Genomic DNA, 72,089 nt, shown 5'->3' with positions numbered 1-72,089 from the left:
TGTCATATTGTCAATTAGTCCAAAAGAATTTTTCCGGTCGATAGTTCCACTCGGTCCGTTAGTTGTTGCTTTCAAATAGCATTGAACCTAGAATCAGTTAATGCACAAACAGAAAATAATATGATAGCCTGTTGCCATGTACGTGAAACGAGGCGAACTATCCGAAATACATGGGAAGGACGAAGGAAAAGAAAAAGTCCTGGAATCGAAATCGTTCATAAACAACATGTTATCATGAATTTACTATGCCTGTTATACAATCAACAAATTACCAGGTTACAAAATCGATGGATGGGATGGAGTTTAAGTGAAACTTTTCCTTGCCAGGAGGGGTCCTCGTCCTTTTTTCGTATCATGACTCGGAACTTTTCTCGTTTTGTGCTATTCCATCTGCATGAGTAGTGTGTGTAAGAAAAACGCTATCAGAAAGTTTGGGCACTAGACCTAACTAAGGTACTCTGTCTGCAAAAGGGCAAAGGAAGTCTTGATATCCTTTCAATGCTATGTACTCTATGCTCTTGATTTTATTATTGAAGTAGGTCTAGCAGAAGGCCTGCTTCATAATCTCTAACCTAATGTAATGCCAATTTGCATTCGCTTAAGTTCAAAATCTCTGCATGTATGTAAGATCGGATTTTGAGAGGTAATAAGGAATCTTTCGACTTGCAAACTGTTCAACAATTCTAACCAGGACAGACTCCATGACATTCCCAGTTAGGCCTCATTTGAGCAACCTCAGAAGTATTTAGCCGTTCCGTATCACACATATCGTATACCATTCCTTCAATGTGCTTTCACAAGGAGCTACCCAACACCGCACATGCCGACATACTGCTATAAGTCCTAAATTGGAGAGTAAACATCACACAGAAGTTGACCACCTACGATTATCGTCGATATAAATCACGGACTGTTAATGTTGTTTACCTTCAAACCAGGCCCCATTTCGAGTTGAACTCGAACAGTCCAGTTGAGGACGTTCCGAGACGAAGAAACAGGGACAACGAGCATTTGCTGAATAGCCATGAAGGACCAGCAACAAGCCGGCTAGTTGGTGGTCGAGTCCGAAAAGTGCTCACATGCTGTCATCATCAATATTTGATGCGGCCCAATAGACGGACAATGAAATCAATCAGAAGAGAGCTCAAAGACATTCGATTACATTTCACTTCCATTCTTTGGCTAATCGACATGGAGACACGGTGACCCTACCATTATGTCCTTTTGAATGCCATTCTGGCAGCACTGGTGGTATGGTGTAATGACCAGGGTTGAGAATTCACTGACATCGAGGCTAAGTTGGGACCCAATTGGCAAGAATTATTTCAATTGGAGTTGTTAGTTGTAAGAATACTGGAAGGAGTAAATATACCGGCGGCAAGGACACTTCCTGAAGACAAACTGGAGACAAATACAAGCAAGAAAATCCTTCGTCTTGTTTTCAAACCTTTCGGTAACACTACATCAACCTATCTGTGCTCCTTTCCGCTACACTGGGCTCTATAGAATTTTGCCTATCTGATTTGCTGCACTAGTCACAGCCTAGTCTCGGGCACATTGACGTCGTTAAACTTGAAAACCACTCCGAGATTGTAATCTGAACCGAATTTATTGTAGTCCTGCCCTAACGTATATGTCGAAAGTCGTTTATCATCGGCAAGGGCTGAACGGCTCGTCCTGACGTGAAAAGAACTAAATAGACGTAGTGACCGGGTTTAGGTTTGAAAAAACCGCCAGCCCGAAATCTCCCCCAGCACAACTTCTTGCACAGGGGGACACAGAAGCAGGAGCTACGCGTGTCTCTGACAAACGCCTTTAATCTACTTATCTGGCAGGATCGCGTACTGTTCCGAGAAAATTGAAAATAGGCCACTCACGGGAACATATGCATGCATTCAACGAACTTGTTTCCAGAATGAACACTGAAGTAGTGTTTTATGGTTTCCCTTCCGAATCTCAAGGGGGTTGCTATCGAGAAAATGAACACTGTTGGACTGGAGCAAGTCCAAGTTCAGGTACTTCTTTCGAAGCACTCAAGTGGAAATCCCTGGGCGCATAAATTAGTTCTGCTTCGAGGACCTTGAAATTTCGTGCCTTTCCTAGTCGGTGGCGATGTCGTGAAAAGTCACTCCGGCTCGGATGCCAATAAAGCAAATGTGCCGGCATTGGACAACTGATTTATATTGAAAACAGAAAATGCGGAAATCCATCGAATTAGTTCATTTCTGCCTCTGACTTGAGTATCCGCATGGAAGCAACTTCACCCGGCTCTCCACTGACGCCAACAATGAATTTGCTGTTATTTTAGTTCGACATTTAAAAGCGACCTTGACTACGTTTGATTTTGGGCGGACCCTCCCCTTTTCTACTCTGAAGCAACTAATTCCACCATCTTTTGCCGAAACTAATTGGCATTAAATAACGTAATATCAGGAAGGGGAGGGGGGTCAATACGTTCAGTTTTTAAATTTTGCAAGTCATGCGAGCCGCTTTGCATACAGGCGTGACCTTCCCCTGTCGCCACCCAACACCTCAGCATCTTTCAAACGCCACTAAATCACCTTGTCCGAAATATTTGCCGTTCATTGCAATAAAAATTTTTCAATTAAGAAGCAGCTCCTCGGAGATCAAGGACCTTTTTACTGACGAGGAAAATTAAGGGTAAAACACAATACCCAGTCATGTATAAAAGGTCTTAAAATGTTTTTTGGGGAATCCTTCGTGCTCTCCGGCTCCTTTCTTTTTGTGCATTATTGAAGCCGAAAAGTTTGGCTTCCTTTCACGATATCGGAGACTCACCCAAGTAAGAAAAAATTGTTTTTTGAGAACGCGCACGGTGTTGATATGTGGCACGTGGCTTCATTTTTTTCGGGGAAAATTCGAGGAAGGCGTGCAATATGTAACATATGCTACATGTGTGCACTAGTTCTTCCGTTTTGTGACTCACTTCACTCAGCGATGTTGAGTGCAGCTGCGGTAAAGGTAGAGTGAGTTTCCTTTTCGTTATTTGAGTTAAGGAAGAGTAATTATGTGCAGGCAATCGTGGAAGGGTGTAGGTCTCATTATGAAATGAAAGTGTGTAATATGATAGTGTGGCATCATGGAGTAAAGATGTTGCACAAATTTGTTGTTAGTAATTTTTTGGTTGCGGCACATCACAAAACATACGGAACATTCCTAAAGATGTCGGTTACTTTTCAATGGGGATATAAGTGGGCAAAAGCCAACTAGGTTCCACATTGCTCAAAATTATTAACAATGACGTTGCTTTAATATTAACAGCATGGAGAAGCCATTTTAGATAATGCCGAGTGATCGGTACTCGTCGGGATACCCTGGGAGTCCTTCGAGATATCGACAACTCTCTGCTGAATTCAGGTGTATCAGCAATCAGCTCCTTTCCAAACCAGGAAAACCCACCTACACAGACGCAAAAAGCTTTCGACCGATCAGCCTAACGTCCTTTCTGCTAAAAGGACTAGAAAGATTAGTAGATCGGTTCATAAGGGATACACACATTCCTAAATGGCCACTTCACCATAGGCAACACGCCTACCAGAAAGGCAAATCCACGGAGACAGCACTCCATGAACTCACGGCAAAAATTGAAAAGGCGATGTCCGATAAAGAATACGCTTTAGGCGCATTCATGGACATCGAAGGTGCCTTCAATTATGCCTCATTTGCGGCAATTTGTGATGCGGCAAGACAGCATGGAATCGAACCGCTGCTAATCAGTTGGATCCTTCACATGCTAGAGTGGAGAAAAATCCACATATCGGTCGGCCAGAAGTCTATTGAAGCAGGATGTCTCAGGGGCTGCCCACAGGGAGGGGTTCTCTCTCCACTGTTATGGCTCTTGGTGATGGATACCCTGCTGTGGCTCCTGGAGGACAAAAAAGTCTTCGCGCAAGCATTTGCGGACGACCTAGCCGTAATAATTAACGGCAAGTTTGCGGATACAGTATGTGACCGCTTGAGTGCAACTCTGCATGTAATCCACAGCTGGTGCCTCCGCAATGGACTCACGGTGAACGCTAGAAAGACTGGACTAGTTATGTTCACTAAGAATGTCAGGTGGGGCAGCTATACGCTACCCACCTTAGCAGGGGCGGAAATCCAGCTGGCACAAACAGTCAAGTACTTAGGAGTACATTTCGACTCCAAGTTAACGTGGAAGCATCATATCCAGGAACAATACCAGAAATCCTGCAGATTGCTCTGGTGCTGTAGGAATGCGATAGGTAAGACCTGGGGACTTTCACCTAAACGGATATATTGGATGTATACATCCATAATAAAACCCATTTTGATGTATGCATGCATCGTCTGGTGGCCAAGACTGAACTTTGCTAACAGCAGGAAGCTGCTAACGCAGATTCAGAGACTTGGTTGCCTAAGTATTACTGGATCAATGAGTACTACGCCGACTGCGGCACTTGAAGCCATCCTAAATTTACCCCCCATCCACTTGGAGGTGAAACGGAAAGCAGCAAACGACGCATATAGGCTCGATACCATTGGGGCGTGGAAAGGCGGCCAATCCAACGGGCATGCGTCTATATGGAAATTACTTGAAAAACATCCGGTAGCCCTGATGCCGACCGATCATATGGTTTCCAGATTCGTCTTTGAAAAGACATACACTGTCGTAATCACCGAAAGAGAAGAATGGTCGACAAGTGGCCATGAGTCTTTTCAGATTACAGACCTAATAATCTTCACCGACGGGTCAGTCACGGAGGATGGATCGGGTGCAGGCGTGTTCTCGGAGAATCCGATTATAGAACTGGCCCGACCCCTCGGAAAAATGACGACCATATTCCAGGCGGAGATATATGCCATTTCATTGGCAGCAGAAGAATGTCTGCGACAAAAATGGAGGGGTCGCACCATTCGAATCTGTTCCGACAGTCGGGCGGCATTATCAGCACTAGATGGCAACAACATATCAAGCCAGTTGGTGTGGAGTTGTCATCAGGTGCTGCTGAAACTTGGCCGACTGAACGAAACATTCCTAATGTGGGTGCCGGGGCACTCTAACATCGCCGGTAATGAGGGGGCTGATAGACTGGCTCGCCGAGGGTCTGGATCCACAATGGTGGGCCCAGAACCAGCTCTTGGAATCCGACCACCTACTGTCAAGTCTACTCTGAAAGGTGAAATTGCAAGGATTCACGCAACCGAGTGGAGAAATTTGGACTCTTGCCGGCAAGCGAAAATCCTTGTAAAGGAGCCTAGGGCCACTAGAGCGGCATTTTTGTTGTCCCTTAAGAAGTGGGACATGAAAACCCTAGTAGGGCTTTTAACGGGACACTGCCCCTTAAACTACCATATGGAAAAGATTGGGGTAGTGGTTTCGGCTGTGTGCAGCCAATGTGAGGAGGAGGAGGAAACTGCCCTGCACTTTTTATGCAGCTGCCCGGCATCCTCAGATCTCAGACGAAGACACCTTGGCAAGGTTTTCTTCAATGAAGAATCTGCACACTCTCTGCCTCTTGAGAATGTTCTCAGATTCGCTAAAGCCTGCGAACACCGTAGGCAGGAAGCCATTGAATAGGCAACTTACGGGGATAGTACAATGGGCCTAATAATGGCCTGAGTGCTCGGAGCTGCGGCTCCCCCCATTTAACTAAACTAACTAACTAACTAATCAGCTCCTTTTGATCAGGTAATGTACATCGTAGTGGTATTAGAAGATCGTGTCGTGGCAAGCGTTGATCCGTCCATAAGTTAGGGTGCCCCACGGGGAACTGCATCCTGGCTACAGATAGCTCCCTTGCAGATGATTCGTTGGTACAAATTCCATGGAGAACAGAAGCACCGGCGGATAGTTGCCCTCGCCATGTTAGCTAATGAAGGTATCAATGGCTAAAACACCCGACTCCAGAGCGTACGCGGTCTAATACAAAGGAAGTTAAGCAAAGTGAGGAGGAGGTCGCTGAAACTGGTCAGGTTACTTTGGACATGGACCAAATAGGAGCCAAATCCACGCCAGGGAACGGCTTGTAATAAGGTGGGCACCAATTGTGAAAAATGGTCTAATGGAACTGAAAGCGCTCTTGACCCGCATTTCCTTTCATAGTCATGAACAGCAACGGAAGAGGAGCAAAAAGCGGAAATAAATGTACCTCACGCTGAGAGTACTATAAGTACACATGAACGGTAGACACACCGCTCAGAGCGAGTTGCCGAAGAAACGAAAGGTGACCGACGTATCTGGCGAGAACATCATCCTGGTAGACCCCAAAGTCCCAAAAAGAAGTTAACGAAAGACGAGAAGAGACAATAGATTGACCAACGTTCGCCTAAAGTCAAAGCGAGTTCGAATCTTGGAGCAGCAAATGAAAGGGTGGGGGATCAACGGAGGACCACCAGCACGGAAGGCAAGAAAGTCAAATTCGAGGGAAGTGCATCAGAAGTGACTTCGAAAAGGAAAACGAAAGATGGTGAAGTTCTCATTGAATTAGGTGAAGCGATAAAGGTGCTACTGGGAGAGAAAGCCCGGATTTCTAGCGTAGTCTATGTGGTCTTTGCGATTCTGAAATCTTCACTGCGTTAGAAAAAAGGCTGAAGTGAAAGGGTAGCAAAATGTGAATGCGCAGAAGAAACCAATACTGGGAGGGCATAATCATAGCGAATTCTTTCGAAGGAAGGGGGGGGGGGATGCAGTGTACATTATCGCAAATTTCCATGTCCGAAGGGTACACAACCATTGCTAGCCTCAATATATAGATATCATCATCGTAGATCATCATCAATTGCCGAGATGCAGAAGGAATGTAATAATCCCCCCATTTGGTGTAACATTGAAATGACTGGGAAGAGGTGTACATCAGAATGAAAGAGTACACATCAGCTGAAATAAGACTCCGCAGCACGATAAGTAAAATTAAAGCTCGCTGCTGGCAAGAACCAGTCCATGAGGTGGATAGGCATCCTATGGAGTTCGGAGTCGGTAGTTAACTAGTTACCCAAAAACATTGCGGCTCCCCGGAAACCTTATCCACTTAATGCCGAATAGATGTGCCGCATTATTTCTTAGGTATCCCATTCACCTTGATGTCATCAGCGTAGAAGATGCCAGTGATTGCACATGTTTCACCATGAAAGAGCTGGAGGTGAGGTTTCCTTGTGGCTGAAAGGTGGCGAAGCCTGCTCTAGTTAGCAAAGGCATAGGAAAAGCTAATTAGGAGTAGCTCCATAAAACCGATACGTACTGCCAGGGATTTGTACCCAAATCATTTAGATTTTCGCACAGTGAGATCCACGGTCCATAAAGGAAATTGGAAGAAAGGGGGAAGCACAGGAATCCTTATCAGAGCCAAATATCATCAAGGCTTTCAACGATAGTCTGATGAAACTTAACCTGCAAAAAACTCAAGCTTGCCCTTTTATAAAGAACAGCATTGCAGCATTGTTGAACAGATGCAAGATAGATTTGAGCTTTAATGCACCAGGTAAGCGAATGGTTGATTGTTCATGGTGTCGGAGTCGTGCTGGAAAAAAATGAAACAAACATCTTGACTAAAAAGGCTTTAACAGTAGTTTTCACCATTTCTCGAATAATAGTAACCGTTGTGGGTCCTAACTAAAGCAGTAGGCGTCTTCTTATAAATGCAATGCAATCTGCTTTGCTCTGGGATGTGGAAGTTTAGGATGATGCTCTGTATCGTAACGTCTCAGAGCCGGCGGTGATTGTGATCGCGAGAGTGATCCCCACCACCCTTCATCCTAAGGAGAGACAATCTCTTTCTGCTCTGCGGTTGATTGAAATATCAAATGATCGGCAGCATATAATAATGTATTGCATCATCCCTCAACGTATGTCACATCCTCAAAGTTCACCAGAAAATTTGGACATTTGCATGGCATGGTAATGAGCATTATATCCGCAGTGACGACAAAGAAATCTTTACGCAGATGAAAGGCAAGATCAAGAGTAAATTAACCATTTATTTAGTGTCAAGTAAAGTGACCGATTTTACCGAGAGAAATTTTAAGGAAGACATACTTTCCGAAACCGTTGAAACGGATATACATCTGGACGGTATTGTCAAGGAGAGTGGTTCTCAAATTCCTTAGTGAATGATGCAAGAATGCATTGTCAATACATCTAGAAGCCAAACGGTTCCCAGTATCAGACCAAGGACTGAGCGAACAGGGAAATTAAAGCCACATAGTTTCATGGAAATTGACTTTATCATGAACAAAAGGAAGCCAGGCAGTGTGGAAAGTAAGGATTTGTGAAATCCAGAAGACTTAGCGTCACATCAACCTATCCACCTGGAACAACGGATGCGGATTGTCTGAACAACAGTTGAGACAGTTTCATTATCAGTCGGCAATGGTCAGTGAGTATCTCCACTATAATCCGAAGGCGCATCTTGACAAGGTTTAACCAGTACTTTGAATAACCTGGTAAGTTTGCCCAGTATAGCTCCCTCAGTCATCCTGCTTTATTTTTCAATTTCAAAGCCATGAACCCTTTTCGAATTCCACAGAATTGTTTAGGTCCGAATAGAGGCGTCCTTGTTGCCTTTTTCATTGCCTTACAACCCAACATGGCCTGGAACCCAGAGTATCCAAAACTAATTGTTCGAAGTTGAAATTAATGTCTATGTTTTTTTACGGTTAATATGTAAGTTAAGAAAATAACTAGGCGTTTTTCCTTATATTGTAAATATTTTTATTTTCCTCCCCCCTCCGTGGTTTCCGAAACAATTGTATGCGGGAGGAAAATAAAAATAAAAATATTTACAGGAAATATTTAAGGAAAAACACCTAGTTCTTTGATCAAGTTCAGACTGTCAAGGTATTCCCACATCAGCTTGGAGTTTACCTAGTTGGAGCTAAGCATCTCGATCAGAAGAGCATCTATAGCTACTTTGGAGGTTGTAGGAGGGACATCTGTCTATAGCGCATATTTTAGCCTGGACTATGTTAGTGTGGTTCAAGATTCAAGGTGCATTTTCCTTTGACCAATGACCGGCGCTGGCCTCCTCTTCTGAGAGGAATCCGTCTGTATACCAAGTAATCAGTTGCTGGTTTAAGGCGTATGTCACAGCTACGCTCTCCCAGTTTCCCAGTTACTCCAACGAGTTTCAAACTTCTTATTGAAAAGAAATCGCGCCGGCGTGTTATCCTTTGGTGTTAGTAATTTAAATAATAAAAATAAAATAAAAAAAAATAAAAATATAAATATAAATAAATCTCCTTTCGATTTAGGCAGCCTCACAGATACTCCAGGATATTCTGAGAATCGCCCTCCTTGTCTGTTTCTGTATGTACAGATGGAGTAGTTTTAATCTCTGAAGGACTTCCAGCGATGCCGTTGGACATATCCTGCCCCACTGGTACACGGTTTTTGGAATTTGTGTAATTTCTTGGCTATTGTGCTGAGTTCAGTTTTTCCTGCCTAGATTAACGCCCCATAGGCAACCATAGGCTTTTCTATTGCAGTGCACATTCAAAGTAGTATATTCGGAGTGCAACTCTATCTTTTCCCTGGTATGGTACTACAAGTCATTAGTGTAGCTTTCCGACGCGTGTTTCCAATATGTTTCTTCCCGAGTAATTTCTGGCCTAGTGTGCTTCTCAAATATTTGACCTCAGTTTCTCGTTTCATCTCCATGTCGCGTAACCTAATAATTCTCACGTGATCAAGATGACGCTTTCTAATGAATGGTTCTACGATGACTTGGACTGGATTGATGTGCAGCTCCACCTTACTGAACCAGGCACTAGTAACCCCCCAGGCAAATATGAAAGTACATTCATATTTGCCACTACAGATTAAAACAATATTATCAGCGTAACCTTGGATTTGTATTCCAGTATTTGTTATGGGTTATATTATTTATTTTGTTCCTATCATCATCATTAACGGTGCAACAACCAGTGTCCGGTCTAGGCCTGCCTTAATAAGGAACTCCAGACATCCCGGTTTTACGCCGAGGTCCACCCATTCGATATCCCTAAAAACTGTCTGGCGTCCTGGCCTACATATGGATTAAGTGACCCGTCCACCGTAACCTATTGAGCCTTATTTTATCCACAACCGGACGGTCATGGTATCGCTCATAGATTTCGTCATTGTGTCGGCTACGGAATCGTCCATCCTCATGTAGGGGGCCAAAAATTCTTCGGAAGATTCTTCTCTCGAACGCGGCCAAGAGTTCGCAATTTTTCTTGCTAAGAACCCAAGTTTCCGAGGAACACATGAGGACTGGTAACATCATAGTCTTGTACAGTAAGAGCTTTGACCCTATGGTGAGACGTTTCGAGCGGAACAGTTTTTGTAAGCTGAAATAGGCTCTGTTGGCTGACAGCAACCGTGCGCGGATTTCATAGGAGAAATTGTCAACGGTCTCAAAGTTGTATTCTCCTATCTTTATTCTTCCTGTGTGATCAGTACCGTTTGATGTTGTTGGTCTTCGGTGCTGACGTTGCCACCATATATTTTACCTTGCCTTCACTGATGTGCAGCCCAAAATCTCGCGCTAATCACGGCCTGCTCGATCTGGATGAAACCAGTTTCTATGTCTCGGGTAGGTCATCGTCATATGCCATCCCGTAATACATCCCTCAACTGATCCAGGGCAGTTTCGATTGACTGTCCTGCCCGGTAAGAGTCTTAACATTGATGTAGGGGATTTCGTTAGAACGTTAGTTCTAATATAATTGTCTATGACCTTCTCAACCGATTTCATTACAAACGATGTTAGGCAAAGATTACGCACTTCCATGCCTTTGGCATATATCCCAATAGCTATGCTGCACCTTACCACCCTCAGAAAGGACTCTGAGATGATTTCTGTTCATCCCTGGCGTAGTGCTGGGAAGCTGCCATCAATTTCAATGGTTTAAGAGTTTCCACTGTAAACTTCTTTCGCTAGTTTTCAATTTTTCCTTCTCCTGCCCATTGGTGAGGTGTAAGGCAGGATGTTGTTGCTTTGCGCGATGGGGTAGAACCTGAAGAAATGAGTTCTGACAAGTAGGTGTACTCTGTCCTCTTCATTCTCGGTAAACATTTGATCCTCCTTCTTCAGACAGGCATAAGATATTTCCCCGTCTTTGGCTATAACTTTTTATAGTTTGGTTTCTTCTGTGGTTTGTTCTATTCGCGCAAAGAATTCCCTGAAGCTGTTCGATTTTGCTTCCCTAATCGCGTTACTATACGTTGTTTTTGCTTTTTTGTACTTCTGCCAGTCCCCAGTTTGTTTCGCCCGGTTGATGAGGTTTCGGCTCTTCTTTCTCATTCTGGGTTGCTTCCTGTACCCGCGGGGTACGTGCCTTGGTTACTTAACTGTTTTAGTCGTACAGCTGACCTCATTTGCGTCAATCGCGACTCCGTTGTGACCCTCCACTATTATTGCCAGCTTTATTTTGTGCCAGATGTCACCGATTAGATTAGCCATTGCGTCACTTAGGTGTCTTGTCTAGGAGATTCAGTCTGTTCTTGAGTTATATACTCCGAGGAGATATATACGTTCTCCGCTCGAGTCTGTTTCAGTTGTTTCACGATAATGTCATTGGAACTCAGGTCCAGACATAGAGAAGCGTGATGTCTGCTTCTGTTTGTCCTCGGCGTCAACTGGATCCAAGTCGTGCGGTTTCGAAAAGGGGAACATTTTTACCGTTGCGTTCCTAATTTTGAAGTGCACATTATAGTTCGCCTTTTCAGTGCCTCTAGGTACGCTCCAGGGTAGAAAATGGTGGTTGTTCCCTTGACTTTCTTTATCTTTTATCACCACCTAGTTGTCTATGTGGGTTTTGAAGACGCTATGATTGACGCTATGTTGCCGGTGATTTGAGTGATGAACGAACTGAGAAGGTCCTGCTGAATTGATCTCGCACATATGACCTGGAGCCCACGGACTAATTGGGAGTGATCAAGTTAGGTGATCCATTTCTCCTGTTCCGTCTTGTGGTCTAGGATATGTTCATTAACAAAATGACCCTCCGTTAGCGCCATAGAGCGTTGTTGAAGGGTTTCGCAGTTCATATTTCGTCGGCCGGTTGTTATTGTTTCCCTGCTTGCAGAGGTTGCTTGTCGGCCGAGCACAATCTGCCATTTTTGTTTTGTTGTTGGATCTCACCTTGAGATCGATTGCACTAAGTTCAACTTTGCAATACTGACAGAACCCCAGTCGCCCTCCGCTTCTTCGATAGCTTCCAATGGCCGATATTCTTATCCGACCTTGTTGCTTGCGGGCCCCCGACTTGGACTCTCCCAGGTACCGTCGGCCACCTCAACCGCGGAGGTGCCTTCTTATTGGTTTCAGCATAGTGACGCTATAGCTGGCACCAACTGTACATTTTTCATTGCCACGGAAGATTGATGTCCGAGCTTTTCGTACCCAATTTCAATTATAAAATTAGATTAAAGTGGAGCTGAGGATTGGGAAAGTGCATGTCTTAGTTTCTACATTGAGCAGGTTAGTTATAAGTTGGTTTCAAGCCGATTTCTAGGAATTAAGATCTGTTGGCTTTATTCCTAAGGCTTTAAGTTTGGAAAGGTGTACTAAATCTAGTTGGTGTTTGCCGAGGGTAGTTGCTACGCTTTCGTCCGATGAACCTCTTGAGCTTATCAGCTCGGAGTTCTAGAATATTAGTTTGATTTTGGCTCAAAACTATAGATTGTATACTTATGTAAACAATGGTATTATTCACAAAAAGGAGAAAACTGGAAGGACTTTGCCTCCCTGAGATGATAGGTACTTCCCTTCAACTCTCCGAAGAAGTGAAATATCTGGGAGTCACTCTAGATAAAAAACTTCTTTTGAACAAACATGTAGAGGTAAAGATGAAACAAGCTCTATCTACACTGATAAATAAAAATTGTAGTTTGACGGAAGCTGGTCTATCAAAAATGTATGAGCCGCATACGGCACGTTGAAAGATTTCGAACAAGGCTATAGGCCGCAGACAAGTTTTTGTAAGGATGACCAAGGAAACATCCAAGGTAACCCAAACGATATCAAGAAAATATGTATGGAGTACTTTAAGAAGCTGTTCAAGCGAATGGAAGTGCTGCAAGAAGTTCAGCTTGTACGAATCCAGAACCTGAAGCTCCTTCTATTTGAAAGGGGACCAAAAACCGAACAAAGTCCCGGGATTCGATGGTATTCCACCTAAACTATTACAGAGGGAAGGAAGTTGCTCGATAATCTCTCCCATAAACTTATTTTAAAAATATGGACTAATGAGAAATTACCTGATGACTAGGGCGAGAGCTTAATTTGGCCTATACTCAAAAAAAAGGAAAAACTTACCTGTGGCAATTATGGAGACATTTCCAGTTCTACAAGATCCTGACGAAAATCATCCAAGCTAGGTTGGAGCCATTCACGGACAATTAAGTGGTGAATACCAATGCGGCTTTCGAAAAGGACCGTCCACGATGAACCAGATTTTCACGGTCAAACAACTACTGGAAAAGTGTTATGAGCTCAACATCAATGTTCTTCGTCGACTTTCTTTCAGCGTATGATAGCATCAAATGAGAAGTTCAATATCATATGATGCTTAGGTTTCGTCTATGAGAAAAACTGGTACGTATGACCAAAGTAACCATGGGGAAGACTGAATTCCATGTAAAGGTGCTTGGCGAACTAACGCAATGCTTCGAAACGCACTGCATTTGTTATTCGTAAAATGGAGTTAAGTACCACGGAAATATTGCTCTACAAATCTTTGCAAATAGTGCGATTCGCTGACGACATAAACATAATGGCATGTTCAATTCCAGACGTCAAGGAAGTATTCCTACAACTAAATAAAGCAGCGCAATAAGTCGCCCTAAGAATTTATGAAGAGAAAACGAAATTGATGACCCAATTAAGAAGACAGGCGCCAATGCGAAAAAACCTGACAACGGGAACTTTAATTTTGAAAGCGTGAACAACTTTGTGTACCTAAGAGTAAACATAGCGAAAGATCATAACGAAAAGGACGAAGTTCAGCGACAAACAATGATGGCCAACAAATCATACTACTTAGTTCTACGGATAATGAAAAGGTAAAGGGTTCAGAGGAAAAATAAGCTCCGAATCCTTCGACACATTCGAACATAAAGTTCCACTAGATGAATCTGATTGACGAATTAGATACGTTGATAAGTTGTATCAGGTCTATGTCGACCCAGCAGAATCGGTAGTAAAATACGAAAGTTCCAGTGGGCTGGTCACGTAGAAGAATAGATAACAAGCGAATACCTAACAGGGTATTCAAAAACACATCCGAAGGACTCCACCCAGTGGGAAATGCATGCAAACGGTGGGAGAACTCAGTGGACGAGGGCAGTAAAAAGCTACTGAAATTTTCCAACTGGGGGACGCGATCGAAGGATCGAGATGTTTTTATTTAGATATTTACAGATGTAAGTAGTCGCCCCGACCTTCAACCAGATTATTGCCGTTCCAATACGGTATTACTAGTTCTTGGTAAATATACAAATAGTTCTTATACAGTCCTATTTGAGGATGGGATAGCTTGTTAATCGTGAGAAACTTCTTCTTCTTCTAGCCTCTCTCTACTGCTCCGCGAAAACGTGGTTCAACTTAGTTGATCAAAGTTGTCTAGTTAGGCTAATTCTTCCGGCTTATCGTCGAAAATCTAGGGTCGAAATCCCAACCGATAACAGCTACGATGATGGAATCTGAGCACGGTTGTTGTCAGCCAACAGAGCCTATTTCAGCTTGCAAAAACTGTTCCGCTCAAAACGTCTCACCATAGGGTCAAAGCTCTTACTGTACAAGACAATTATCTTACCAGTCCTCATGTATTCCTCGGAGACTTGGGTTCTTAGCAAGAAGAATTGCGAACTCTTGGCCGCGTTCGAGAGAAGAATCCTCCGAAGAAGTTTTGGCCCCCTACATGAGGATGGACGATTCCATAGCCTACATAACGACGAAATCTATGAGCGATACCGTCAGGTTGTGGATAAAATCCGGCTCAATAGGTTACGGTGGGCGGGTCACTTAATTCGTATGGATGAGGATGATCCAGGTGGAAAAGTCTATAAGGACAATATCTATGGTAGAAAAAGAAGACGAGGCAGACCCTGCCTAAAATGGAACGATGGCGTAGGTCAGGACGCCAGAGAGCTTTTAGCGACATCGAATTGGTGGACCTCGGCGCAAAACCGGGATGCCTGGAGTTCCTTATTAAGGCAGGCCTAGACCGGATACAGGTTGTTGCGCCGTTGATGATGATGATCATCGAAAAGCTTTGCTTCATTAACTCTAATCGACTGAATTAGCCTAGTCAAGCTACATAGGTGGAAAAGCTAATAGATATCCAATAATTTCTTTAAATTTTCTTAATCTTGAAAAAACTACAAAAATCTTGAAAAAATTACAAAAAGAATTCAATAATTTGCATTCTTTTCCAAAATTTCTTTCACAAATTACCTTGAATGTCGGAGGTCCTGTTAAAATCCAACTGCCTTGAGCTTCCTTGCCAAAAAATTTCTGAATTTCTTTTCACTGTTTCATTTATGTATATTTTTTCTTGGTGCTTCTAGATATGTAGTATACCTTGTATACCCTTAGGCTCCAGTTATCATATATATCTGCACATAAGATATTGTAGCTCTCTTACGGACATTGCAATGGGATTTTGAATATATGCTAACATCGCGAAGATAATTTCTAAGATCATTGTTTCTACGACGCTTTCCTCTCATGCAGTGATTATCACAACCAACAAAATTCCTTGAAGATTTCATCAATACTTGTGTTTTCCTTTCACACAAATCTTCCTGAATTTCAGCACCGAAACAAGCGGGAATCTGTTTATCGTCCCAACTCCATAGCACACCAGTCACCAGCCCACTCTATGCACACCCCCTAGCCACCACCAATCACTCACCCGCAACCCAACAGGACGAAAAGAGACGACCCGATGACACATTCAACTGTTGCAAAGTCACAGGTGGCTATCAGCAACACACTTGAGTCCGCACCACGAGCCTGTAGACATGAAAACAAAATATGTTGCGCAACATCGCACCCCCGAAATTGTGCAACAGCAACAACTGCCACCGAGGAAGGGGCCGAGCAACAAGAAGTCAAGCAACAAGGAGGAGAGCAGCCAGCAACAGGAAGTGTTTCCGACTATCCCGGAAACGGAACACATGCAAAGGAGAAGCGGACATGGAAGACGATGGGATTGGACGAGAGCAACAGGAATTCGAACCCTCCGAAATGAAACGGGTTCGTTGTTGTTCCGGTGGGTGAGCCATGTGCGCGCCTTCGACTCATTGAGAGCAACAATGCGAACAGGCGAAATTGGAACAGGATAACCGAACGATCACGAAAGGATACCGAATGCGAAACATTTCTCCTACTTGTGCGCGGGGTGGCGGCCACGAACCCGAAGCCACAAACGAGCTGCCTGTTGTGTGCACGAATCGAATCGAATGCAATGCGAGGCTTCCTAGGGCGAAGGGCGCATTCTCCGCCTCACAAGGAATCGAAACGGAGACTCGCATGCACACGGAACAGGATCTACTCTGGCACGAGCAAGTTCATCATTCGTGCATTCGATGGAACGTAAACATCCCCACCAGCCCGAGGGGGAACGGCACACGACCCGCGAAGGTTCCGTCGTGTTTATAAAAGGCAGTGCGCTCGGGGGTTGCACACTCAAAAGCCTTTAAGGGTCGCTTACGTTCGGTTCGCACTTCTCTTCTCTCCTTAAAACACTGTCTATTACACGGACTTGAGTTTTTCAGTTATTTATTTCCTTCTCGTCCGTCTACGTCTCGTCCCCGTACCGTCTCCGCCCTGCTCGTCGTTCCGCTCGCTCCGCCTCACTGTGTCCTACTATTATTATTGTGTGTGATCTGATTTTCACCGTCGTTTTCCTCGGTTTTCCTCAGTTCTTGCAGTTTTCAGTTCCCGTGATCACATCTCACATCCGCGTTCGCCTCCACAGGTGCGAGAGTTTGTTTACGGGTTGCGAGTTCGACTTGGAGCCGAGCCTCGTCCTGACCCCGTGATCGTGTTGTCGGTGCAAGGGCCCCACAGTTTCCAGTGGACGCCAGTTTGCTTCCGCCCAACTCAAGGTGCAGTTCAGTGTACGCATTCTAAGCAAAAGGGACTTTGATTGAACTCGTCGGGAACGAAAAGTTAAAGGGAGAAAGTTTCGAGGAAATTTGTCACGTTCGGGGTGTACTGAAGGATTTTTTTTCGAGGCATCCACTTCCGGTGTGCGGGTAGTCGGTTCAAGTGCAGTGACTCTGATGTGCCGGGATCGATTTCGTGCCTGAGATAAAGTGTATCACGTTTCCTTGGAGGGACTGGGCTCAGTGCAACTAAGTACGGACTCGATTGCACCCCGTTCTGTTCACAGCGGAGTGTTGGGCGCCCACAATGCATTGGACATTGGCTTGGACGCCGCAAAGACTGCCGACAAGCCGAGGTATCTGAGAAGACGTAAATCTGAAGAAATCAAATTCATGACAGCCCCAGTCGCTGGCTGCAGGATTAACGGCGCCCCGCAGCAGACACATCATTCCGCAGCACGACATCGCTTCGCCAAAACTCCCACAACGCGACAGCCCCATAAGGACTTACGCTCCATCGCTCTCTTCCGGTGTATTCTGTGCCTAAGACTTGTAACGAACTTTCTCTGAAGGGAAAAGCGTAAAACTGAAAAGCAAACATAAATAAGATTCTAGTTACGAAAAGATGCCACGCTGTTTAATGGCTAAGAAATGGAAGGCGTATCCTTGGCCCGATCGAACTGAGGACAGCTCCTCTAATCAAGGCTCGACAAATCCACCGGCGTCGAATTCAAGCGCTAATGGAAACGGAAGTGGCGCTACCGCCGATATTGATGACGATGAAGAAATTGACGTTGTGGGTGATTCCTCGGTGGCTGTTGTGAGTAGCGCGGCAGGAAGTGTTATTGGCATCAAGCAGGAACAGCAACAATCGCAGTCTTCACAATCCCAGCAGCATCAACAAGCCCAGCAACAGCAGCAACCTGTTAGTGCAGCCTCGTCGACTTGTTGGGGTCCATCGTCACCAACTGCTGGAGCCACTGCACCCAGTCCGCCACCACATTCGCCAGAAGCAACTCGTGGCTCAACTATTCTCTATAACGGTAAGTTTTACTTTGATCCTAGAATTTTTAAGTGCAACTGGCTTTATCCCAGTTGGGGAGCTGGTGCGCCATTGGATGTGGTAGTTTGGCTCTCGTAGTTCAGGTGACCTTTTAGTCCATTAAAGATGTAAGCTGGTCTGCCGGGATACCGCCCCCGCTCCGTCAGGCCCATTAGCCAAATACTCGATGCATTATTAATTTTTCTATTATGCCTGTTGCGAGGCGAGTCCGACTCGAGTCCGTTTCATCTCCCTCAGAGAAAATTGACCGGATTAGGAGACACAGTCAGCTCCCTACATTCACTTCCGTATCGGGATCGGTTTTGTTTCTGAACATTATCCGGATGATGGCGATAAACCCAAAGTTCGTGGAACTTCTCCGAAATTTCCTTTTCTGAGTACGTGCTTCCTTTCTTCGCCTATTTTAAGAAAGATTTCCAGCAGTATCTGTTGTTTTTGCATCTTTTTCCCTTACAGATGTGTACGGCCGGAGTGTATCTTTCGTGTGTTTTGTTTTGTGGTGCTTTGTGGACGAAATCGACAACGAATTACGTTCACCGGTCATGTAGGAGAGATTATTGTCAGTTGGGGCCACCTGACCATTTCGGGCTCAGGATACCCTCCCTGTGTTGCTGTTTGGCTGCTTACCTTTATGTTGACGACTGACGACGATAAAGACGACCGTCATCAATTAGCAAAATGATTTGCGACGAGATGCTTGGCAGGGACCGGAATGACATCTTGCCCGTCCTGGTCCTGGTCGTATGAGGTGTGTGCATAAATGTTGTGTGTACAGCAAGAGGGCACACGTGCATGGGCCCGGGGAGGTTTCTTCAGGTACCTTTTGCACAGGTGATTGCTTAGAAATTAGCTAATTCATTAATTGAATTGGACCGATCTGTTGATTGTGGCAGTGTAGGCGGATTAAGTGATTAGGTGTTGATTGTTTGGACAAATTGAGGTTTTTTCTCTGTGACGAAGTTGGCAAAGTAAAGGATAGAAGAAGTGCTTGGTGAAGCGGCTAATCTTCGATTTTGTGTAATTCTTTTCTGAGAAAATTGGAAGTTGCAGTGTCATGGTTGATTGGGGGCTACCTAGAAGGAATCAGTCTGGGGTGTTTTTCTAAAGGGTGTAAAGTATTCATTCCAATTTTCGCTCTAGAATGGCGAATGAACGTCAAAAGGACGAAAAGTTGTAATTAATGAGTACAAAGAGAACACAAACTTTAATAGAATGATTATATGGAACTGGAAAGTGTGCTCAGTTTTTTGCTCATGAGCCAGTCACTTTTTGTTAGTTTGCAATTTCCTTGGGGCTCGGAAGTCTTTTATTCTCGTTGGAGAAGCAAATGTTCTGGGAATCAACTATTAGAAGACAGAGTGATAGGTTGAAACTCACTAAAAGGAGTCGACTCTTGGGAGAATTGATCTTATTAGTAAACTAGAAGTTTGAGCCAAAATTAACTCTTTGAATAAATAAATACTAGCTTGGGACCTGGAACAGGAAATAATTAAAATAATCTTCTTCAGATTTTCCTGAAGTTCAAAGGTAATCATTCCGAACCGTAATTAGATGAACGAAAGGAGATTGAATGTGCTTATAAGGTCCATCTATTTTCAAAGAATAGCAAGATACATTTTTATAGTATATATTCAGTCCTGGATGCAATTCCATATCCTGTTTTAGCTAGATTTGTCTGCGTGGTAGAAGTTTCACTTTTATTTTATTGAAATTTTCCAGCATAAAAAAGTTGTTGAGGTCAATTTTCAAAAAGTAGTTGATTTCTAAGCAAATGTCCAAAAATGGTATGCAAAGTAGTGTTAAGCTTCACGATATCATGGTTAAAGGAAATTCTTCTCCCATTATTTATGTCTGGGTCTCCTTTTCTATTGTACTGCACAAACGTCAGTGTCTTTAATCATTTCTTATAAAATTTAAATTAGCAGACAGAAGGTCATTATTATAATTTTATTTTTAAGGACTCATAGGTAATAGAGAGCACATTTTGCAACCTATGCGTTCCAAAATTCGTTTCTTGAAACTTCCAAATCTTCCACTGAACTACATTCTTTTTCATTTTTGACAAATTGAATTAGCCCTTGCCTAGTTTTGGGTCTGAGGCCGATAGGAATACTCCGTTTTAATCTAAACCATGCCCTGTCAATGGAATCTGTATCTGGAGGATAATCAGGTCTTTCCAGACATTAGTCAAGTGCTAATCGTTTCAAAAGTTCTTACAACTATTCAAGCTTTCGTAAAAAACAGAAAGATGTTTGCCTTTGGTATTTTCAATTCAATGAAGTTGGCCTTTTCAGCGACTCCATATTCAGCAAGTTACTATAAGTCCTTTTTATCCCAATGTTTCCAGGATCGGTGTTTACTAGTAGTATGAAATGTACGAATTCACTTTAAAAATATGTTTAAATACTGCATCCGGCCACAGACAATTTAATTAGCTAATTCAAAATTTCCCAGCAGGAATAAACTACTGGCCAGTTGTCTACATTAAAGGATCGCTTCTATTGCTGGATGATTGGACTTAGTATCTTATTTAATATTGGGAATATACTTTTAGCTTAATATTTTTCAACGAATCATGGCATATATAGGTTTTCAGGGACCACTTATTTTCCATTTTCAGGGCGAGGTGGTTTCAACAGTCTTTATATTTTCTGGTAAATGCTAGAGCGAAAAAGTTCCTAACGATCCTGTTGTTCCGATAGAGGAATCTCATAAGAAAATGCATCACCTCGGTCCTGTGGGGAAGCATGACGGAAATGGCTTCCAGATGTAGTTAGCTGCGAATATGCTAATTCAAAAGCCTAACGTGGATATAAATGATATCGAACGAAACACCGCCTGTTTAGACTCTGGTAGGCCTGAGCTCAGAAAACGTTTTCCTTTTATTTGAGGACGGATTGTCTTCGCCCTCTGCCCAGGGTTGTTATTTACCCAAAACTAGTTGTCTGTGTAATAAGAGGAGGAACTTTGTTACTCCTTAAAATTAGTCCAGTCCCGGATCAGGTGGATAGGAGGCTCATGACCACTCACATCACAGAAAAACCTAAAAAAAAATATTAATCGAATTCAGAAAAAGGAATGAGAAGCCCATGGTCAAAAAAATGTGAATGACCATTTCTCTTCATTTGGTCTAATCCATTATCGAGGGAGTACGGACTCCGAGCTTCCTCAATCCCAAAGAAAAATCAGAAATATATATATATGTATATTATATTTTCATCTCTTTATGTACATAATATTTGGTTGTAGTCTTAACAAAAAAAAGATAAATTTTCCTGGTTGAAGCAGATTAAATTAGTCAAAACAAACCAAATCTTCTCGCAGCCAAAAAAAAACTGAAGAAAGAGGCTCACCAAAGTTTGTAGTGAACCAAAAGCATATTTTCTTCAGTCACTTTATTTAATTTTTTAAGGGAAGATCCACATTAGAAGAGAGAAAAACTGGTTCCCGAAATGCAACACTTGCAGAAATGAAATGAATTCTGAAGGGAAAAATTTGGATAGGTGAACTACAGGTTTTTCAAATTTGAGCGGCAGTTCTCTGCTGCTAAGGATTATTGCAAAGAGTCATCCATCATGATCCGCTGTTATTATCGGCAGACATAGTTCAATTTTTTACTTTACAAGCCAAATTAGAGATGTTATTATTTTCACCCTCGAATTTTATTTGTGGGTATAATCTATTATTCGATCGCATATATCACCCCTTCTATTCACTCCTGTTGATACAAAAAGCGACAAAAAGACTGAAAATTTTTCTCTGATATCACTTACTCCCCATGGTTCTAATATGGCGGAAGTGAGACGTACGATATCCTTAAAATAACTACTTCTGAGTTATAATGAAAAATAACCACCAACTGTATGCACTTCGGCTTTAAATGTACTCAAAATCCTTCCTCCTCAATCTTTGAATTCATGATGATTATTCAGGCATTGAAAAGTAAGAAGATGCTTCCCCTACAGTAGTCTCCATTAGCAGATGTTCCCGGCTTGGCAAAGTGAAGCTGGTTTTTTTCACGATTATATCCTTATTCTGCAAATTAGTACCACTTCCAAATCGAATTTCTGGTATTATACCGTCGGAATACTTACGGGATTGCTGATTCTTACTGTTGTATTCTGTCGATTGGGTACGAAAAATAGCATCATCCCCGCTCAACTACCAACAATGTTATCACCAAAGTCAATATTTTCTGGCTTTTGACAGAAATTCAGCTAGTCGTAGATATTTGTCTAGGAATTCCGCTTATACAGTACAGTATTTCAGTAACCGTTTGTCTCTGCTTTAACGCAAAATCATCTCTAATTTTTTTAGCATTTTCCTGGGAATTATAGAACTATTTTATCACTTTTTACCTTGCTTATCTTAATTTATTTGTTACCAATATTTGGATCTTCCTTCTTATACCTGGACAAGGTACAAGTATAGCAACTTTTTCACTTATCGCTATGCTTCCTTTCTTCCTTGTCACTTACGCTAGCTTTTCTCTTATAGACGCCCAATGACTGAGGCACTTTGCTGATACTGTTGCTTCATCGACGCCTGCCTGCCTGAATTTCTTTACACTTGAATTTATATAATTAGTGCCCCCTGTTTTTACCAATTTTCAATTCTTTCTACACTTTATCTTATTTGAGATTACTTTTAGTAAACAAAAACCGAGATTGTTAAGTGAATTTGCTTTATTCTCTCTAACTAACAAGATTTTATTGAGGAAATGGCCATTTTTGACCATGCGTCTTATATTCCTGGAGACAACACCTACCGACTTATAAGAAGGCAGAGTTAAAATACTTCAAAAATCATAGAAAATCTTTTCAAAATTCTTAAAAAATGATTTTTCTCGGTGTAAAGTACTGAAAATTAGTAAGATCCCCGCATTGCTCTCCATTTTATGGACTTCAATATTATTTTTCAAGCCTCAATAGAAAAAAATAAATTAGCTTCCTTCTGACTTTACATCGAAGCAAGTAAGAACAGTAAATAGTTGGTTCCCGAAATACAGCAAATCTTTTCCTGCTTCTCCTTCCCTGAAGGCGCTAAAAAACACAGACAACTTGACCTTTGGACTTAGGAAGTATCGTTTCCTATATTTCCGTTCTTCTGGCCTCGTTCTCCAGTTCGTTATATAAAAACTTTTTACTGTCCTTGCTTCTTCTTGCTTTGCCATCGCGTTCGCGGTTGTGATTATTCCACGCTCGCTGGCCGATTATTAATCTTGTATATTCTTGCTTCTGGCATTCGTTGCTAGACCGTGCGCCCATTAAAATTTTCATAGTTTGATCTAATTTTATCCTGTTTGATCCTCAAACTCCTCCTACAACTTAACGTTGCATTAGATTAATCAAGTACATATCTATCTAATAAGGTATTAGAAAGGTGGATTCCTTAGTAGACAAGGAAGTTCGCTTGTTCAAAACTTAAAGCACCCATGTTAGTGATTTGTGAGCCTCGTCTTACTTTCCAATTCGACCTTTATGTGTAATGTTTATAATTACGTATTCGAGAATCGGAAAGAAAATGTTACCAACTTCCCACAAAACGCCAATTCACTTTGATCAATTCTACTTAAGCCGCTGTTCTTTGTTCCTGGTAAAAGTGGTTCGTTTCAGCCGGGTTTAATCCGTGAGTGATATTTTCTTTCCTGTCCTCGACAGTTTCCCGATTTCATCTGCTAGAAGAAAGTGGACGGGGTCCTACTACTTTAGTCGCCCTCTATTGTCAAAGATTGTTGCAAAGCTTCTCCTTTTCATTCTCTACAGTTAATTTTCCCAGAAGGAGTGCACTTCTATGCTGTGCAAGTCAAATGCGGGAAGTTTACATTGTTATCCTTCAACTTCTGTATCTCTACGGAAATTTTTCTTCAAAAGAACATTTCCGCCTGGTCAATATAAAAAGCCGACGAACAACTTTAGCCTTTTGTATATAAATATTAGGTTTATTGAAAATAGCGTTCATTATGACTATCTCTGATTTCATTACCACACTCAGGCACAGGTTATCTTTTGAATAAGAACTTCGATATGTTCAATACTTGTTAATTCTCGATGGGTTAACTAGAACTATACTTCTTTGATAAGACTGTAAACTTTCAGTGCTACATAAATAAATACATTGAATGGCCAAGGATATTGCAAATTTGTGGTCACAGTTGAAATAGGATGTCATTGCTTAGTCACTATAGTTTAAAAAACATTGACGAAGAATTTTCTGAAATCGGTCATATACTTCTTTTCCTTCAATTCTTCTTCAATTCTTCCTTCTTCTCTTCACCCTTTCTTTTTCCCTTGTTCCGATCTACATAAATTCCATTCTTTAAAAAAACGCACTGGAAAAAGAAATAGCTGATTCCCGAAATACTGGTTGTAAATAATAAAAAAAACAATTTGTAGCCAATGTCGGAGGATTTTATATCCTTTTAAATGAACAATTTGCGGTTCTTGACTTGAAATTTATCTTATTTCAAATCATTAAGTATAAAGAAATTGGATAAATAATTCAGATAATTTATTTCCAACTTCATTAAGAGAGGGAAACTAGTACCCGTAGGTAATAACATAATTTAGCTTTACAATAGATATGATTGGTTCCTACATCAGTATTTATTGGGTTCGGAAAGTTATTTTTTTAATATTCCAATATTATTCTCTGAAGTCTATTTATGAAGAATCCGCTTTCCTTGTTTCTATAGCTTTTCCATTCCATATAAATGAACAGAAATTCTTCGGTGCACTAGGTTATTCCTGACTGATCTAACACTTGGTTTTCATTGACTTTGGCATCTACGAAATTTTGCAATCATCAATACCAATGCGGGGTATTCCCTAAGATGAAAATATTTATATCATTAAGTGCTCCAATTCATTGTTTGGGTCAAAGCTTCACAAGAGTTGACTTCCTAGTCCGAATTATTAAATTCTGTCGTTGTGGTAGGATTCGATTTTCGCCTTTCTGCAGATTATTAACATCTATTTACCGAAAATTTGAGGCATATTGCCAGCTTATCTAGAACTGAAACTTTCGTCAGAGAAACATCACATCTATGTAGTCGTACAAAATGTAGATCACAGGAAGTATTTCCTTGGTTTCTTAAACTAGTTTCAGAACAATTTGTTTATCTATCGGATTTCTAAGTTTTATTTCTCTAAATATTCCTAACATTTTTATATTGAAGGTTTCGTCAAAGAAAAATGAATTCATGAAATATTCCCAATTGCGATATGGGAATTTTCAAGAGCCACAAAACAAAACATGGTTTTTATGGGGATAAATTATTTAAATTTCAAAAAACTCCCACCGAAAGATAATTTTACCTACTGCCCGTGTCACCAATAACTTTTCTTTAATCAGCATGAATTAAGGGTACTAAGTTGGCTGCACCGAAAGACTCCTTTTGAATTTTCCGTACCCGAATTTTACTCAAAACTCTATTTAGATGGAACAAATCATCGGTTACTTCTTATTTCTGGCGATTTTAATTTAGTTTACTCATATATTTCGAGGCTTGCGGAGTGTTTTTTGTGTCTTTGAAGATCCTGTCAAAAACTCCACAAGGTATAGGCATACCTCGACTTATCACGTTAATTGGTTCCATGAAAGTGCGTTATAAGTCGAAAATGTAAGAAGTCGAAGCCTTAGAAATACATGCTCGTATGCATAGGGTAAAGAAGAGTAGAATTCCTCCTTAATTGTCATTTATGGTTTATGAAGAACCAAAATTAACATTTCGCATATATCACCTATTAAGAATCAATTCAAAATACATACAAAAATGTAAACGATTTTAGTTTATACTATCAAAATAAAGAGGAGTTATTAGAATGAATATTTATGAGTCACTCCTCATCATTTGATGACAAATCACGATGAATTCCTGCTGAGGTTTGCGGTTGAGAAGGTGTCCCAGATGCTGACGTTTTGAAAAATTTAATTAAAGTTATCCGACTTGCTTTAAGCTTTCTCGATTTGTACAATTCCTGATAACATTCAACACTTTTACTTACTGAAAAGGACACCGTCTGCTTTCTTTCATTGTCTCGATCATCCTTCAAATACCCCAACGCCTTCTCAATGTGTTCCGAAAATTTGGAAATTTTTTGGTTGGAAACTCTAAATTTTGTTGTACCAATTCTGTGTCATTTGTTAGAGTATTCAACAATTCTGCATTGAAAAGTGGCACTTCAGGAGTATTAATTACGTCAAATATATCCTCTTCATCGATTTCATCAAAGCCTATAGTTTTCGCAATCTCAAGAAATTCTCTGCAGATTTCTCATTCGGCCAGGCTTTGTTCATTGTGCCACTAGAAATTTTGGATATTTTCGACAGCCTTGAGAAAATCAAAATTTTTCCATATTTTTTTAATTGATAATTGGCTATCTTTATCCATCTTTATTAACGTTCCACCAACTGCCTGAAAGTTCGACGCATATAGTATGCTTTAAAGGTAGCAATTACACCTTAGCCCATGGGTTGCAGCAGGGAAGTGGTATTTGGCGGTAGGAAGACCACTTTCACATTTTTATCGCTTTGGTTGAGAGTTGCAGGATGTCCAGGAGCATTATCGACTAATAGCAAAACCTTGTGCGATAAGTTGTTCTTCCTACAGTATTCTTTGAATCCTGGACAAAATTCATTTCTAAACCATTCAGTGAATAACGCCGAAGTTACCCAAGCCTTGGATTTTCCGAACGGTACACCAGTAGAAGCTTCAGTTTGAAATCGCCAGCGGCATTTCCACCCAAAACCAGAGTAAGCCTGTCTTTGGAGACTGTGAAGCCTGGTGTTGTAGCTTCTTCCTTGGAAATAAACGTAAGTGATGGTAAACGTTTCCAGTAAAGTCCTGTCTCCTTAAAAACTTGTCCCGGTCTGTAACCGCATTCATCAATAAGACTTTAAACATGTCGGGAAATTTTGTCGCTTCATAATCAGCACTAGCCGCTTCTCCAGTCAATTTTAAATTATGCAGACCAAATCTTGATTTGAACTTGGCGAACTTCCTCCTTGACTTGCATTAAATTCGAAGAGTCGTTTTCACTTCTGATGGCATTGAACAAACTCCTCGCCTTTTCTTGGATGACTGCAGTTGAAATTGGTATGTTTATCTGGTTCATGTCGAGAATCCAGGCACACAGCAATTTTTCCATCTTCTCTAATACAAAGGGTCGGTGTTTTGTTATTATGGTGCTTTCTGGTGAAGAAATGCCCGCCTTAATATGCTCGCGACTTTTCTCCGCATTCCTTTTCATCTGTCTGGTAGTACATGTCTTCAATCCTAAGGAAGCAGCAATTTGCCCGGCTCTCTATGCTTCGTTCAAACGTTTAATTATTTCCTTTTTAAATTGTTTTTAAATTAATAACTTTCCTCTGCCTCTTCTTTTTAGGGGAGCTTCATCCTTTATCCATCCTGCTATAGGGGATTTTGATTCTTTTTCTGTTAAAGCAATTTTGTCGCTTAGAATAAGAAGGGCGTTTAAAAAAGTTTCTTACCAAGTTTTAGTCGTTAATTTCTTACTCGAAATCAAAACAATATCGTATTAGGCGTCCTTTAGTCTTGAGTTCTACTAACAAGATGCGTCTTGAGTTCTACTACCGAAATGAGAGCAAAACTTTCACCTTGTGACAAGAGTCCCTTTTTCTATGGTTTTAGATCTAAGCAGTCTCTCCCTTCCCTTCTTACGTCACTTTTGTCCCATTTGATTTTTTAAAGAAATTGTTCTACAATTACAAAATCGTAATACTTAATGCTGTGCAAATAACCCTACAGCAAAGAAATAATCACAGAGAAAAAGACAAATAACTATGATATAATCAGACTTCGAACTTGGGGGTGTGGGGTCGTCACGTCTATATTACTTCTAGAACACCAAGGAGACAGCAAACGGAAAACAGGAGCCGAACGCATCTATTGCAAAGGCCGATATCAGACGAAGTCCTCTCGAGTGAAATTAGTTGGAATCCAAGAATCATTCCGGCCGCCGGATACTTACAGGTCGGCCAGATCGTGTATGGCAGACTTTAGTGTTGCTATGCCTTTCATTGAGTAAATTAATAACTAACGTTTTTATAAGGCTTCCAATTTTCCAGATAAACAGAATTTTAAACCAAATAAATTTAAATATGTCAAGTCACAGCTCAACAAGGTTATTACTTTGATATCATTGAGAGGCTATACGGTTATTGAAGACTCTACACCTTCATATTTTCTCTCTTTTTTTAACATGCCAAGCAAATTCTTTCATCAATCACAAAACTTTTAACATTTGAGGATTGAGGAACTCCTAAGAGCTAATCCACTTAATATCGAACCTTCCAATTTTATGCTCTAGAGACTCCTTTTTTTAAAAAAAAAATACACAAATTTTCAAAAGAATGACTGTTTTGTCCAGGACTAAGGCAACCTATCAGACTCCGCCTCATCTTTACCCTGGGTACAGGGTAGCTGAAAGGGGCTACAGGTATAAAATCATGTCTTGTTTTTGATTATATATAAGAAGGCGATTACCACCTGAAACTTGGGACTCTTTCTACACAATCAGTACTGACTAAAAACGAAATCAAAGATCAATGAAATCTCGATCATTTTTACGGTCCTCAATGGTTGTTCAGGAACAATTGACCAGAATATACCGAAAATGTACTTCTCACTTTATGCATTGAATACCACTCCAAATCAATTGCTTCTCCTGCTCACTTGGTATGCTACTTTCCCCTTAGTATGGTTTTGAGGATTTCAATATGTTGAAATAAATCCGCTCTTAAAATATACGTCAAATTTGACTGTTGTTAGCTCAAAATCTGAAGTGAAGGAATGCATACAACAGCTACTCAATGGGTGAACTATAAGCACTAACTTCCTGTCACTATCCAATTTAAGAACTAAGCAGGGATCTTGTCATCCCTCCACAGACGTACTAGTTTTTCAGAAAAGCAAAAAACCGTAGATTTTATCAAAATATTAGGATTGTTAAAGAGACTTGCAGACTAAATGATATGAAATAATAAAAACTTGGTTTTTCTATTCGCTAATGTTATTTATTGGTTTTGCAAATATCGATATTTCGGGAACCACTTCATCAGTGCTAACAAGGACTTGTTAGCACTGATGAAGGAAGTCCCAACAAATAACACTAACGAATAGAAAAAGCAAGTTTTTATTATTTCAAATAATTTAATCGCTAAAAATACCGCATAATTATACTCAAACAAAATTATATTTTTTAAAGCTCGCCAAACAGAAATCGGGCTGTCCGCACGAACAGTCAGCGTCGTAGTCCATAGCGGACAGGTGATGTCAAACAGCACGCGGACTGTTCTCAGCGGACTACATAGTTTTATGCAAAAGTGATTGATTGTACACCGCTGCGAATTTCGTATCCAGGATTATGTCCGATGAAAAAGAACTTCGACTTTTTTCGGTATCCACTTTTTCTGTCCGTCGCGAACTCTATAATTTTTTACAAAGTGTCTGTAGTCCGCCGCGGAGAAGAGTAGTCCGCCGCGGTAAACCGCTTGCTGTTTCACCAGGTTGATGCAATATTTCATAATACAGAGTTCGCGATGGACAGTCCGCTCTGTTCGCGCGGACAATCCGCTTTCCGTTTGTCGAGTCCTTTTGTTAGGATGAAGATTGATACCAGAAATGTCTGTATCAATTTTCATCCTGAAAAACAGATCATCTTCAGCGGCTGCTACTTCTTCTTCTTCGTTTTTCTCTTTTTCTTTTTTTCTTTATTCTCTGCCTCGTTCGTCTCATCGTGATTGGTTCCGACACTTTGTCTGTTATTTGCCCGATCTGGATGCAGTTGCGAAGCTTTCAACTCTAATTTATTTATCTCTTTCCCTGATCTCAACATTTAATTTTTGTTTTACCGATTCCTTTTTAAGGTTTTGTGTAAAACAAAATCTAATTAAAATCGGTTTACTGTTTTAGGCATTTTTCTCGTAGGCGGTTGTAACGATTCACACCTAATTTGACGGAAAGGTGGGAACTGTGAATACTCCCGCATATGGTGAGTTACATAATTCTACATCGAATTTAAAATGGGGGTGTACATTTTTTTCATCAAATATTGTCATGCGTAGCATTAAATGAAAGGTCTCGGTTAGTACTTTCTAAAGCCGGTCTTAGTTTTGACATTTGTTGGTAATGTGGGGAGTGCGGGGGGTCGAATTTGATCATTTGTTTAACGAACCCATTCTTCGAAACTACTCAACCCAAAAATCTGAGGGTTCCGAAATAACCTAGATACCGATATATGTTCAAATAAAGTTAATAATAGTACGTTGCTATAATTTTTTTGCTTTGCTTTGCTGGAAAGGCCCCTTCAGTTCATTCTAGCACCACAATGTAGGGTATAATATTGAGCATGATCCTACCAAGTTTGGTGGAAATGGCACTATTACTAACAAAGTTATAATAGGTCAAAATTGTTGTTTCTTAGGAAATTCAAGACTGCAAGTGGATATTCTCACATAATATATGCATATATTATATGCGACGTATAAATGGTGCAAATGCACACTCAAATGTATTTATAAAAGAAATACACAAAACCTTTCATATCTGAAGCGTCCAGCTTCCGGTTTCCTGACTTGTTTTAGTATTGGAGTTCCAGGAATTTATTATGTATCTATTCATTTTCATTGCATCAGCTAGTCATGTTATTATGAAACTACTTTCCACCAATCGCATCGCTTTGATAGTAGCAAGTTTATTACAGTTGAGGGTGAGACACCATCCAAGATCACAAAGTTGTCTTCAATATTTAGACGCTACCGCGAACGTCAGAAAAAATTATCGGCATAGAACGGCTAAAATTATTTATATTTTTACCTGGCGGTACAAGATTATCTTTCCGTTCATTTTCCGCATGTCAAGATTCATTACTGTTCGTTCATTCACCGTTTCGAAACTATCCACTTTATTTTCGAACCTTCTCAGTACTATTATTATCTCATCTTCAAACTAAGAGTACCGCTGTTGGCAGCCAATTAATCCAGATTCCATTCCATTCCATTCGTGATTAACGATTAAAGTACTACTGAAGATTAACAGTCAGTCTAAGTTTATTTGTTGATGATAAGTTTCAGCTAACTATCATTGGCAATTAACGAGAAATTATATTAGTTGGCAATCACTAATAGTGACAATTCTTTTTAATCTTCAATCATGTTGATTACTAAAGAGAAAATTTAAAATAGTTGTAGTTTAACGGTTTAGTGTTTACTTTCTAAAAGATTAAAAAGAAATCCTAATGCAAAGCATTGTAAGCTCTTAGGTAGCTCATCTGGTAATCAATTCACTGATTAACGATTAATCATTAGCAGTTAGGATTGAACATGATTAGCTTCTTTCTATTCCAAATGAACACACGATTAAGGGTAATTGGACTTAATTTAACAATTGCGATGTGGCTGATACGAACAGTAGAAAATATTTGATAGTAAAATGCATATTTTTCAGGATAAACTTTCAATTGTGCCCTTGTAGTTGACATTAAATCATATTTAATTAGCCCAGTGCCCTAATCGCGAAAAGGCCCATATTCCCTACTATAAGCTCGTACTTCATAATAACTACGACATGTTCTCTTTGCCTAAAGTTTTTCACGCGCCTTTTTAACTCGATATTCACTACAGAGCCTCCATAAACGAAGAGGAAGGGCAATTGAAATTGACTCGAAAATTGCACCCTAATTCCTCTGCTATGAACAGAAAAAGTGAAAATCAATCACAGATTGATTCATATGTGCGTGCCATTAGCGGCAGGGATATTCTCTGTCTGGTTCCACCGTAATCGACCCAGCTAGATTATATCTTCTCTAACCCTTTCAAAACATATGAAGTAATGGATAGCGCTTCAATAACATACATTCGTATCAATCGAGGTAGATAAGTACCTCAATTACAAGAAACTTATACTTGGGTCCCGAAAATAGTTACATTGTATGTAGTTGAGCTCAATCCACGAAGGGTAACTTTTTCGTCATCGAAAAGGTCTGGGAGTGCACACCTGGTATGTGACACTAAAAATAAGCTCCATCGAGATATTTTATGAGGAACAACAAAGCCTGCCAAATTGGGTAATGCACACTCGTACATTGTATTGAAGGATTTTATATGCGCAAGGATTCTGAGGAAAACAAACTTCACTTCTTGGCAGTAAATATCTCGTATTAAGTTCTTTATCGCATGAACTCCTACCCAACCGAAATTAGCCTCAAACCCATAGTATTGGATTACCTATTTGCAGCATGTCCTTGTGCATGCACATATCGCAATTTTTCTCAACAGCACATCATACGCGCTACATCATCCCCCGCCACACCAGCATGGAAAAATGCTTACATATGATATTTTATTGCATGAAAAGCACCTATTTGTTTCTGGTTTTTATAACATGAAAAAGCAATTTACAGATGACATGTGACATTTTCACGCGTATATTTTCGAAATAAAGTTGAAGAAAGTGGTGACAAGAACGAGTCCTGGATCTCAACTCTACCCGCCGTACTAGAGCTCATTTATGTATACGACACTATACCGGGGCTAAGCCATGAACCAGAAATGCAACAGCTGGTCGCCCTCTTCAGGAATGAGTGGAATTGTAGTTGCAAAATCGGAAAGGATCACAAGACTTTCTCAAACTGATTTCACTGTGTTACAATACTATATATGCATGTCGTTCTTGTCGCCACCATTGCATTGCCATTTCTTTTGCCCATATAAATTTCCAGATATATGAGTATGTTGCCGAATGAATATATCCGGTATTTGGTACCCCCGTCTTGCCGCTGCACAGGATAGTGTAGCACTAGCTAGAGGGCTAAGGATAGAATTCCAGCTGCGGATCTACATATAGTATCTGTGCGCTTTCACAAGTGGAAACGAGCTAACTCCATTCAAGCCTTTCTTTCGTATGCAACAAAAGGAAACAAGGCAAATCCATATGTGAATCGTATGAGAGAAGTTTGTGAAAAGTCGTAGACGACGACTAATAAGAAAATCTGAAGACTGTGAAAAGTTTCCAAGAAAAGAAGGAGGCAAAATGGAGTAGCAACATTTAGTAGATGTGATTTTTTTTCGTTAACCCTGGAGTGAGTCTAGGTGAAGTGCCCTTTTGATAGGTTCATTTTCCATGACCGAATTTTACTTGTCCCCGCAGTAGCATTTTAGCTCCTCTCTCTCTATTTTGATCTGGTCGACTTCTTGAATTTTTCACTTCCATTTAGCCTTTATTACCATCAGGGGATAACGCACTCCTTCCCTATTTTCAATAAGAAGATTTCATTATATTTCCGGATAGGTAACCACTCGAAATCATAAAATTTATGCAGCTTTTCGTGTTTATCTGCCGAATTTAGTTAAAAAAATCGACTCCTTACCACGGTGTTCAAAATTGGAGACTATGCGTTTTAAGCCAAACCAACCATTTCAATCCGTTTTCCAGGGTTAATTTTCGGAATGTGCATCTGGCGCCAGGCTAATATTAAAGGCAGGTTCCTCTAGCTTAGAGAGGAGGTCACGGGGGCACAGAGACAAAGTCGACAATGTATTAAAACAAAAGTCAGACAAGTTGAAGAGAATTTTCGTTCCTCGAAAGACGACACTCCGTGGTACGTAGTTACCATTTTAATAGTTCACTCTTCTTCCTTAACATATCCTGGCTGACTCGCCTGTCGCCTCTCTATACTATTTCACTAGAAATGCCTTGGATCCTATGCCATTTGCTTCAACTTCAACCACTCCACGTATCGGGAGAGAATTTATCTTTAGTAGCACATGTGATAGAAAAGTCGTGTATTATCGCTTTTCTTTCGCTTCCGTACAACGTATTCTCATGTAGATTAAAAAGGTGACACAAAGCACAGGTTTGGGGTGGGTTTACGTTCACATTCGCCAACAATGAGCTTATGCAGTTTTCAATTGGTTTTCAGACGGAATTAATCCTGCCCTGTCGATTCATTTTGCATGACATCTTCCGATTATTATTTGCTCGGAGTGTAATATTGATATGCGAGGGGGTGGCTTTTCTTATAACATCATAACAAACTGGATGTGTGCGTGAGAATGTTGCCACTGTTCCAGTTTGGTTCGTGCCGTGCCTTGATTTTTCATATCTCCTTCAAGCGTCGTTCCTTGACTTTTGAAAGTATCTTTTTTTATTTTGAGTTATTCCCTTCTATTTTTAGAAGTTTCTCAGCGGGGGTTATACATAAATAATATAGCGTGAAAGTTATTTCGATATATCGACATTTCGAATTAGGTATTCTTTCCGACATTGAAGTAAGTCTGGGTTTGTTCTGTTTATGGATTATGCGTAACATAAATGTCTGCAAGATATCCTGGTGAGAAAGGGTTCAAGCAAAAGGTCTAACTTTTCGATGAGAAGGAATGTGGATTTTTTTCCATTTTCTAGGGCGGTATACAGGACAAAATTTTTCCGGAAATTTTCAATTTCTGTCGACTATACTAGGCGGCATTCACGGGATCTAGTCAGTCAGCCTTTCAACACTGAGTTTAGTAACATGACAAGATGTGGAATTTCCCTCCTTTTCAATAATGTGAACTATCTGCAGAGATATTACTCTCTTTCGTAGCCTTAAAGTGATGGTTCTTTTAAGGTGGTTTTCCCCTTCGCGTTAAATTTACTCTAGAAATATTTCAAGCTGCGTCAGTCCTACCTTAGCGTTGGAAACATTCTATTTCATCTGCAACGAGAACTTAGGTCTACTGATTTTTATTTCTTTGGCCTTCTCACCCTGGCTACTTAGTCGATGTATTTGTACCGAATTCCATGTTATTCGTTATACTGTACGGAGGTGTGTCTCAGAATCCATACTTTACTAAGCCGTGTTTCAGGATCCAATCGAAAAGGAGGTAGTTTAAACAGGAAAGCCAGGTTTATACATTAAGCCTGTTCATCATACTTTGCTCCAATATATTAAGTCCTTCTCCAGCCGTTTGATCCATTACGAGATAAGGAGAGTTCCGAGGTTTCCCCTTTCCCAAATTTTCGTCTTAGCAACTATCAATGGGATTATATTTTTATTTGGAGGAATATCTCTTTCAGCTAATGTGATATAGGTTGACGTCGTGGGCTGATGTATTCACCTCTCAAATCTAAAATGATCATTCCATAGGATCTCAACCAAGTTTGCAAACTGTGGTAGTTCTGGATGAATCAATGTATGGGATTGACATAATTTCCATGTATACCATAGCTTGTCAGCTGAATTAGAATCTCAACTATGATCATAACTCTTTGTGTTAACCTTTGTGTTTGTCCTGCAGATACAGGTTTGTGGCATGTATGCCTTGCCTTCTATGAAGGAATGAATACACATAGATAGGTTACGAAACGAGATATCGTAATTCCTTCCCTTCGACTTCTTTTATTTATTTATCGTAATGTCCTGAGAGTCGGTAAGGGTGTGACAGTTTTTTGAGCCATGCTGAAAGAACAATCTTTACCAGTTTTCCCTGGGACATTAGACTGCTTTTGACTGAAGCGACTGAATGAAATTATTTGTAATCAATGGGTGCTTCTGAAACTTCAATATGAAATCAGAATGCATCTTTGGGATAAAGTACCAGAAAATCTATCTTGTAGGAAAATGAGCAATCACTTTCTAGACCTTTCTAAACCCATTCAAGTTTCTTCGTCTGCGCTTTAATTAGGCTCCACAGTCGCGTCTTAAGTGCAGGACCCTTTCATCCTCTTGCTTGGTGATGCGTTTAGAGAGCAGCTCCTCCTTGGATGTCTACTGGAGTTGTTATATCCTTCTTCTTAAGGGAAAATAAAAACTTTCTGGCCCTCAGGTCCATTCCCCCTGCCTGCCGATATGAATTCACTATTCACCTGTATGGGTCCTTGCTACTATGTTGTCCAGTCCATAGTTGACGTCAAAAGCCGTCTTTTTGGGGGCATACGTCCTGGGTAGTTACAATAAAACGTGATACAATTTAGGCGGTGGAAACCATTAGAAGTAATTCCGAGGTTGATTGCTATCAATGAAAATTTGCATAAGTAACGGAGCAGAACGAACTTCACTACAGCGAAATATCATTCAACTTAAATCTGATTTGTCGGTAATATTATGAAGGGCCATCGACCTTGGGAGTCGGTGAGTGTGTTTAGGTTTTTTAGTTAGACCTGATACGAGCACATTGCTATAAACTGGCGACGATGGATAAGGACTTGTCAGATAGTCTATAATACTCCTCATTATAAAGTAGTGACTTTCAAAGTTTATGTGGATCATAATATACCTTATGAAAATTTCCTAGAGGCTAAGTCTAATTTGGGGTTTGATCGACCTTATAGATTATTATTTTATTGTGAAAGCACTGGAGACTGTATTTTTGTTCAGTGATTTTTTTCTGGCTTTTATTCTGGTCGTAGCTGATCTATCACCTCATCATGGCAGTACTCGGAAATTCAATACATTTGTTGCTACAAAATCGCAAAAGTTACCTATTATCAAGCCTCACGTCGTTCACGTTGAGATACAGTTCACTGTTGCCGGAGAGCACCTATCAACATTAGTAAAGTGCTCAGTTTTAGTAAGCTCGCAGTTATCGATAGTGATCTTGTCGGCCATATTAGTATCGGTCGACTAAAGCGTTCAGATTTAGCTATAGAGGCAGTCGTTTCAAATTTGGGTGAATTCATGATAAGAAAGAAGAGGAGTGACGTTAGGTTGTTTCCTTGGTAAGCACAGATGAGGACGTGGAGCGGTCTTGACGTATCTGTCACTCCCAGAACTCCCCTTTTTGGATCACGGTGGTGCTGTTTAATTCTACGGATGAGTTCCTTTTGTACCAGAGCAGAGCTTAGTGGATGAGGTTGTGTCGTCGGTCTGTGTTGGTCAAAGTTTTCTTCACGAAGGCGAAACTAATGAAGGCTCCTACGATGTTTCATGTTAATAGTACTAAAGCTCTTGAAACTAACCTGGTCGACTATGGTTTCAAAGATATAGCACTTGTTGAGGATGCTCTCTGAAGTCTCCATGGTGTGAGACAGCAAGCAAACCAGAAAGTAGTTAAAAAAAATCCGTCGAACTTCCAATCTTTTTCCACATTTAAATGATTGTAATTTCTTGCCAATTAAGTAGCGTTCTATGCTCCCAGAATCACTAACTGCAGAATCTCAATAGTTCAGAGTGTTCGATTTGTAGCTCGGATGCAAGTGGTAAAGAGTTCGAGTTTCTTCCCTTTTTTGGCAGGTTTTCGTATCTGTCTAAACCAAGAAGCCAAACATTCCACTCTTATTCTCTAAATTTTTCGTCTGAATATGTTTTGTCCAGACCAACCTCCTAACAAGCTGTATTTCAAAGAATTGGGCCCCAAGGTCTGCTTATTCAGGAAGAAAATAATATGGTCTTGTTAGTTGCGATGTACAAAATGTCATATGTGTTGATCTATCACCAACATCATATATCATGGGATCGACTGGTTTTTCGGCAATAAACTCAGAAATTCTAAGGCTAACGAAGAGATTCGGGATTGCACCGCATGTTTAGCCTTTTTCGACAGATGGTGTCTTTAAGACGTTTCAAATTTTAAAGTAGTGGTTATCTGTGGATTCTCGGAGGAGGTACTCATAATGAACAGAATAAAAGAAAACTGTTAGCTTCACCTGCTCTGTGAATTAAACTTGGCGAGTTTTTTTTGCGTATGTTAGATTAGACCTTCATTTCGATTTCATAATCGCAAACCCATCCTTGGTAATAAGACTTCATTTTCTTCTGAGCGGTCAGGCTATTTCTGACAATATTGACTGCAATTAATTCCCTGATCGTCCGTCATCAGAGGTGCCAATTTTTGGTAAAAATCTTCTGAGAGAACGCAACTGATATTCTACAATCTGCTAGCTCTTGATTGATTTTGCCACTGTGTTGTAGATGATGAAGCATGTCCAAGGCGTTTGACTACATGACTTTTTTGAAATGTCAAAACACCGAAAACATGTATAGCAACATCACTATAAACCGACGTTGAGCACATTCTCTCTTTTTGATAACAGCGGAGGTACCGATTGTGGACCCATTGAACAGTCCGGTTGCTGTCTGACTCCCAGTCTCCCGGCTATCGTGCTGACCAATTGTAACAAATAAGGACAATTTTAACCATATTTCGAGACAAGACTCTTCACTTATCTAGGATAGACCAAGTCTATTATCTCTCTTTATCGACCCGACTACATTCGAGTCGAATAGTTGATCGTCAAGCGGTATGACTCAATTCCTTGGTCAAAACCTAGAGATGAATTAACTCATAAAATCATATTTTCGATTTATTAGCAAGGTTAACGCTTTGGTAATTTCGAAAACGTGTCAAGGCGCTCCACTGTCAATGCAGATTTCACGTATTTTAATAAAAAACTTAGCCTTTAAATTGAGAACTCAATTGGTCTTGGATATCCTCAGAGTAATTACCACTGATTGATGGTATCGCCAGCTCAGTATATCTGCTAAAGTATTCAAAATTATCTCCTCCCAACCAACTCATCAAAATCCAAATCAGGTCGTCTTGATCCAATAGCTTACCGCACTGCAACGTATTCATTTCCCACTTCTTTTTCATTGCATTGAAAGAAAAAGCTTCAATTTCTCTTATCAAAATAAGTACAAAATCTCATTTTGAATTGTCACTAGGATCTGCACATTTTGTCGATAAAAGGAGAGGAAGTCTATGAAAGAATAAGTGAAATGAAAAGCAGAGAGAGAAAGAGAAAAGTCTCCTTCTTTAGATCCTCTTTAAGACTGCATACGACACTGAGTGCCAAACAAACAACAACTCCTGAGGTAATGCGACAAAATTTCCTATTGAAAGGCATGTTGCAATGAGGTGGGGTGTGAGTGAATGTACAGAAAACATTTCTTGAAAATGTCAAGTTGCCTGCTGCCGCTGCGGCCGCCATACAACAACCCTACTCTCCTCCTCTCCATCAGTTGCACCTATTCTTCTGCATTTCCATACTGAGTGCTGATGACGTATGGAAAAAAAGGAAAAATCATTATATATATGTACATACCTATATAAATATATTTCACCATTAAATCCAGACAGTCTGTTGCATGCAATGCAGACAATCTTTATCCTAAACTACCCTTCATATGTCTATATATCCCGAGATGAGTACATATGTGTGCATACCTTCTTTCTTTTCACTTTTTCCTCCAATCTCACCGTCGTTATCCTACATGATAGTACAGGGCTCGAGGAGCCAGTGTTTATTTTAGGGGAAGAGATTTTTTTGTCCCGTGTTTATTTTTTTGCCCGGCATACTCGTATGTGAAAAGGGGTGAAAAAATTGCGCGAATTTTCCTTAGCGTAAAATGTCGTGGTGTTGTCACCACTCTCGCACCTTCCTGTGACTGACTGTTTTATCATTTTTCTTAGTCCTGTTTATCGTCACTTCACAAATTTATCCCTTGGTATCACACGTCACAGTCTTCTTATTATCCTCGATGCTTTCTCGGACGGCTACGGAAGTAGATATTCAGGATGGTTGTGAGGCTCGTCAGGGTATGATTTTGTGATATGTGTGTAGATTGGGGGATTTCACATGGGATACTGGCGTGGTATCATAATACTATTTAGTATCTTGGACATACATAGACAGTGGAGGCGTAAAATTGTTACATATTTAAATTTTGAAGGAAGAGCTTGAAGATTGCGAGTTAAGCGATATTATGTGAGCCAAATCCGAGCACGCTTCTCAAATCTGGAAAGTGCGGAGTGATAGCCATTCCCTAATTCAAGGATTCCAAAAAATGAAGGCTAAAGAGTGAGTTTAGCTTTTTTCCCCATTCACACTGCAAATACCATCCCTTCATCTTTCACTCTAGAGTTTTTCCAGCAATTACTGCATCATTCCAGTATCAAGTAAAATAATTGAAGTGTACAATGACTTCCCCCACCTACCGTACGGCTATGCAGGAACGAATATCCGTTTCTTACAAAAGGGTTGATATTCTTACGAATATCCTTTCAGACAACTTCATTCGTATCCTATGGATATTATATCCTCTTGACTTGCTGCTACACATTCTCTCCATAACCCTTCCGTAATATGTTTGTATCTATATTCAGGATATCTTTTGCCCAGCCGTCGTTCAGATAAGTATCACAGAGCTTCGCCGTCAGATAACCAGCGGGTGGAGTGAAATGCTCTTGAATGCAATTCTTTAACGTAACTTTGCCACCACGAAATGCTACTCGTGGTTTTGTTATTGATCCTTGAAAAACGCATCCTTGAATAGACACTACACTAGAATTGAAGGGAGCCTGGGCACTTGTGGTTGATTTTGGTATCCTCGATGAAAACTTACAAAAGGGATTTTTTCTTCGGCAGTACCATTAGCCGTGCGGCTTGTCTATATCCCATACCGACCCAGTAATAGCTACCCCAAAGATTTTATATCGTCTTTATGAAAAGGAGCGGGAGGAATAAAAAAAATTGAAATACTCATACATTATAATAGAATAACAACCCTAAGGAAAATTTCGCGGTTTGTTGCTGTGTGTGCGCTTCAAAGGAACTTATTACGCCGCCACCGCTACAGCATGTAGTCAAAGCGCTAGCGGTTGTACTTCCACGAAGATATCTTCAGCCTTTTTACCAACTCCTGCCGCTGATACAACCGCATAAAAAGAAATTCTTTTGCACATATTTTTTTAAGTCTATCATTTAGCTACAGGCTTTCCGGTGAAAGCTATTTTGAAGGAAATATAATCTTTTCATGGGTGGCAATGAAATTCATTTTTATGTCGTTTGTTGTGGTGAACAGTATCCTTGATCATATTTTGAACGTTCTATCTATGTAGGTTGATGATGTCGGTTTAATTAGCTCTAACTTCCTCAATTTTTTGAAACGAGCCTAGACCCTCATTTTGAATTGGATGTAGATTTTTCGGCATTTTAGGAATAATGGGATTCTCTAGTAATATCAGTGATACTTCTACTTCTAAGACTGTTAATAACCTCAGTTATTTTCCTCAGGATTTACTCCTATAATACTTCCGAATATCCGAAACGATATTTATCTACCTTAGCACCTACAAGTATTGTAACTATTCTTTTATCTCAGAGGAAGGATAACAGCATGTTCTCTATATGATAGTTAGGTGCTGGAATCTCGATTCTCATGCTCATGGTTCAAATTCCAGTTACATTATAGATGATCGAATACGTCTGTGTGCTTATTCTGCTGTTCTAGACTTACCACTGGTGCAACATTAGTTCTGATGGTAATGAAACTGCAAGACACAATAAAAACGGAAAATACCAGAAAGAATAGATAGATAGTATCACACACACCTTATCCTTCTTCAAATCGGTGATCCTGCGTAAATAGTTGCTCTTAAAGAAAAGAGATTGAGCGAATTGGCATTAGTTCGCTTTAAGAGAAAGATATATCATCACAATTTCAGCAAGGAGACGAAATCAAAGAGCTACCTTCAAGGAAGTTGAAAACTGGCAATAAAGGCTGAAATGAGATGAAGTTAGAAAAGAAGCGCAGGATAAAGCCAGCCGTTTCCCGAGCTCTGACAATATGAAGAAAAATCCAGGTCCTGAATTGCTCTCTGTTGGGGTAAGCAACTCCACCACGAGAGTATGAAAAAGGAATTTAGGAGTGTTTGATAGAGTAACGCGTCAAATGTTATTTACCGATGTCCGATGTCATCTTATTTACCACAAATTATCTTAGTTAACACAGGTCGGAAGAGCAATTGCAGGTCATCAAATAGAATAAGCCACGAAATAAAAAAAAAGAAGAAAGGAGTTGGTAGAAAACAGATAATGATGAAGTGCGGAAAAATTCAACAGAAAAGAAGCAGAACCGAAAAGTACAATCCTCGAAAAATACTTTTCAGGATCGGTCAACGAGTTAGGAGACGACTCACGACATAATTGATGACGGAAAGTTGAGTGAAATATTGGACAAATATATCTCATGATCGACAAATCAAAGGCTTTTGGTGAAAATTTCGTGCATCTTCTGCTGCAATGAGATCTGCCTAGAGGTAGGATAAAGAGTGTAAAAGAACTGCCTGCACTGAGTGGAATACAGAAGCAGAAAAGGGTAAGGAGTTTTAACTGAAGAGAAGTAATGACAACCTAAATCTTATAACTTTGGAGCAGTGTCACCAAAATCTTAGAATTTGATGCAAATGAAAAAGGACTGGGTTGGGTTTCTGTAGTTGCGAGAGTGAAGCAAGAATAGTTGAAAGCTTCATCTAGATCGGTTTCCATTCTCACTAAAAAATCTTTACAACACCCACGATTTTGTTTCAGGATAGAGTGGGCTTAGTCTGTCATCAACCTAAACGCGGGTTGCACTAATTTGAGGAGTACCTCACTCCTTCCTTGTAGTTAACGGACCACCTTTTTGGGGGAAACATTCGTTGATTGTGTTTTTTGGGCAACAATTTGTTGATTGTGTTGGCGCAGCGTGAATTTTGTCGCAGATTTTCTGGCCGTCCGACACCCACTGGACAAACACTGCGGCGTTTGACCACTCACCTTGAAGAGACAGCACGAGAGGTCCCCAAGGAGAGGCAAACTCAGAGCAGCCGTTCTGCTGAGAACATAACTACTGTTACACAAGATGTCGAAGAGGGGCCCTGAACATCGACCAGACGACATGCCACGCAATTGGGCATTAACCGGCGGTCCCTACGCAGAATTTTTGGTGGATTTCAAAATGTTCCCTTACAAAGGGCAGACAGTGCATCAGTTGTTAGCTGTTGACCGCCAAACTCGTCCAACCTGCGCCCAAGCCATCCTGAATCTCAACGGAAGCGAGGGCGATTTTTAATCGAAAATTATCTTGAGCGAGAAGGCTCATTTCCATCTTAGCGATTACGTGAATCGACAAAATAATTGTTTCTGAGGCACCGAAAATCCATGTATCACCCACGAAGAGCCAAACCTGCTCAAAGGTACTGCGTGGTGTGCTGTTTGCGCTGGAGGAGTCATCGGGCTATTTTTCTTTGAGAGGCGGCCAAACGACGACTGTGGACAGCGCGCGTTACAGAGCCATGATTACGGAGTTTTTTGTTCCTCAATTGGATAAATTGGGATTGAAAAATATGTTGTTCCAACATGACGGTGCTACGCCAAACACTGCTCGAGCCACAACCGATATTCTAAGGGAAGCATTTCCGGGTCGCTTAATCTATCGTTTTGGTGATTTGCACTGGCTGGCCAGATCATCTGATTTAACTGTTCCACACTTCTTTCTATGGGGTTTTTTGAAGTCGCAGGTTTACGTCCACAAGCCTCAGACTCTTGAAGCCCTTAAGGGCTTCGCTAGGAATGCGAAAATCTGTCGCCCGAGGTTCTCGCAAGAGTTAAGGAAACAGGCCCGTATGGTCATCAGCTCTGACGGCGGTCACTTGGTCGATAACATCGAGTGATTACTTTTGCCCCATCTTGATGTATTTATACTTCATAGGCTGGCCTAATGAGATCGATGTGTGGATGGGATTCATTTTCGTTTTAAAAAGTGTTCTGATAATACTATCATAGATAATATAGTAAATGGTCTTTCCGTGCTTACGATCAACTCATTATGCGGCCACCTATTCTTGGATTACTCGTTCCATCTACATTGCCAGTGATCATGCGACTCCAATTTTGCAGCATCCCTGCATTCTCGCTCCCATTTATACGTCCGGCATGATATAGCTAAATGATTTTTTGTACGAGTATCCTTTTGCGGCTGAAGTTCCATTACCAAAACTGCATTATCTGATGTAGTTTTAAAAATGCTATGGACTCTCTGAATATCAGTGTAGGAAATTTGTTCGCTTCTGGAAATACCATTCTATGTAAGCGTTTGATACCAATGCCAACGCCCGTGCAGAACAAGTCATTGTAATGATTCTTTATTCGAATACGGAATACAGCCCAAGGCATCTAAGTCCTAATATGAGGTGATCGTGTTTCCAGCCAATTTAATCAGGTCTTTACCACTCTCACGGATCAGCAGTGGTGGCAACTTTAAGCAGCGAGATAGGAAATTCATGATTATTCAATCACCCGCGAGGATCAAAGGGTGTTTCAAACCCAAATTCGATATTGACGTTGAGTCTAGCCATCATGACACCATGAAGCTAGAAACCCAAATTGGCCGTTATTACCTGCTTGTCTGTCCGTGTGTCTGTCACACGTATTTTTCTCAGAAATGGTTATGGCAATTGACACCAAAATTGTGCAGTGAGGTTCATCATTCTACGTCTAATTTAAGGGGGAGGGGGGTCCCTATATATACAAAAGAGGGGTGTATCACCAAATGTCGTCATGTGGGGTATCAAATGAATATGTTGGAAAGGTAGGGAGTGCGGGGGGTCGAAAGTGTTCATTTCTTTCACGGGCTAAAGGGTTTCATCATTGTGAGTATTTGCCTTTTTTCTTGTGATGTGGTGGAACGTCCGAAATGGTTGGATTAACATTATTTCATATTATGAAGTTTGCAAAGAATCTTTGGTTTCTACATGCAGCAGGAAGTGTGGACTGATTAATGGATCTTGTGAATATAGCCTGTAAAATTATTCGATACTGCTTTAATGGATGCTGTATGTGCACCTTTGTAACGAATCCGTCCCCTTCTCAGACCCGTTTTCTTTTATATTTAATCCTTGGGTGTCCGCGGAGGTATTTTGTAAAGTTCTAACCTTCCGATGTGCCGCGCCCATTGGAGTTTTTTTTTCATTTTGATATTGATGTCGCCACCTATATATAGTATACAATGTCCTAAATTTTCCATACGATTATTTCTATCACGGGTACGTTTGCAAGTTTTTCCAAAAATTGTATGGACGCCAAATTGTTTTTCTGGGTACTTTCCTGGATTTTATGGTAGACGGAATTGCATAGTTTGTTTCGTTCACTGGATTTATCCGTTTATCAGTGGTGCAGGCTCATCAATGAGTTTACCATGAAACGGTAAGGAAAACTTTCCTAACAGAAAGCTATAACCCTATTACATGGCGAGTAAAGACAGTATACCATGAGCTGCCAACCATGCCCTCTATATTCTGGATAAGTCTTGGTAGTTGAAGTTTGAGTGGTTGGCATTCAGCTTGATATGGCGCTATTGGATGTTCTTAAACAAGGTCGCCATGTACTCGACACCGAGGTTCACATAAGCATCTGTTTCAACGTGATACCATAGTGACCTATATCCCTTCATAAACTGCCACTTCATTAAGCTCCTTTTTTTGTGGAGCCCTCATCTTCCTCCCAAAAAAATATTATTATTCAGTAGACCGCCCATCTTAAGGCTCCACGTCCGATGTTGAATGTAAAAATGACACATAGGGCTCTTTCATGTTGTTGTTATAACTGACACTGGATATAGGGCTTTTCCTTAATAATTTGGTAGCCCTGGCATTGGCATCACTTCACGTAGAAATGAATTGTATTTCCGATGAGATTGGCATCATCTCTACTATTCAGATATTTCTTGGATATACAGTAGAAGCTCGCATTAAGTAATTCAACTAACACTTGAACAGAAGTAGTGAAACGTTGAATGTTCCAATGTTCCATGTTTAATTCCAAAGATTCATAATGAGTTTAATAACAACGTGTGATCGGTACTCATTTGTTTGGATTGGACGGATAAATTGGGCGTAGTTCGGGCAACTGCTTTCCTAGAGGGTCGAGTCTAGTAAAGGCCAAGACTAACCATGTTTTGTGATAATTTTATGCCTATTTACTCGCCTGAGGTAGTTCGATAGTTTTACATGTTTTGGGACCTTCTCGTCAAGATACAATTTCTTTGTAGAACGAGCATCCTCATCAATAACCTGGGAGCCTAGATATTAAAGAAAATAAACAAGAGGAGAGTATGTCCCCTACTGTATTTCGGGGACTTCCACGAGCTCTTCGGTGATGTTCTCGATCCATGTGGCCATGGGCGGCGATGATACCGCTGGACTGATTGCAGTTGGTTGCACTTTAGTTAACTGGTCGTGCAGTGGTTTTATGCAATAGCGCCACCCTCAAATGAGGCGCCCCACTCCATTATTTCCCCTACTGATTCCATCCTTTCGTAGCGGTTTACGGAAGCTTGCGCTTTTTTCCGAGGAGACCAATCTCTACAATGTAAATTCAACTAAAAAAAAAAATACTTCAATAAAAATAGATCAGCAATTATTGCTGGAATTATTCCTTTAAAGAGTCAATTTCCCTTACTTACTACATCTGCCGAAAAGCACATATTGCTCCAAACGCTCCAACCGATCGCTGTCAACCACTTCAATCTTTTAATCTTTTAATTCACTCAAACAACCCTTACGTCAATCACAATGACTTTCAATCAGGTCTTCTATATGACAACCTCATATTTACCTCTTTACTATATAATTAAAACCAAACCACAGGTGAAAATTCCAACACGAACTTTCCTTTGCGATACCTCCCACGCCTTGCACTCAACTTCCCTTCCCTTTCCCGAATTTTATCCTTTATAAAATTGTCTTTTGCGCATTTCATTAGTGCACTTGCTGGAAAATGATGCCCTTTCAACAAGTTTGCGTGTACTTATCAGAACTGCTTAAAATGTTAATGAAAAATGTCCTTAATTTAGTTAGAAGCTCTCGCAGAGAAAATTAGTGGACCTACCTCAAACACATATTTCAGTTGCTGACCAACAGATACTCGGTGGGACGCGAAAGGACTAAAAGGGTTTGAGTTTGATGACAATGATGACTGAAAATATTTGAGTTGCATTTTTCTTAATTTCATTTTGTGGGAATGTTGGTCAAGTGAAATGGTCAGAGGAAGCAAACGTTTAGCGCTGAAGTTGCGGACGGGGTTGGGAGGGCTAGTTCCGCAGAAATCTGACCACTTGGTAAAATGGACATAGGGACGATGACTTCCTCAAGGAAATATTTTTGGAGTTGGAATTTGGCTCATAAATTTTCTGAAAAATGAAGGAATTTGAAGAAGCCCTATTATGGAAAAAAGCAACAATCGCCCTTAAATGCTCATTCAAAAATCGCAGAATTAAACACAAGCTTTGAAGGATTTGAAATTTCGGTGGCCAAATTCCTCACATGCGAATGTAAATATTTGCAGTTTCATACTAAGCCATAAACCTCGTTGCAGTCCCGAATGGAAGAAATCGGAATGAAAAGAATAAAACTCGCAATAGAGCATAAATGACGCCATACCATTGCAATGAATGAAGGTGTTATGAGTTTGTCACGGGGTTGGAGTTTACGGTCGCTCAGAGCTGACTCTGGTAGTTCCATTCAACTTTTAATTATCATTTCAGCACTTTAATATATGACTCGGAAAGGTCATGTTCACTGGGTAAAGTTGTCGTCGTTTTCGTCGCCGTCCTACTGCCATCAACATCAGCGGGTCCTTTAGCAGAATAACAACTGCACTTGCAGTACACACACTTGCCGAAGACAACGAGGCCAGATATAGGGATAATGTGTGATGTGAACATGCAAAAATAAATTTGCGGGATGTGACCTCCGGCGAAAATTTATATAGCGAAGTTTTAACTTCTGAAATTGTATGAAAGCTACGACTACGATACGATGCGACGAAGTATCAGGATGTGAGCCGTGTAGCAGCAGTTCCGCGGGTTACGAAAACAAAACACCAACTTTCTTCCTTTTTTACCGGCGAGGGAATTCTACCATTATAAAGCGGAAGAGAAAAGTTTTGTTGACTTTATCATTGTAAATGATTTAATGGTTTCGCTTAGAATGAAAGCGTCATGGTCAAAGGAACGGTTTTCGCTGAGACAGGGTCGAGGATTTTGTGTACTTTTCAAAGCATTGTAATCAAGAGTCAAATAATTCACTGTTGCTGCACTTTGTTGCTCTTGGGGGATTCTGTGCAAGTGGAAGGAGTGAAAAATTTAGGGAGAATTGAAATGATGAAGAACTGTCCTGAAAGTATCTGAATTTCATCTTAACGAATCAGGCAAACTCTATTGTTACTACTCTGTAGATTCATGTGACGTCTGACATCTGCAGCCCAGAAGAAACTCCGAGCCATGGTTATAGCATCAAAATAAAAGCGAGTTGCGAGCCTCCCAGATTTCATTTGATCCCCCCAAACCATATCATCCTATCTACTTCCACCTAGCAAAAAAGGACACCCCCATTACCTCCACTTCTCATAACATTCCAATAAATTATAAATCTTCAAAATAATCAACTTAAGCCTACCTTCAGCGGCCAAAGCTCATTTATATTAAATCCACTGCCGACGCAAATACATCCTTTCATGTCCCAGACTATATTAACCATATCTCTTCCTGCCGTGCCCACTCCTACTTTTCGAATGCGCCTATAACTTTAATGCACACATAGCCGTACATATGCATATTTGTATGAGCATACTTAGGACGAACGGTCGGTCGGTCTATCTTTATTTATTTCCACTTTAGCATTGGTGCATTGCGACAGTTGTTCGTTTTGGGGCAAAAGGCAGGCTGCTGGCTACATTTTATAGGGAACATCGAAAAAATGCCTAGACCTACAATAATGGTGTCTACATACTCCCGTAGCCTGTGATGGCAATGCTGTTGACTATATTTTATATCCTAGATGGAGTGTTCTTCTCATTCATATGACTAGTTCTCGGCGTAGAGAGCACTCCAGACCATATACGTGTAGGCCGACCGGGTACATAAAGTACTACTTGGTGTGCCTCGAAAAAAGGATATATAATATGAAGGCTTGAATTCATTATATAAATGTAGGTAGTCCCATGAAATGTTTAGTACATAGGAAAAATATTTTCCGTACGGTCCGCTTCCCGTATATGCTCCGATTGAAAGATACTCCCTGATTGGTTGGCTGATTTGGCTGTTTGGTCTCTATTAACCAGCGAAGCGAACAAGGACTTGCAACCCTACGACCGGGTATGAAGTCGCCAACTTACCAGCGAACATGAGGTTTGACAACATCCTCGCCCCGTCTGCAAAACGCCTCGAGCCGAGTTTGAACTGGATAAATGGGAAACGATTTATCCATCCAATGCAATGTGCTGTTCTTCGACTTTTTCTGCAAGTCGATGGCGGCACAAACAGCGACAAGGACAATAACAACAAAGACGATAAGGACACACCATCGTCTTGCAAGCGATGACGACAAAGGCCTATGTCTTAAGAGAGTGTAGTAGAGGTTGTTGCAGAAAATTTGGCATTCGCCCAAATGAAATTCTCTCGTTTTTCCGCCAGTCTTCGGTTCCATCTCTTGTCTAATTTCAATTCCATTTCGCTTTTGGCTATGTTGTTTGACTCCACTGACTGACGCGCGATCAATACCAGGGCCTTTTGCCAAAAAATGTATTTAGCCTAAATTTTTTCCTATTTGCTTGTCTTGTGCAAACTTGGAAATTTTATTACAGCATTTTTTCTGTGTTCATTTTTTTCAAGATTTCTTAAATTGGAAGTTCGAAAATGGGACTCGTAAATAAGATTTAGTAACTAGGATTTTATTTTAAGGACTATTTGGAAGATCTATGTGTAATTGCTTCCTTGCGAATTGAAGTGAAATCGTTTCCGCACGGATATCAATGCCACAGCGTCATAGAAGTCCACAAGACATTTTGGGATTTTTTGGCACTTTTAGAAGCCAATTTTTTCAGCTTCAATATCCATCTGTCGATCTGTACTTCGACTACATGCATGCAACTTTGGAGGAAGGTACTGGGTCGGAACTTAACAGCGGTTCTCTTCTTCAGGATTTTTTGAAGACACAAGAAAAGTGGATCCGGCTGTTGGTTGTATCTTCTGGATTGCTCATTCCTGAAAAATGTCTCTCACCAAATACCTTATTCTCTTTCGCGCCGTCTTCAACTTGGATAAGAATTCCAGTGGAACAGGTTGGGCATCCTAGGGCTAGGTCATGTTATGTACCGTTTAGAGACTCTTCTCCCTCTGATTAGGGATGCTAACTACGAGAGTACGATCTAGAATGCAAAACAGACTATATTGATAGAACTACAATGGAGACCCTGAACGTGAAGGAGGAAGATATTGTCTATGAGAGGAGAGGGCTAAGATGGTGGGACATTATGGAGTACTCATGGTAATCATCGAGTACATCGGTCCACTACGGCCTAAGACTATGGCTCTCTGCACCTCAAACATCCTGGTAATCCTTCCAAAGACCCCCAACACAAAGAAGGAAGAAGCTTTCTATGAGTAACTTAATGCAAACCTGCCCAGAGTTACCTCCTCCTACTTCCTACCTGAACCTGTGGATCGCAAGGAGAATGGATTAATGTTTCTGGACCTCTGCAAACTGTCTCTTCGGAAGAAACCAACATTTGACGGTCGCTTATGCTGTTTGAGTATTGCGTTTGCATCTCGTCGGAACCATGAAAAGGTTTTACTCCCAAATTGAACACGGATCGCTTTCATACTACCTACTACTACTACTACTACTAGCGGGGTTTATATAGCCTTAACCAGCAGTCTACTACAGAGGATGCTAAGAAATCTTGTTGACCATAGAAACCTGAAAGTAGATCAAGAAAGGTAAGGAACTGAAAAGTCTTAAGATCGCTGAAAGCGGCAGGAAGCACGGATCATTGGGGCTTCAATATAATGGAAAAACTGGCTAAAGGCACATATCGTACAAAAACGAAGTTGACTTTCTATTGGTTAGAAAAGCTTCCTATGTTGTAAACAACGATGATTTCTATATCGTATCTATGTCGCATTATAAAGGAGGAGGAGGATCACATTTGCATATGATCTAGTGAAGTTCGCAAAATGGTTAGTCACGATAATATGTGGAACCGACGAACCATCTAAATTAAGCAAAATTGTCTTTGTCATCAATTGCACTGCCCCCTTTCCCGTAAAACTTCCCTCCTCGAACGTCGTTCCTTTTTAAAATATATAGCATGGGGAAATTTTGCTAGAAGGTGGATAAACAACACAAGCATTTGCACCCCCAAAAAGAACATCCGCCTTGAATGCCGTCGCTGGGGGATTATCAGAGCGATATAATACGGTGCAAAATATTGTATGTTGTATCGAAATCCGCCAGGGTCAGTTTTGTTGTTGATTCTATTTCTTGTTGTAATCGCTGAATCCCCATTGACCGCAAGCAACTATGACGGTCTTCCTGAAACACCTACTCTATGCGAATAACATCCGGTTTCTCGCTCAATGAGTTATGAGCCTTGGCTTAATGTTCCTAATCTGAGGATGAGGAAAGGAAATTCTCCCAACTGAAGATAAATATCAGCAAAACCTGCTATCAGCAAATCTGCTTCAATGGGTAGAATATCGAACACATCGATCACTCGACGCTTTAAAAGCACCTGGTACACTTTTGATGTTTCTCCCAAAATTTGCAAGTGTAGCTACCTGGACAACAATACCAAGCTAAAATGATATGCCAAAATGTCCCCTCTATGGTACTACCTAAAAGGGACCCATGAATAGTAAGAGTCAACTCGAAAGCCGTCGTCGTCAACACCTACCTCTATTGTATACTCAAAGTAGTCTCACTCCTCCTGTGGTCGATTTTCTGTCCTTTCTGGGCTAAGGTTGTCTGCTTTGCCAATGACTTGGCCGTGGCCATTCCAACTAAGTACTTAGAGAATCTCCAAAAAGAAACAATAAAGGATTGAAACGTTGGCCGAAAATGGGCTTGGACGACCCTGGCTTATGTGAAAGGGGAAGTGCCTTTGACCACGAATCGTAAAAAGATAAGCACTGCCAAAGTGGAAGTCGGTAAGCACACGATCGTCTTTGAACTGCCTCTCCAATATTAGGCGGTTCTTATTAACTCCGAAGTAAGCTTTAGAGGCACTTAGTGTATACTTGACAAAAGGCAGCCGGTGCCACCACGGCACTTGTGAGGATATTGCCGTAATTGGCCGTCGAATAATGATGATAGCGTCCTAGGGTCAGAACTGGAAGCGCCCTTACCTTGGCTTTTTAGTTTACATGCCTGAGCCACAGCGGACCTTTCTTTGTATGATATTTAAACCTCCGTGAGGGAATAAAGAACTACAAAGAAAATGCGGGTGGAAGACAACGGAAATATCTATGAATCGATCAATGAATACATGGGGATGATGATGCATGAGAAATTAAGAAATAAATGCTGGTCTATGACAAAAGTAATAAATAACATCGGCGGACATACAGTCAGAATGATGTCATGCATTCTGCTCTGCCCAACTTTTGTGAAAGTATTGGTCAGGACCTTACATAACAGCAGTTGGCTCCTTGGGTGCTCTGATTGTACTTGGAGTAAGCAAGATGTCATGAGCACGCGAATTCTAGCTACATTGGAATGGAAGACAATGAAGCTGCAGATAAGCTACCAAGGAAGAGGGCGAAGACGCAGCTTTATTGTCTGTGGAATAGGGAAAGCATTCTCAGTCATCAGACTCAAAGAAGGGGATGGGGGGCTATTATGCTGGGAGAGTTAAAAAAAATGAAACAACCAAGGATGCTTTTGGGAGCATGTGAGCCAAAGGGCTCGCGAGATTCTTTAAAATTTAAAATTATAGTTCCTTGCCACTATAAGGGGTATCCTTAGGCTAAGTTACCGCCTATGGAAGCTGGTGATGGTGATCGTTTCGAATCTGCTCCTCAGTTAAGGTCCCCCCACATCTTTCTAATCGGGCCCTGATTCAATGTCGGTCGACCCGAGATCTATCACTCATCTGAAACATGTGCTTCGAAAGAAGGTTTAGCTTTTCAGGATTGCAAGCATCATTTAAAAGATGTGCGTTCCTTGGTGAAATAAATAATCAAATGACGCATAAGTGATACTTCATGAACGACGACACCACTCTGTCACGGGGAAATTTCATTTGATTGGATTTGGTCACACCCGCAATTTTCCTAACCTTATTCCATTTTTCCCAACTTGCACCAACTTTTCTGGCTACACTGCCAATTCCCAACAACTATTCGGTAACTTTCTTTATTCTTACTTTTTTTCTGGCGTTTCCTTCTCCTTTCTATCTTCTATGCATCTTCTACGTGCAGACTGCTTTGTGTCACCTCCCATTCTCTCAGCACCTTATTCCTTGGATAAGTTCCTCATTAGCACATTGGACCTGCATGCAGACGTATGAGAAGAATACTCGCGCAACCTGAAGGAAAGGCGTAAAGATGGACTTACGAACATCGCAGGTCAAAATGTGGGGTGGCGATGTAGGAGATGACGACACAAGTTTTAGATGTTTAGACGTGAATACTTCCGGATCCTGGGTTTGACCAACAGTGATTGCCAACACTTGGTAACCACTTTTGGTCATCTCCATTATCTGAGTCACAGATCCAAAGAAACATATGTTGTCAATTTATCTACGTATCCACTCAGTCATTCTAGTTCAGAGAAATGAGGACCCCTTTCCCAGGAGTGACCTCAGGTTCAATTACGGTAGCATAAGTCCGAACGTATACAATGTCGGCCTCGATACATTTTGGAATTGGTCCAGATAGTAAGGCAGATAACTATAAGAAACTTTTTTCAATAACCAAGGCTGCCTAATAGTAGCTCATTTCGATATTCCCCAATATTTTCGTTAATCAAATTTTAGTTATTTCCAAGAAAGGAAATTACTAACCGCCAATCTCTTTTTCTTGCTCATTCCAGGATACGGTCACGATATTTCAGCGATGCACTTCACAGCGTACCTGCCACGAATGGAAAATGAAGTGACGGTAATAACATCACAAAATCATCCATCTTCATCGCCAGCAACGTCATCGCAATATACCTACCATCAATCGACGACGGCTTCCTCTACGCCCGAATCAGCGGGAGAACGCTTTAGTCCACCTGCAATGATTCACATAAAGTCCGAAAACGATAGTCCAACGCAACATCAGTACCATAGTCGAAAGTCGCTAGCAATGTGCTTCACAAGCACGGGAGCGGCACTATCGTTACCGCCAAAAAAGAAAGACATCTACCGACCTTACTCACTGGATGATAGACCTATGCCTACACGTACCTACGAAATGCGAATACCGGCGGAAGAAGATTTGCATGCGGCACATGCAATATTAGATTTAAGTGCATCTACAGCATTCTTGCCTCCTCCGCAACCGCATCAACTCCAGCAGCATCAGCATGAGCAAGAGCAACCACATTCACCACACCATCACACGGAGGAACAGCATTCGCCGCACCATCAGCAACACCATGAAATGCTTGAGGTATCAACGGCAGAAACACAAAAACCTTTGGCGAACACACACCCTCTGACAACAATTTTAGTACCTGACAAAGAAGAGCGGTTGCACATTAGTAAAACAGAAGCGAATCCTGTACAGAATGAGAACAGCAACACCACGAACATAAATGTGTTGTCCCCCGGGATTAAATCGGGTACAAAAACCGTGGCGTACACTTATGAGGCTTTCTTTGTCAGTGATGGTCGCTCCAAACGAAAGACACAAGTAGATCCGGTCCTAACGGAGAGTAAGGCTAAGTACACCTGCACAGAATGCGGGAAGCAATATGCGACGTCTAGCAACTTATCCAGGCACAAACAAACGCATCGAAGTCTAGATTCCCAGTCAGCGAAGAAGTGCCACACGTGCGGAAAAGCCTACGTTTCTATGCCTGCTCTAGCCATGCACGTTTTAACGCACAAACTCTCCCACAGCTGTGGGGTTTGTGGGAAGCTGTTTTCCCGACCTTGGCTTCTGCAAGGTCACCTGCGCTCTCATACAGGCGAGAAACCCTACGGATGCGCGCACTGTGGCAAAGCGTTCGCTGATCGTTCCAACCTGCGAGCTCACATGCAAACCCATTCGGCTGACAAAAATTTCGAGTGCAAACGTTGCCATAAAACATTCGCGCTAAAAAGTTACCTAAACAAGCATCTGGAATCGGCATGTTTCAAGGACGATAGCAATTCAACAGGATCGATTATTATGGAGGGAAGAAACACAACAACACCTACAGGACTTTTGCTGAGCGATGTAATTCATAGTTCGAAACTGTCCGGGCAACCGATTTCAGGATCGAATCCCACTTCAACGGCAACAGCCACCCTTAGTGCGGTCAGTACGCTCCCTGCATCAGCAACGCTGAGTGGTGCACCCCATGCAACAAATGACGGTCTTCTAATAGCTAGTGTCGCAGGAGGTAAGGTCCTGACAACGGTCAATTTGACTCCAGTGCTCAGTGCAAGGAGCACAATACAAATAGCAGCATCATTCGGTGGGTAACCTTAGTATTAGAGAAAATAATTTTAAGGACATTCCCCTGGACGGAGGGAAAAATTCATAGAACAAATGAGCAGCTAAAAGATATTTTTTTCTGAAAAAAAATTAATGTTTTGCATTCCATTTAGTTGGCATGCCACCGCTTGAATCCTTCCCAAAATCCCTCTGCATTGTATTGTGTTAATTTTTACAAAGTTATGAAAACGGAGAAGGCTAAAGAGGGAAAGAAGTGGCGAATATAAAAGAAATTAATCGAATAATTGAAGCAACGAATAGATTTATTGCTTATAAAAATTGCCTAAGAGTAAGTTCAATAAGAGGCGAGTTAGCAACTAGACGTGGTTTGACCATACAAGCGGATAATCCTTGGACTGTCATTGATTGGGATACTAATGAGTGTACATAAGCGTCGCCAAGTGGCAGTCGGGGAAATTCAATATTTTCATAAGGCAGTTTTTCGTATAGTTTAGGAATAGCTAATAGCATTAGGACCGGTTATAAGAACGTCAATTCGTTTAGGTGGAAATATTTTTACATAAACGTTTTCCAAGGGTAATATACGTAACGTGGGTCGGGGGAGGTGCTGGCGTTTTGAAATGCTCGGCTCAAAATTGCCCGGAAATAATTCCATGGGAAGAGCAGGAAAAGTAGTTAAATTATTATTGAGTAAAACGTCACAAGTTTGAAGGAGTAGACGTTTCCAGCGTTTTGAAATGTTAGCACTACTTCCGAATCCTGGGTAAAACTCTCGTAATATTTAATAATTTATTTAATTTAAATTTAAGGTTTAAATTATTCAGCTTAATTTTAATTTCAACTTATCCACGTATTTCTGTTTTTTTTTTACGTGACACAGCGTCATTATCTTTCTTTTAAAACACAAAAAAAAATCATAATACGTCCATCCTTCTGCGCCTCGGATTCAATACTGTATTGATAAGAGGACCGGTCGGAAAAGTATATTTTAGGATCTAGTGAGTAAGATCTAGTCAGTACTGGATAATTTACCATTATATTGAGTTCACCAATGAATAATTTGAAAATTCATTCTAATTTGCAGTTTTAAGCTGCAATACTTGCTCATTCGAGAATATCCTTAAAAGGACTTAAATGAAAATGATATTTTTAAAATAGAGTTTCAGTAAAAAAAATGATCAACATCTGAATAATTCTCGAATGAGTTTATCGTGAAATCTAGTCATTATCTTAATTTCTATCATTGCTTTATCTAGTCAAATGTATCTTTTAATTTCACTCTAATTTATTTCTCTGTATAAAATCCCAGTTTCTTTAGGACGACCCTTATGCTTATCAAATAGGTTACTTCTCTAGTCTGTAATCAGCAGTGCATAAATATGAATGTCTATATCTACTTACAACTACTTACTAGCTACCTACTAACTATAAAACTAGAAATGAGGGAGATACAACTTTCTTTTCTTTAAAAGTAACTCTGAAAACAATCTTAAGTCATTCAGTTAAATGTACTGTGGTTCAAAACACAACGAAAAATTGAAACCAAAAGCAACGTTTCTCAAACAACGAACTAGTCATGTAAGGCATATACGACTTTAGCATTTTAGGATACGAATTATGGAAAAAGAAATCATTGATTTTCGTTTTTATAGCAGACAAGAAGGAAAATAGCAGATAAGAAATTTACAATTAGATGAATCCTTCAAGCAGTTTAGAAAATGGTAACGCGTACAATAGAATTCGTAGAAAGTCCAAAGTTTGACTTTGGTGTAGGATTAGTGGAAACCTATAAGCAATTTTCAATGTCAACGAAATTTCAAGCAATTACATTTGAATAAAATGGAAATACTCAATTTTAAGATAGAGATATTTGAAACTTAGAAGCAATAACTGCATTGTGGATATTTAAATTATATTATCGGTGTTGTGTATGTGTTATATGTACCCATGTCGAAAGACATATTGAAATATTCATTTTGTGGATATTCTTTGAGTATTGTTTGCATGATCCGTTTTTACTTTCAACTAACTTCTTTTTCTGAATGTATCTTATATTGATTCTCTAAAATTCAAGAAAAAAAAGATTTTGTTTAATAAATACCAAACATTTTTGGAGTGCCATCTAATATGGACTTTACCAAGGCCATTAAAAGTTCCCTTAGATTCTCACTGACAAATATTAAACTAATATCAATTTTTTTAGGCATACATTTTAAGATAGTCATTGACCCTTACGTATAGCATATTATCTCAACCACACCTACCCCGCACTTCCATTACTTCTCGACACGCTTACATTTCTCCTCCCTAATATACTTCACGTAGTTCTAAGGCAGTCCAACTTGACTCTAATTCATAGCACACTCAGCAATATACCTATTGCCTTTCCCAACTGTATGACCTATTCACTTCCACTTCTGCTCTTTTTGAGTAAGACTATCTGCAACACCTTAGTTCTACGATCTTCTGCATTTGTTTCTTTTGCATCCTCAATCCATCAGCTGAAAGGAGTATTGGTAGTAAATTTATTAAGGCATAAGTCATTGAATATCCTCGACGCGACTCAATATAAAGTTGACCACCCAAAGGTATACGTATGCTTCCCTTTGAGATTGGGAGAAGTAGAAAATGAAGAACTAAAAGACGTTATGGTTGTATTGTTTCGCAACACTTCCTTCATATATGCCTCCATAAATGTGTATGGCATGGGCATCTTAATCAGGATTGAAGGGGAAATTCGAGAACTGCAGGTGGTTCCCCTTTAAAATTCGTCTATGTACGATAAATTGCTCCAACGACCTGAAGGCTAAGATTGCCCAAATCATTCTTGGACGATTGGCTTGAAATAGCTAAAATCTAACTTTCGAGCTTCTTTTAACAATTTAGTATGAATCTCGGTCGAGTTCTAATTCATTAACGCATTTGCTTACGGCTTATCTCCCTGTCATAATAAACCTGCTGATAACCGTGCGATCTATCTCTTGCCAACGTTCTGCATATGTTATTACATTCGACATATCGCAATATTGTTTTGATAAATTTATATTCATCGCCCCCCCCCCCCTGAATTTTACACTGAAAATTCTATGGTAATCAATTTACTTAAAATAGCATAAAACCTGTCTTAAAAATGATTAAATATGATGCTTTTGCATGAGCGATGCGTTCCCGATAATTCATGCACCAACCAACTCCTTAACAACAACAACCAAGACTAGTTCTAACTACACACAATATCATTTCGCTTACAATATCGAAATGGTACATCCAGCTGATCCCTATTGATAGCAATTACATGAAAATGATGGTAGCTTACAAAAGATACTGAGCAATAAGGACCTAGGCGTCAATTTGTCTCTGAGGGTATTAAAGTGTCGTATTTCGTCCCTATGATGAGACATGCACTTTTCAATTTTTTTATCTGTCGGAGTTAGAAGCCTTCGAACTTCGGATATAGTAAGGCATGCGAAACTCTTTTCGTACTCAGCTTTTATCAAGGAATATGGTTTAGGATGAAAAAATGACAGGAGATACTGTTTTTGGAAAAAAGCATGATTTGGAATATCTTGGGCTTACCGTACTTCTACTGGTTATGTCTGATAATGCCTAAATAAGGATTTGATATAGCATTTGAACATCCTTATTTGCTACTATGTGCAACTGATAATCGACTGGATACTTTAACGCCAATACCCTTTAAAAGACTGTCTTTGCTGCATACGTCTCCCAAGAATTTTGCCTCTTTGTCGACATATGGTTAAAATTCTCTATTGATTTGAGGCGAATTATTGGTGGTCTATAACATTCTGAATAATATCTTCATCATCATCGAAAGCACGGTGTTCGGTCTAAACCTACCTAAATTAGGAAATCCTTTCGTGGCTACGTAATAGATAGTTTTTTCCTGTAGGCTTGTCAAAAGAGGGTCAGGAAGATCAGTTGGTGCAGTTTTTCTGTTTTAAGGGTGGGGCCCCGTTTACAATTTTACGCTAAAAACGGACTCCACCACATGGAAATGCAGATAGTATTTAGTAGTAGAGCTGTAGTAGCGAACATTTCCCAGGTTTCGTGTTCCATTGTGGGTACGTGGATATAATTTCTTCTTTGATCAAAATTTAACTCCTTTTGATAGGTAGCCCCAATTTAGCACAAAGCCAGTAACACCGTATTGAGAAACATGTGATTACTATGCACGTCTCTGGTATTTCCTGTGAAATCCTCAAATGAAATTTGTTTTTGCAAATTTTGCACAAACTTCACCAACATTCTAGTTAGACCAAATTTTTCAGTTGGAATTCAATGAATGAATCCAAAACTAATATTCAGTCTTCACTTTTATTTAACGATTTTGTATAGTCGAGGTCTTTACTTGACCAGCGAAAATAACATCTTTGGATGTTACCGACTTATCAAAAACAGTGCCTTGAATTTAGAAAATCTTAAAACATCAACTGAATCCTGCAAAAATTTCCGGCTTTCGTGTATCCTTCCCTCGTCAATTCTGCGGTTGTGACCAGTTAGGTCCTGGTGGTTTTACGTGAGCACTGATTACTTGGACATAACCCCCCGGTCTTCTTACGATAAGGATTGATTTTGTGACCACAATCGGAGTACCCTGTGACAAGCAACAACGATACTATATTGAGTGCATTTTTCGGCATTCATATTGAAATGAAATTCGACTCCTGCTCGGCAAACGGTCTCTTGTCCATTTGGATATAACCAACAACCCGCATGAAACTCTTAGGTCTGATCGCGTAATTAGGCTTTGGAGCATTCGTTTACTGCATCACGACCAGCAAGTTAAAGTGAATACAACGTTTCCCGGACCTCTGTCAATTTTATTCGGTCAGCAGAGTGGATGCCCCGTATTCCTTGTCATAACCTTGTAGTACCACCGTCGCTGTCAGCACATCGTAGTTTTCAGAATTCAACCAGACCTTATGCTATTATAACGTCAAAAAATTGGTATAATTCATGATTGCGGTAGCCGAGTTAGTTGAGCCTTAGCCTCTCGACCTCGCTGTCCCGGTTTCAAATCTCAATTCGTCATGGATGTTTGTGTTCATCTTTGTGTTGGCTCCCTCCACTGGATTAAGTGCGGTGGTAATAAAACTGAATCAAACAAGAAAAAAGTAACAACACGGGAATGAAAATCTTAGTAAGCTCTATACTTTATAAAGAAGTCAACAGAAGGCGTAAAAATAACTGTTAAAGTTAATTTTAAACTTACATTTTCTCATTTCAAACAAAATAAATGTATTTGATCGTCGAGTCCTGCCTGTATTGGTGAGAATCTAAGGGTAATTTTTACTAAAAACTGGATTTAAAATCCTTTAAAAGCCTCCACATTTTATCAGTCAGGTATCGAAACAATGTTATTAAAAATTAATAAATGATTTCCTTTTCTATGTTTGTAATATCCTGCATGCATATGCTTTCTTTCATGTAAACATCACGCTGTGAAAAGCTCAATTAGTGATTCCCAACTTCGTAAACATTCCAAATGAATTCTTCAATCTTACTGCACTGTATTGATTATGAATTATCGAAATGGTCGCAAAACTTATTAACTAAAACTACTATTCCAACTCTAGATTTTAGCCTACTGTACAACTCGTGTACAAAACTTTCTGTAAATACTTGAAACTTTTCATGTGTATATATGTGTAATTATGTATCTATTGAACGAAGCGTATTGCATGCAAAAAGTGTTGAAAAACACTAAATTATTTATATTACCAACAAACATAATTTTAGTCACACGCAATTTAGTGTCGAGTTTGTGTCAATTTTTATTGCATTTGTAATGGAATGATATGAATATGCTAATTTCATATGCAGATGTGAATATGCTTTATCTGTTATAATCTGTGGAAAGCGTTTAACCATTAATTTCGTTACGATTATATTTCGCTCCCCAGAAATATGAACAAAATTTTGATATTTGCATTACAAAAATTAGAATAATTTCATTGAAAATATTTGAATTCGGGTTCATTTTTCCATGTCACCGTGAATAGTTTTCATTTTTGCGATTTAAAAATTAAATAAACAAATTAAAAAAATAATAAATTTAGTTAAATTATAATAAAATCATTTCATTTTTGCCTTGCGAATAATTTTTTAACAAGTTTTTGAATGTTCAACATGGTTTTTCTTGAGCTTTCAAGAAAATCCATCGAAATTAGAACGTCTAGGAAAGGGATAGGGTGCAATATGAATGGTAATTGCGTTTAGTGTTTTTTGAAGTGAGTATTGAATTTGCTTTTTACAAAAGTAAAAAAAAATGGCAAGCGAGCAAAATACACAGGAGCCTTATCCGTAAATAAAATAGTTTCAAAAGTGCACGTTATAGTCTGTGTGACATTCAAAACTTTTCTGAAATTGAATGAAATAAAATGAATATTTGTTTTTGAAAATAAATGTAAATTTGAACAGTAATAATATTATTTAATCAAAAAATTAGTGAAGCAAGTATAAAGAAACCCGTAACGTTGTCATGACGAAAAGCCGGACAGTCGAGTGTTTTCTAGTCACTAGACTCTAGCGCGCTTGTACAATATTTCATTGAAGCAACCAATTGTCTCGAAATCAGCTTGATGATCTCATTAAACCTAAAAAAAATAGAATCCATTTTGAAAAGAAAAATAATTCTAATCTATTGGATCTAAAATAGTAAATAAATATAATGTAGTGGAAAAAGGCCATGTGACAGTCTAACATTAGTTCAACTGTATATTTCTCCGGAGCTCAATGTATTGTCACATGAGTACGAATCTCATACAGCTTTTGAACCAAAAATTATGTAAAGTACGGAAACTTTCGAGTGGATTTGTATTTTTTTGAAAATCTGTAAAAAGTTCTAAGAAAACAAAAATTGCTTAGAAAGATTTTTGCTTTGAGTTTATTGTAGTATTTGTAAATACCAAAGGAAATTTTCTAAACTATTATCATTTAATTTGAACTGATTTATAAATCAATTTGAATGTCAGCTTAATGTACCAAAGAAATACTCAATGTATAGAACAAATTCATCAGACGAGCATCTTTTTGTTTTCAACGAAATCTGATTTGTAAATTGTATTGAATTTTGATTTTGGATTCCTATATGTTGATGTTAGAAATTATCTCTCCGTTCACCCATATTTATGTGCTCCATGAATGTTACGAATGAACTTCTAACTTTATCTGATCTCTATTACTAATTTCTATCTATTTATTTATTTCTAACTTAATTAATCTTTAATCTGTACATAAACTTCAAGAGAATGAAGCTAGACCTAACACTCCAAATATAATTGTAAATAAACTACTTCTAAGATAGACGCATAAGCAATATTTATGAAACTGATAGGATAAGGACTAAAAATCACATCCATTTAGTTTAAAAGGAGATAAAAGTACAATTCATTGCACGTTTGTTTCAGTTGTTCATGTATTGGATAAAAATCAGTTATCGGATTCAGTTTAGATAAATCACATCCATACCTTACAATTAGACTAGTTAAAATTATTTAAATTTAATTTATATTATTTATATACCTACATGTTTTTATGTAGTAAAATTATTTAAAATAAAAACAAGAATTAAATCGATATCCAATTTTTTTCTTATTTGCATTGAGCTTTTGATTTTCAGTTGATTTTTTACTTGCTGATGTGGAATTTGAAATGCTTAAAAGTAAGTGTGGGTTATTGTATTGATTTGACCCCTTATTGAATAACGTGTACGGGAAAATAATTGCCGGATGATGGAAAAATTAGTGGAAGTACGTACAAAATAATAAGTGATTCTTACTTTTTATCTTCCTCTGAACTTTCTTGGTCACTTTGAAAATGCTTTGGCCATAAATTGTATCTTCCTTAATAGCAAACCTGAAGTTTACATTTAAACTGAAATTAACTATCCTACTCATAAACAAAGGAGGACAGTACATAAGGTCGACCTTTTTTGAATACAATTAGGACGGTGACAATTATTGTTTCTTCATTTGTGTATTAAGGTAATATGGGGGTACGTCCCTCCTTGTACTGCTTGGAATTTTGTCCAGAAGTTCACTGGTAACCAAGGGAGCTCTTCATTCAATTACCAAATTGTTTTCATAATGGACAGTCGTTTCTCAATATATGGATTGTCAACCAAGTAGTTATCCATGTCGTGTTTAATGTTAAAATATGGCAGATTCAAATGATTTGGCCGTAATCGAAGCTGATTACAATCGGAAGTTTCCAGTATACGTTGCAATGAAAAGTAATTTTGATTTTTATAAATGTTTGCTGACGGTTTCGTTCATCAGATGCTTTGTCACTCCTACCTTATGGATCATCGTGACCGAGAGCGGCTATAAATGTTTCTAACTCCGAATATACATAATAATGCATAAATCTGATATACGTATGAATTATGAAGCCTGGAATCCGTCCGTTCGAATCCTTGGCTGGACTGAGTCGAGATAACAACTACATTTTTGTTTAGAGATCACGTTGTACTGAGTACCCAATTTACAGGATAACCGCATCTACTTTTGAGGAGTGACTTACTCTCTCCGTCTTATGCACGGACCTCTTTTTGAGGCGAATCTGTTCTAATGAACGAAATCATCAGCAAACATTCCCCGAAAAGTTGGATATTCACCTAGAAAGAGCGGTCCGTGCAGAAGGAAGAAGGACCAAGTCGCTGCCTAAAATTAGTGCGGTCCACCATTAAGTATATGACGAATTCACAACCACTGAATCTCTATACAAAAGTAGAGTTATTTTGCTTTGTTTTTATCGAAAACGACTCCTGAACAAAAGTGGGATTTTTTTATCGTATGGGTTAATATCGGTTTCTGTTCCATTTCTTTCACGGTATATTAATCGACGAACGGGAACTTCTAACCTGTTTTCAATTCTAGTTTACTTAAAATATGCTCATATGTCAACATTCACTTGGTCCGCCAAGTTTTTCATTATCTAATTTTTCTGCAATATTTTCAAAATTACTTCAGACAGTAGCGCAGATAATTGATTTTCCATTGTGACCCCCTACGTTCTAGTGGAAAAAATACGGAGGCCAACTAGATATTCTGCCATCGCTCTCCCGACAAGGTTAGTTAACTTTCAACGCATAGTGGATTTTGGTCCCTTTTAAGAACATTTTCTTCCTGTGTAACCCAGTTTAGTTAATCGGCTTTTGAAATGGTACCAAAAACAAGCTTAGTTTAAGAAAAAGTTTAATAGAAAAATTTTCAAGGCACCCTCGTTGGAGTCCAATCCGTCCTCTGTAATGGCGCACAGTCATACATTGCTTTTGTTCTTCTCAATCACCTTCATTTTCACCAGGGCCAGGTGAATGAAAGTGGTCAGGTGAATGATAATGGCTAAGAACACGGGCAGAGCTTATCTTACACCATTGTCGTTAGTGAACGGGCTGAAGAGTGACCCTTCTGCCTTCATCTGGCCCTGAATATTGATTAGGGTTAACCCACTCAGCCTCATTAATTTGGTCAAGATACGGAATTCACGTATGGTTTTGTAAAGTTTCACCTTGGCTATGCTATTATAGATGGCAATCAAAAGTGAAATTGTAATCTGTTGCCGATTTATCTGTAGTGGACCCTCAATGCTGTTCTTGGTACATATGACTATCCATCCAAGCGCACAATAATTGTAGCACGAAATAATATTTCGGATTTTTAAGGTTTTATGCAAAACAAATCTTTATCAAAATCGATTCACTGTCTGCCTGTCTATCTGTCACATGCCCTTTTTTCGAAAAAGACTTCACCGATTCAAACGAAATTCGGTACGCATACGGGAACTATCAAATCCCAATCATACAGTGACATAAATATTAGGTGGAGTTCAAAGCAGGGTTCCCCATACATGCAAAGGGGAATGTAAAAGTTTTTTCACCTAATGCACGCGAGTAGTATACCAAATTTTAGTTTTGTCAAATGCAGGCTGCGCGAGTAAGGGGTCCAAATGTGTGCACTTAAAGTGAGACAGGATTCACTTTCTGAAACCAACTAACCCAAAAATTAGCAAAAATTCAGGGCGATTGGGTTATTTGAAATCTAGGTTTCTAAATATGTCTCATTCCGGAACTGTCATACACCGATCGTTTCTCGCAAACGGAAACATAAAACCTTTTGCATCTGCAGCGTCTGGCTTCCGATTTCCCGACTTGCTGTCTTTATGGGGCAGATAATTCCTCGTTACCAATCAACAATAGCTGATCACATGTCCCGAACCTTTCTTATAAGCTAATGAACTGCCTAGAGTGCTGGCCGTCTTCATAGTTGACCAATTTTGTTTTATTTCTACAAATTCCAGGCGACAAATGGTTCGTAAACCGATGAATTACATGGACGATGGTGCCCTTTGATGTTTGGTGGTAACAGCATTTGCCCGTCATCGGCAGTCTGCCCATACGATGAGAAATCAGATTTCTCTCTTTATCCCGGCAGGATTAGCATTGAAGAGTTTATGACTGCATCTTGCTGACTTGTTAGTAAAACGTCCCCGCTGCCCAAGCTCTTCCCTGTACTTTTCGAGTTAACAGGTCTGTCGGTTTTCTCAGGGTTCCTTTTTCTATCTGGGACATCACTTATGCGCTCGGCAGAGTTCTTCGTCTTTGTTCATGCCCGAGCTCCTTGAAATTTCTGCATTACCCAGAATGCAGGATTTTTCCTTTCCGTTACTAACTTACAATCGTAAAGGAACCAGCCGTTCCGATTTTTTCCCAACTGAAACCAAATATGTTTGCCACCGTACCAATGATAACGTTTTTCAGATGATTATAAAGGTCTATTGCCGACACATTTTCGCCAAGTCATCTGGTTGAAGTGGTTATTGCGGCACTTAATTACCCCTTGTTCGTGTTACGGAGTACTTTGTCCTGGATAACTTCAATATCCCCTCTCACTTGATGATCAGAGGGGATTTGCAATGGTGTTGCTATTTGAAGGCGGAGCAGCATGCTAATGAGACGGTGGCCCAAATCAATAATGTCCTTTCTGTAAGGCTGAGAGGTGGCGAAGCTCATTTAACACGCCTTCAATTTCGTTAACAGTGCTCCCACCTGAAGGAACCCACGTTTATTTGTGGGCACATCCAGAGAATATTTCGTATAACATCTCAAGCTGGACAATCTGTAGCCCCTTATCATTGGTAGTTTTAAGCAAGTTATGGGAGTTAACGTCTCGCCTGAATTTGGGACCCGTTCCGACTTGGCTGTTAAAATGCCAAGGTATAAGTTTAATTACATGTAAAGTATCCTTTTCTGACTCCTACAATGAAAGTCATATTTCAAAAATTTTTCGCAAAAAGGAAAGTTTATAGCCGCTTTTGGGTCAGATTATACTTTTCAAGTTGCTAACAGCTTGCTTTACTTTTTCGTCTATTTGGAAACTTATTTTAAGTAAGTAGGCGATAGTAATCTCAGCTTCAATTACGAACAAGTCTTCCACTATTCAATGCAAGAGCGCTCGTTCTATGATAAAATGCGCAAATTGTCTGTCGTTTTTAGTCAAGTCCGTTCTTTTGTATGCAACCAATCCAAAGTGCGATAGCACCGTCAGCCCTACACCAACCCCTAAATTAGAGGATTACTGGCACAGTCTGTCCCTCATTCTTCTCGTTCAAGAGTTTTCCTTAAGAATGGTCTTCCAATGATCACCAGACGAGTTGGAGATATGGCTGTAAAACCAAACTGTCGCTGTTCAGCAAGTATCTGTTTCGTGTTTCATCGTACATATCAACCCACCCAGTTGGGTCCTAATTATGCCGTATGTGAAGCATGGGATGTTGAACACAAATCCCAAATTAGAAATCTAAATCTGAATTAAAGACATCGAAAATAGTGGGTTTGTTAATGATCTTTTTTAATAATTTTTCGAATTGTTTCGAAAAATCGATCCCGGTCGATGTTTGTTACTTTTTGTTTAAAGTCTAAACTTTTGCAAATGTTATAGCCATCATTTTCAAAGCTTTCTGCACAGTTGTACAAAGAAAACTGAAAGCCAGCCGTACTTTATGCTCTATAAGCAACTATTTCAAAACTAAAGAGCATTCAAATTACTTATCGCGAAAAACTTCCACGGTGCTTTCTCGACCCCCTATATAGGACATAGTGCGTCAACAAACCATACATGTCATCGCTGCCGGTTTCTGGCAATGTATCACAACTTATTTCTGAGCATTTTGTACTCTTCGTCTACTTTCCACGTCATACAGTTCTTGTCCTTGCTATCTTTTTCTTCAGCCTTTGTCCCGTTCACAAGCGGGGTCGGCGCATCGTGATCGGTTTCGCCATTTCGCTCTATCAACTGCCTGATCTGGATATCGAGGCTTTTAAATCTCCATCCAGCGTCTCAAACTACCGTTGTTTCGGACTGCCTTTGTCGCTTACTTCGATGTTCAGACCAATCTTGGCAAGTGAATTCTCGTTAGCAAGAATTGCGCGACCATACCATCGAAGACGCTTCTCTCCCAATTTTTCCACGATCACTGCAACTCCATAACGGATTTCTCAATTCGGATGTGATCAAAACGTGTCACACCACTAGTCCAACCCAACGCAAGACGCCGTTCATTGTCTTTTATAATCGGCCAACACTCGGAACCTTAGAGAGCGACAGGACGGACGACAACCCGATTAACTTGTTTCTAACGACATTGTATGCATTTTCTTGGTCGACCTGTCTTGGGACCTGTCACCAAAGTTCTTGTCTTTGCTATGATGCTATATAATTGCCATACTATACGTTGCCAATGATATGATGTCATAACAATAAAATAACACCAAAATGTCACCGTACGCTACTAAATTAGTGCAAGAGATTACTGCATGCCGTCCTTTTGAAAAATAATTCCTCTTCTTTTTGGTATAAATACTGTATTTCAAGAAACACTACAAATACTAGTCACCAAACCACTCCAAGATGACAAATATTATGAACAAAGACCAGTAGGGACTAATTTCAAACGATCTTCTTTGAGAGGAGGACAAGTGCTCCAAATATTCACAAGCTTACAGTTATTCTTTGATTCTTCTATATTTAAATAGAGACCAACAGACAAATTGGTTGAAATACAAAAAGTGTCAATAGTTTACAGATAAACTTGACAGTTAACGAAGAAGGAGTTTCAATATCAATGAGAAATTATTGATGGTAGATCGCGACATGAGCAGTTACAATAAATACCTAAAGTTGATGTCTCCAAAAATAAACTGAGCAATAGTAATGCATTTTCATTATTTAAATAAGTTTATTCGAAACATACAGATACCAGATAGGAAAATAAAAGGTAATCAGCTGTCTAAACAAATTTTTGGAACCTCCTCGCATTTAAGATTTATCTGTCTATGCCTATATATGGAATATAATCCGAATATATTCCCAGATGTCCTTCTGAAGTGAAGACTTATACTGTTATACTTTTCTGCCTCTTTTTCCCCATTCTCAAAAGAGATAATCCGAAACCGATTTGTCACTAAATTTCATTTGGATTGAGTCCAGAAGCTTTCAAATCACTTTCTAACTTATCAACTAGTCTTTTTCGATCGGCCTTCAGATCATTTCTCGTCGACCATATCCAGGGTAATGTTGGATAATGAGTTCTCACTAGCGTGGATGACAGAACCATGCCATCGATGACACTCATCCCGCATTTTCTCGATGCGATTTTAATGATAAATGGGCCGCGAATATCTTCATTTTGGTGATCATCGTAGCGAGTTATGCTACTGATCCTTAAATTTAAGGCAATTGTAAAAGTGTCGTTCACGTAGGACGTCAGTTATGGACCAACACTCCAATTTAAGATAATTCGGTAAGTAAATTAATGACGCAGTTCACTAACACCTAAAAACACCGATTCAGCATAAACCTCCAGTTTTGGTCAGGTTGCTGTTGTTAACGGCAATCTATTAGTTTTGAAACCTTTACCTGCTTAGTAAGTTCAGAGTATCACGTTCGTTTTGAATGAAATTGTTCTCTATTGAAAACACGTTTCTGACATAATGTTGTTACTGATAGTAGTATTTTCACCAAATTTCTCAACTTTGTAATCTTCTCCAAATTATATAATACACGCCCCAAATGTTGGCTTTCTAGGATTCCTCATCTAGTTTCCAGATTAAAGAAAAACACTGTCTATAATTAGTGATTAATAATATTAAGACTTCACCAGACTAGACTAAGATTTTCCACAATTGAAGAAAATCACATCTTTGCGTTTGGAGGCTTCGATTTAATTTGAAGACATCATTAGGGCTTCTTTGAAGTTTCTGAGGATAAAACACACTTCTATCTACTCAATTTCAATAACGAGATTCTTTTTGACATTCTTAGTTAAATCTATTTTATTAATTTTTTTTCTCTCTTAATTGGTACCCGAAATTACTGTTTTGGGGCGAAGAAGTTCGTATGCATGGGGTTATCTCGACGAGCTTCGTAGCATGCTTAGAATTTGACAATTTCCACATAGCTAACACTTCATAGCAATAGGTCCAATGAGAATGGAACCTATTTAGATATCATAGCGGATGTATGGAGTGAGTAAATTCAGTTCATCAATCTCAAATTTATGTGCAAGTAAAAGACAGACGTCCGTTTCTTGGCTAAAAACTCCGAACTTACGTAGATAATATACTTCGGAAGACCATTTCCCTCTTCTTCTATGCATCTTATCTTGAATAAGGAGACAACTGGTTCCCTAGAAGATTATCCGCGAAACAATTAGAAAGAAATATTGTGAAAAAGGAACGATGTCTTGCTTTTCTTGTACCCACATATTTATGTAAATAGTTTTCTACAGAAAAACATGTAAGCCAGCTTCTGCAAAATTAGCGAGGCCATAAGTCTTGTAAACAAGGCGATGGCGCTCATTACTCGGCTGACTTTGTTGGAAGCTTGCTGATAAATATCGTCGATTCGCAAAAAACTTCCCAGTAATCTTCATTCCTATTTTGTACGTACTTCCGTTAATTACTTAAATTATTGAATTCAATAAACGTGGACAACAACTAAAGTGCATTTTCAAACTTACTAAAATCCCAAAGAAATCAATTTAATTCGCTCCTTTTCAAATTACTGGTAATAAAAAAATGGTCAAATCTGCCTGAATAATAAAATACCCAAAAACAAAACTATAATCCTCTGAGCTTCTCTAATATCATATTCAACGCTAAAAAAATCCCTTTCCCCGCAAAATTTGTATCATTACAAAAGCAGCTAAACCCTAAATTCGTCCAATCAATTTTCATTAGTTTGTAGCTTAAGCAAAAACCAACATCGCGTACTACGCAAACAAAAACTCAATCAATAAATAATATATGCAAGTGAAAAATCCTGAAAATAGGATATTTGATTTGATTCTCCTTTTTTGTGCACGTTTATGTATTTTCACTTTGTCGCGACTGCATTTTGATATTCCTTTCAGTGGTACACTAACCCATTCGTTCGTTTATTCAATTCCGAATGCATTTTTCATATCAACAACAAGTGCCCGATTCATCCCCTATTGTGTTTTTACCCCCTAATAAGGATGACATTGTGCATTTATTTAGTTTTTACCGCTTTTAAATGTTGCTATGTATGTATAGGTGGTTGTGTTTACGTGTAGAGTACCAAATTTACGCTAATTTATGTTTTATGGATTTTCAAGAGATTCCCCACTAGTTTTCGATGGAATTTTATTGGGGATGTAGTGCTAATATTATATTAAACAACAAATCAATCCTGTGAGCGGATAAAAATGTGGAGAGAAATTGCGATGCTATTTCACAATTTAGCGAATTAGTTGGTTGACTAATTTGATGTGAAGGGAGGCTTCCTCTGGTATGCCTTTGCAATATATTCTGGCAGCGGAATTTGAAATTTAATTTAAGTTTTTACACGGCGTTTATTGATGTGGTATGATAGGTAGGCAATAAATCGATTAGGATACACAATTAATAATAATTAATAGTGATGGAAGCAGAAACATTCAAGCGGAAAAATAAATCCATTTAAATTTGGAAAGTCTTTGTTGGTAGATGCAAGCTTTTTGGGTGTTGCAACCGACAAAACTCATTTTCCTCTTGCTTTATGTGTTGGAAGTATGGCCAATGACAATTCACTGGGAGCATATTGCTTCAACATACGGTATTATCATGAAAGCCGGTAATAACTATCAGAACTATTAAAAGCCGCTGTAATGAAACAAAAAATGTGGGGCATATTCTGTTTGGGCAGCCAATAGGTGGAGCTTGATTTTTGTGTTAATCTTTAGCTGTTTTCCCTCGAGTAGATCTCAAAAACCTAGCCGCTCTAAAGTAGCCGCAGTTTCATAGCACGCAAGACAGAGTGCGGCCTTATTGTCTTCAGTCTAGCCGCTTAGGGAACTCAGCATTGCACTTTTCTTCTACCAGGCAGTATTTCCCCATGGAACTTCCTTTTATATGCATTAAGAATCACATCGCTATATATCTTCCCATGCTAACTGACAATTACATGTATTTTGCTTAAGCATTCCCCTTAAGGAGATGTGACGGGTTCAATTTTTATAAAAATTTTCTTTTTTATTGTTGATATTGGTTGAAAATACATTAAAAAATATGTGGTGAGAATATGAAAGTCATATGAAAGGAAAGAACTTTACGGAAAGAATTTTACTGGAAGTGGCGTAATTTAAGGAGGGGTACAATGTTTGTGCTCACATTTTTCACGCGCAGTGAATAGACGGCTTCCCTACGAACATTTTGCTAGCCCGTTTTTTGTACAGGTGGAAA

General features: G+C 39.8%; 1 protein-coding gene across 1 annotated transcript; it reads left to right on the top strand.

The window, feature by feature from the left end:
• The first annotated feature begins 16,674 nt into the window (after positions 1 to 16,674).
• Positions 16,675 to 62,920, top strand: LOC119649606 (protein escargot-like). The gene is made up of 2 exons (XM_038051824.1): positions 16,675 to 18,117; positions 53,769 to 62,920. Exons 1-2 carry the CDS (start codon positions 17,700 to 17,702, stop codon positions 55,352 to 55,354), a joined length of 2,004 nt encoding a protein of 667 aa, XP_037907752.1. The 5' UTR covers positions 16,675 to 17,699; the 3' UTR covers positions 55,355 to 62,920.
• The last annotated feature ends 9,169 nt before the right edge of the window (positions 62,921 to 72,089 follow it).

This window comes from Hermetia illucens, chromosome 2 (assembly GCF_905115235.1).
Source record: "Hermetia illucens chromosome 2, iHerIll2.2.curated.20191125, whole genome shotgun sequence".
Taxonomy (NCBI): domain Eukaryota; kingdom Metazoa; phylum Arthropoda; class Insecta; order Diptera; family Stratiomyidae; genus Hermetia; species Hermetia illucens.
Note: the sequence above shows the minus strand (reverse complement) of the source record. Positions and strands in the feature narration are given on the sequence as shown.

Coding starts and splice junctions, on each gene's coding strand:
- LOC119649606 (XM_038051824.1), top strand. CDS start 17,700: ATGCCACGCTGTTTAATGGCTAAGAAATGGAAGGCGTATCCTTGGCCC. Junction 18,118..53,768: donor CTCAACTATTCTCTATAACG/GTAAGTTTTACT, acceptor TGCTCATTCCAG/GATACGGTCACGATATTTCA.